We start from the raw sequence: 72089 nt of genomic DNA, 5'->3' as shown, positions 1-72089 counted from the left end.
AAAGATTACTTCGTCGTTAAATTCAATACCAATACCTTCAGTAACAGAGGTTTCCCGTGCCGACTTTAACCTCTCCCAAATTGATCATTTTGTTGATAGCGCCGTAGGCTCGCTGTGAACAACGCTCGACTCTGTAGCTCCTCTTAAAAAGAAGTTAACAAAGCAAAGAAAGTTTGCTCCTTGGTATAACTCTCAAACCCGTAGGTTAAAACAAATATCGCGAAAATTTGAAAGGAATTGGCGATTAACCAAACTGGAAGAATCTCGTTTAATCTGGACAGACAGTCTCAAAACTTATAAGAGGGGCCTCCGCAATGCCAGAGCAAACTATTACTCAGCATTAATAGAAGAAAACAAGAACAACCCCAGGTTTCTTTTCAGCACTGTAGCCAGGCTGACTGAGAGTCAAAGCTCTATTGAGCCTTGTATTCCTTTAGCCCTTAGCAGTAATGATTTTATGAGCTTTTTTAATGACACAATTCTAACTATTAGAGGCAAAATTCATGACCTCCTGCCCTCAGATGGTAGGCCTACCTATCTAACCTCAAACACAGCTGTAGAATCTAATATATATTTAGATTGCTTCTCCCCAATTTCTCTTCAAGAATTGACAGCAGTGATTTCTTCATCTAAATCATCAACGTGTCTCTTAGACCCCATCCCAACTAGGCTACTTAAGGAGGTCTTTCCTTTAGTTAACACTCATATATTAGATATGATCAATATATCCCTATTAACAGGCTATGTACCACAGTCTTTTAAGGTAGCTGTAATTAAACCTCTCCTAAAAAAGCCCACCCTGGATCCAGAGGTGTTAGCCAACTATAGAACAATATCTAATCTTCCCTTTATGTCAAAGATCCTTGAGAAAGTAGTCGCAGACCAGCTGTGTGATTTTCTCCAGGATAATAATTTATTTGAGGAATTTCAGTCAGGATTTAGAGTGCATCATAGCACTGAGACAGCTCTAGTTAAAATTACAAATGACCTTCTGATTGCTTCAGACAAAGGACTCGTCTCTATTCTTGTTTTATTAGATCTTAGTGCGGCGTTTGACACAATTGACCATCAAATTCTACTGCAGAGACTGGATCACTTAATTGGCCTAAAAGGTTCTGCACTAAGCTGGTTTAAATCTTATTTATCTGATCGTTTTCAATTTGTTGACGTTCGTAATGAATCATCCTTACGTACCAAAGTTTGTTTTGGAGTTCCGCAAGGTTCTGTGCTCGGACCAATCCTATTTACTCTATATATGCTTCCTTTAGGTAACATCATTAGAAATCACTCTATAAATTTCCATTGTTATGCGGATGATACACAGTTGTATTTATCGATGAAGCCAGAAGAAAGTAATCAATTAACTAAACTCCATAACTGCCTTAAAGACATAAAAAAACTGGATGAGCACCAATTTCCTGATGTTAAATTCAGACAAAACTGAAGTTATTGTTCTTGGCCCCAAACAACTCAGAGACTCTTTATCTGATGACATAGTTTCTCCAGATGGCATTGCTCTGGCCTCTAGCACTACCGTAAGAAACCTCGGAGTAATATTTGATCAAGATTTGTCTTTTAATTCTCATTTAAAGCAAACCTCACGGACTGCATTTTTTCATCTGCGTAATATTGCGAAAATTAGGCCTATCCTGACCCGAAAAGATGCAGAAAAATTGGTCCACGCTTTTGTTACCTCAAGGCTGGATTACTGTAACTCTCTATTATCAGGTAGCTCTAGTAAGTCCTTAAAAACTCTCCAGCTAATTCAGAATGCAGCAGCTCGTGTACTAACAGGAACTAAGAAACGAGATCATATTTCTCCTGTTTTAGCTTCTCTGCACTGGCTCCCTGTAAAATCCAGAATTGAATTTAAAATCCTACTGTTAACTTATAAAGCTCTAAATGGTCAAGCTCCGTCATATCTTAGAGAGCTCATAGTGCTATATTATCCCACCAGAACACTGCGCTCTGAGAACGCAGGGTTACTCGTGGTCCCTAAAGTCTCCAAAAGCAGATCAGGAGCCAGAGCCTTCAGCTATCAGGCTCCTCTCCTGTGGAATCATCTTCCTGTTACGGTCCGGGAGGCAGACACCGTCTCCACATTTAAGACTAGACTTAAGACTTTCCTTTTTGATAAAGCTTATTAGTTAGGCTTATAAGCTTATAAGCTAGTTAGGGCTGGCTCAGGCTTGCCCTGTACCAGCCCCTAGTTAGGCTGACTTAGCCCTAGTCTGCCGGAGGACCCCCCTATAATACACCGGGCACCTTCTCTCCTTCTCTCTCTCTCTCTCTCTCGTATTCTATTACTGCATCTTGCTAACTCAGCCATTCTGGATGTCACTAACTCGGCTTCTTCTCCGGAGCCTTTGTGCTCCACTGTCTCTCAGATTAACTCATATTGCAGCGGTGCCTGGACAGCGTGACATGTGTGGTTGTGCTGCTGCCGTGGTCCTGCCAGATGCCTCCTGCTGCTGCTGCCATCATTAGTCATTAGTCATACTTCTACTGTTATTATACACATATGACTATTGTCACACATGTATACTGCCAGATATTAATACATACTTTCAACATATTGTACCACAGTAGCCAGAACTATAACTATAATATTATTACTTTCAATAATGTTGTTGTAAGCTACTGTTATTACTTGCATCTCTCTCTCTGTCTCTCTCTCTGTCTCATTGTGTCATACGGATTACTGTTAATTTATTATGCTGATCTGTTCTGTACGACATCTATTGCACGTCTGTCCATCCTGGGAGAGGGATCCCTCCTCAGTTGCTCTTCCTGAGGTTTCTACCGTTTTTTTTCCCCGTTAAAGGGTTTTTTTTGGGGAGTTTTTCCTTATCCGCTGCGAGGGTCATAAGGACAGAGGAATGTCGTATGCTGTAAAGCCCTGTGAGGCAAATTGTGATTTGTGATATTGGGCTTTATAAATAAAATTGATTGATTGATTGATTGATTGAATGTTGATTCACAAAAACTCACAGTCTTGGTAGTACTCGATCTAAGTGCCGCCTTCGATACAGTAGATCACCACATTTTATTAAACAGACTCAGAAACCTGATGGGCCTCTCTGGCACTGTTTTTAACTTGTTCAGCTCTTATCTCACAGATCATTGTTTCTTTGTAAGTATGGATACATGTTCCTCCAGAACGCATGAAATCAGGTGTGGGGTGCCCCAAGGGTCAATTTTAGGTCCAATTCTTTTTAATCTATACGTGCTTCCCCTTGGGGACGTCATCAGGAGGCACGGCATCAGCTTCCACAGTTATGCAGATGACACACAGCTGTACATCGCCGTGTCTCCTGATGACACAGGGCAAACTGATACCCTTTTTAACTGCATTTTAGATATCAAGTCATGGATGGCAGTGAATTTCCTACAGCTCAACCAGGACAAAACAGAGGTTTTAATTATTGGTCCTGAAGGCAAGAGAGAGAAACTTTTACCAAAACTACAAGATTTTAAATCTTCACAATGTGTAAAGAACCTGGGCGTCATTTTTGACTCTGAGCTTAATTTTATTCCACACATCAAAAATGTAACAAAGGTTTTTATCATCTTAAGAATATAGCCAGAGTCCGCCCGTTGCTCTCTCAGGCTAACATGGAGGTGCTGATGCATGCTTTTATCTCTTGTTGTTTAGATTACTGTAATGCCCTGCTCTCTGGTCTTCCCAAAAAGACCTGCAGCTACTCCAAAATTCAGCCGCACGAGTGCTGACGAGGACCAGAGGGCGGGCGCACATTACACCAGTTTTAAAATCGCTGCATTGGCTCCCCGTGTGTTTCAGGATCGATTTTAAGGTTCTTTTATTAGTTTTTAAATGTCTTAACGTTCTTGGGCCATCTTACTTATCTGACCTGCTTTTATCATATCAACCCTTGCGGATCCTGAGGTCCTCCGGCACCGGCCTTTTAACTGTTCCAAAAGTCAGAACAAAAACCCACGGGGAGGCTGCATTCAGCCATTATGGCCCTCACTTATGGAACAGCCTGCTGGAGAACATCACGACTGCAGAGACTGTTGATGTTTTTAAAAGGAGGCTCAAGACTCACCTCTTTAATTTAGCTTTTAACTGATTTATTTTACTCTTTTAATTCTTCTATTAGATGTTATTTTTACTTTCTAATGCTTTTAGATGATTTATTTTTAAATCTTTATGCATTTTATTATTATTTAGTTTCTAAATCTTCATTTATTTATTTATTATTATTAATATTATTTTAATCTTTAAATCTTTATTTTTTTTCTAATCTTACATTTTTATGCATTTTATCATTATTTTATCTCATACTTGTTTTATCTTATCATATTGCCTTTTAGTCTTTTAGTCTTTTAGTTTTTAGCTCCAGTGTTTCCTCATGGGGGGCCTCCACACTGAGAGGTGTGTCTGGTCTGCCCGCGGGAACGTCGCCCTGGAGATCCCTCAGGCCCAGAGGACTGGGGGGCTCTGCACCATGTGTGGAGTCCACCCCAGTCTGTCTGGGTTGGGGTGGTCTCTGTGGCGGCATTCCCTGTGGCCGTAGGCTGTGGCGCCTCTCGGTGTGGATGGCTCCCCATAGGTGGTTCTTTCCTCACCTGGTTCCTCAGTGCCCAGCCATGTTATTGACTATATTGACTGTGTGTGTGTGTGTGTGTGTGTGTGTTTATATGTAGGGGTGGGAGGGGTGGGAGGGGCGGGTTTTCAATATGTATGTAGTATTTTTGTTTGTTTTTATTCTGTGAAGCACTTTGTGCTGCATTTTTAATATATGAAAAGTGCTATACAAATTAAGTTTGATTTGATTTGAAATGTATGTCATATTAGAATGATTGCTTACTAGCAGCCTTTGTCTGCTGTTAAAGTGGTCCAGCAGTCAGCAATTGTGGAGTGGAACTAAAGTGTAACTTTAATGGAACGGAAAGTAACTGACAAGCCAAAAGATCTGTGTTCCAACTGCAGCAACATCGGTCCAAAAACCTACAAAATGATGATGATGATTCAATAAATGGCAACATGTGCTAAACACAGACATGTTAAAGCATTTACAAGTTTGAAATATGAGCTCTAACCTGCAAAACATTCTGTCAATAACAGGTTGATAGTTAAAGGATCTTGCTATCCTCAGAGAAAGCAATCTACCTAATCAATTAGTCCATCAGTGATCAATGGTGAGCCATATGCACTATTCCCAAACAAATTTTTAGCTGACGCTGCCAGGACCAGTGACCTCACTCCATTGAATGCCTCATTAATGAAGTTTAGAAAATGTCAAGTATTAACCTGCTCATGTACTATGGGGTCAGTCTCCACAGAGATGGAGCTTTATTAAATATTGTCCATAAATAATTCAGACAGGCAGCTCTCTGAGCAGAAACTCATTTGCATGTGCTGCTCTGGCTTTGACCCCAGACAGCAGAGCTTTTCCAAGGACTGAACATGGTGATATGTGAAAACTGACCTCTCAGCACACTAGCTCAAAACACAGTGTGACAGGATATTAAGTAGGTGACAGTGAATCAATCTCATTGCTGGGGGAAAAATCCATAGGTGTCAAAAGCAGCATGTAGCCATATTTTGCCTTAATAGGCATCAATCACATCACAGCTGTTTTATGAAAGAGAGTGGGAAAAGGGATGCTGATCTGAGCTGACCCGGGGTGAATGCCCACTGTGGTGTCCAGCTATTGTTTGCTAATACCACATTTCATTGTTGCAATGAAGCCTTGGAGGATATCTCTAGCACTGAGTTCCATGAGATGGATGCAAACCTCTTGCTCCTGTATAGCTCCTGCAGTGTATAGTGGGTCCACTAAAGGTTTACATGGTTCCCAAACATTTTTACCAATGAAATTTACCCCATTTCTGCAACTTTATTTAAGTAGTTTAAGATGGATAAGCCTAGAATGCAGCCCCAAGGGACACAAGCCAGTGTTCTCATTGGGCCAGATAAATGCAGAGTGTTGTGTCAGGAAGGGCATCTGACATAAAACCTATGCCAAATCAAACATGCAAATCACTAATATGACTTCCATACTGGATCGGTCAAGGCCCGGGTTAACAATGACCGCCGGTGGAAATTGGACTATTGTTAGTCGGAAAAGGAGAGGAGGAAGGTGTGTCTGTAGCCAGAGAGAGAAGAGGAAAGGCAAGAGTGTAGAATTTAGAGTAGGGATTTTGAATGTTGGGACTATGACAGTGAAAGCTAGAGAGTTGGCTGATATGATGCAGAGGAGGAAGGTGGATATACTGTGCCTTCAGGAGACCAGGTGAAAAGGTAGCAAGGCTAGAAGCTTAGGAGCAGGGTTCAAGCTGTTTTATCATGGTGTGGATGGGAAGAGAAAAGGAGTTATCCTGAAGGAGGAGTTTGTTAGAAATGTTCTGGAGGTGAAAAGAATGTCAGATAGGGTGATGAGTCTGAAGCTAGAAATTGAAGGTGTGATGTCTTATAAAGAAGTTAACAAAGCAAAGAAAGTTTGCTCCTTGGTACAACTCTCAAACCCAAAAAATTTAAAATAATATCGCGAAAATTTGAAAGGAATTGGCGATTAACCAAACTGGAAGAATCTCGTTTAGTCCGGGAACAAAGTCTCAAAACGTATAAGAGGGGCCTCCGCAATGCCAGAGCAAACTATTACTCAGCATTAATAGAAGAAAACAAGAACAACCCCAGGTTTCTTTTCAGCACTGTAGCCAGGCTGACTGAGAGTCACAGCTCTATTGAGCCTTGTATTCCTTTAGCCCTTAGCAATAATGATTTTATGAGCTTTTTTAATGACAAAATTCTAACTATTAGAGGCAAAATTCATGACCTCCTGCTCTCAAACGGAACCAATCTGTCCTCAAACACAGCTTTAAGAGCTAATATTTAGATAGCTTCTCCCTGATTTCTCCACAACAGTTGACCGCAATGATTTTTTCATCTAAATCATCAACATGTCTCTTAGACACCATCCCAACTAGGCTACTTAAGGAAGTCTTACATTTAGTTAACACTCACATATTAGACATGATCAATATATCTTTATTAACAGGCTATGTACCACAGTCCTTTAAGGTGGCTGTAATTTAACCTCTTCTAAAAAAGCCCTCCCTGGATCCAGAGGTGTTAGCCAACTATAGACCTCTCCTTGAGAAAGTAGTCGCAGACCAGCTGTGTGATTTTCTCCATGATAATAATTTATTTGAGGAATTTCAGTGAGGATGTAGAGTGCATCATAGCACTGAGACAGCACTAGTTAAACTTACAAATGATCTTCTGATTGCCGCAGACAAGGGACTTGTCTCTGCACTTGTTTTATTAGATCTTAGTGCGGCATTTGACACAATTGACTATCAAATTCTGCTACAGAGACTGGAACATTTAATTAGCCTAAAAAGTTCTGCGCTAAGCTGGTTTAAATCTTATTTATCTGATCGTTTTCAGTTCGTTCATATTAATGATGAATCATCTCTACGTACTAAAGTTTGTTTTGGCGTTCCACAAGGTTCTGTGCTCGGACCAATCCTATTCACTCTGTATATGCTCCCCTTAGGTAATATCATTAGAAATCACTCTGTAAATTTCCACTGTTATGCGGATGATACACAATTGTATCGATAAAGCCAGAAGAAACTGATCAGTTAACTAAACTTCAAAAATGCCTTAAAGACATAAAACCATGAGTAATATCTGATCAAGATTTGTCTTTTAACTCCCATTTAAAACAAACCTCACGGACTGCATTTTTTCATCGGCGTAACATTGCAAAAATTAGGCCTATCCTGTCCCAAAAAGATACAGAAAAATTGGTCCACGCTTTTGTTACCTCTAGACTGGATTACTGTAACTATTATCTACAAATTTGTACTATTATCAGGTAGCTCTAATAAGTCTTTGAAAACTCTCCAGCTAATCCAGAACGCGGCAGCAAGTGTACTGACAGGAACTACGAAATGAGATCACATCTCTCCTGTTTTAGCTTTTCTGAACTAACCCTAACCTAACCCTAACCCAACCCTAACCCTGTAAAATCCAGAACTGAATTTAAAATCCTACTCCTAACTTACAAAGCTCTAAATGGTCAGGCTCCGTCATATCTTAGACAGCTCATAGTGCCCTATTATCCCACCAGAACACTGCACTCTGAGAATGCAGGGTTACTCGTGGTTCCTAAAGTCTCCAAAAGTAGAACAGAAGCCAGAGCCTTCAGCCATCAAGCACCTCTTCTGTGGAATCATCTTCCTGTTATGGTTTGGGAGGCAGACACTGTCTCCCCATTTAAGAATAGACTTAAGACTTTCCTTTTTGATAAAGCTTATAGTTAGGGCTGGCTCAGGCTTGTTTTGGACCAGCCCCTAGTTAGGCTGACATAGGTCTAATCTGCTGGGGGACCTCCTATAATACACCGAGCACCTTCTCTCCTTCACTCTCTCTCCTTTGCTAACATTCATGTCCTGTTACTGCATCTCGCTAACTCAGCTCTACTACATGTCACTAACTTGGCTTCTTCTCTGGAGCCTTTGTGCTCCACTGTCTGGCAGGTTACCTCGTATCGTAGCTGTGCTTGGATCATGTGATGTGGTTGTGCTGCTGCCGTGGTCCTGCCTGATGCCACCCACTGCTGCTGTTATCATTAGTCATACTTCTACTGTTATTATACACATATGATTATTATTGTCACATACATATACCATCATATATTAATTTGAATTACAACATATTGTACCACAGCAGCCATAAATATTATTATAATAATATTACTACTTAATTAATGTTGTTGTAAGCTACTGTCATTAGTGTCTGTCCTGCATCTCTCTCTGTCTCTGTCTCTGTCTCTCTTGTAGGGACAACAGCCTTCTAAACTCCTCCAGAACCCAGATTATAAGTAAATGGACAGAATAAGATAGGCCACTCTGGCCCAGCCTCCCGGCCTCACCTCACTCTTGAGGAACTCTTTCACTGTCATCCTGGCATCAAGAGTGGTAAAGGTGTCAATTGGAAACCCTCCAGACTCCAGTTGCTTCTTAACATCCTGGAAAAATCCAGCGTTTGACAACAAAGCCAGATTAACTGCTAGACCCGGGGTCATTAACTATGCTTTTAAGTTCAACACATCTTCTCCCCTTTTTGTCACATCCATGGGAACTACCCCAGCCCCATCTGACTCGCACCTGGGTGAAGATGAAATAAGAAAAAAACAGATGTGTGAGTCGTAAACTCAGTATGCATTCCTGAGCAGAGACCAAGTTTCTTTTGTAACCAACTTGAAATATCTCTTGAAAGTAAAACTATACATTTTATCTATGTTCTAACATTGTAACTGTGCATAATCCTTGTTTGTTAGTTGAATGATTTCTTTTTTCACTCTTGTAGGTCATAGTATGAGGGAGTTATAATTCAATGTTTTTAATCCCTCATTTAACATGGAGTCATACTGCCATCTTGTGACGATAGTTAAGAAGGGTTCCCGTAAGGAATCCCATATTATATTGAGAGTTAAAATATAGTTGGATTGATTAATCAACTTGTCTTTATTAACATGTGCTTTCTCATTGTGTATGTAACTGCAGGTTAGTTTGTAGTGTTTGTGCACCAAACATTTACACTTGTGTTCCGCTGATATATGCGGTATAATAATCATATTAAATCTAATTTGATGTTAAGAGCCGATTTTGACCATAATGGGAAGAGCACGTCTATCGCACGTAACATGTTAAAGTATATAATCTCGAAAAATAAAGTTCATTAAGTTTCCTCCAAAATAAAGTAATGTCTAAACTAAGAAACCCGCCTTGCCGCAAACACGCCCACTCAAATGGTCGGATAAAACTACTGAGCTCGGTGCATCTCCGCACCGTTTAGCTTTTTTGTTTATTTCCCTTTTTGCTTACTTTCTTTTGCCGTCCTTCCTTCTAGCTATACTCTTTATGCTTTAGCCAGATAGCTCTTACACTCGGTTCCCGCGTAACTCTTTCTTGCTCAAAATCGAAGTTATTTTAAACTTTTAAGTTTTGCTTATCTGTCCTGAGTTTTTCTTTTGTTTCCTGTGCCTTCAGTAACATTATACCTGAAGTGACGAAGCCAGCCGATTTCAACATTTTTATACGCGTTAATAATAACATTGATAATAAGATCGAAGGGCCAACGAGATTGTTTTCAACCCTATTATAAGTGAGTACTAGGGATGTAACGATTACCGATATTACGGTAAATCTCGGTTAATTTTTACACGGTAAGAATTACCATTTATGTTTAAATTAATTGCATTATTGCGGTGGATTATCAGGATATGTAATAACAGCCTCATTCAAGTCTTGCGATGCAGGCGCTGTGTGAATGCGTAGCATGTGTAAAGTACCCATAGCCCAATAGAGGAGTTTCTATTTGACCTGCAACTCCATCAAAGATTCATCGGATCCAGCAGCTGCCAACCACATGTCAAAGTGTCCACAGAGCAGGGGGCTCTTCTGCCGAACCAAGAGACTTTCCGCTGCCTAAAATCACCAACGTGAGGGGACCACCTAAAAGACTCCGCCTTCAGGCTCCACCGCCCGTCACTGCTGCGTTCCACTTTGTATCACCCTGCTGGAAGGCCATGAAGTGAAGCCGGAAGTCGCAAGCAGCAGTTTGGGGTCCTCTGACAAACGTTTTAAGAGTTGATGTTGAATAGGAGACTTAGGTATTCTGATCTTAATTTAGGATTCGTTAGGTAAGTGGTTTTTCACATCCCTGCGTCCCCAATTTATCTACAGTACAGGCCAAAAGTTTGGACACACCTTCTCATTCAATGCGTTTTCTTTATTTTCATGACTATTTACATTGTAGATTCTCACTGAAGGCATCAAAACTATGAATGAACACATGTGGAGTTATGTACTTAACAAAAAAAGGTGAAATAACTGAAAACATGTTTTATATTCTAGTTTCTTCAAAATAGCCACCCTTTGCTCTGATTACTGCTTTGCACACTCTTGGCATTCTCTCCATGAGCTTCAAGAGGTAGTCACCTGAAATGGTTTCCACTTCACAGGTGTGCCTTATCAGGGTTAATTAGTGGAATTTCTTGCTTTATCAATGGGGTTGGGACCATCAGTTGTGTTGTGCAGAAGTCAGGTTAATACACAGCCGACAGCCCTATTGGACAACTGTTAAAATTCATATTATGGCAAGAACCAATCAGCTAACTAAATAAAAACCAGTGGCCATCATTACTTTAAGAAATGAAGGTCAGTCAGTCCGGAAAATTGCAAAAACTTTAAATGTGTCCCCAAGTGGAGTCGCAAAAACCATCAAGCGCTACAATGAAACTGGCACACATGAGGACCGACCCAGGAAAGTAAGACCAAGAGTCACCTCTGCTTCTGAGGATAAGTTCATCCGAGTCACCAGCCTCAGAAATGGCAAGTTAACAGCAGCTCAGATCAGAGACCAGATGAATGCCACACAGAGTTCTAGCAGCAGACCCATCTCTAGAACAACTGTTAAGAGGAGACTGCGCCAATCAGGCCTTCATGGTCAAATAGCTGCTAGGAAACCACTGCTAAGGAGAGGCAACAAGCAGAAGAGATTTGTTTGGGCCAAGAAACACAAGGAATGGACATTAGACCAGTGGAAATCTGTGCTTTGGTCTGATGAGTCCAAATTTGAGATCTTTGGTTCCAACCGCCGTGTCTTTGTGAGACGCAGAAAAGGTGAACGGATGGATTCCACATGCCTGGTTCCCACTGTGAAGCATGGAGGAGGAGGTGTGATGGTGTGGGGGTGTTTTGCTGGTGACACTGTTGGGGATTTATTCAAAATTGAAGGCACACTGAACCAGCATGGCTACCACAGCATCCTGCAGCGACATGCCATCCCATCCGGTTTGCGTTTAGTTGGATGATCATTTATTTTTCAACAGGACAATGACCCCAAACACACCTCCAGGCTGTGTAAGGGCTATTTGACCAAGAAGGAGAGTGATGGAGTGCTGCGGCAGATGACCTGGCCTCCACAGTCACCGGACCTGAACCCAATCGAGATGGTTTGGGGTGAGCTGGACCGCAGAGTGAAGGCAAAGGGGCCAACAAGTGCTAAACACCTCTGGGAACTCCTTCAAGACTGTTGGAAAACCATTTCAGGTGACTACCTCTTGAAGCTCATGGAGAGAATGCCAAGAGTGTGCAAAGCAGTAATCAGAGCAAAGGGTGGCTATTTTGAAGAAACTAGAATATAAAACATGTTTTCAGTTATTTCACCTTTTTTTGTTAAGTACATAACTCCACATGTGTTCATTCATAGTTTTGATGCCTTCAGTGAGAATCTACAATGTAAATAGTCATGAAAATAAAGAAAACGCATTGAATGAGAAGGTGTGTCCAAACTTTTGGCCTGTACTGTATAGTCACATACTCTCTCTACCGCCAAACTAAATAACTGACAAAAGTGTTACCTCTTGTCTTAATCCATTTATACATACTGTTGATTTTGTGTCATTTTATATTATCTTCATTTACTATTCATTTACTCAGTTGTTAATTATTTAGCCCTAAATGTCGTTCTTTTGAGCAGGAACTTAGATCACTGTATAGAGAATTCATAACCCAGGTATTGAGATTGATTCATTATTGATTAAGTGTACTGTAGGAACAAAAAAAAGGCAGCTGAGGCCGCTTGCTGACGCGTCACTCCAGAGAAAAGTAAAAAGAAAAGGACGTTGAATTTGTCTTGAAAATGATCCAGGTTTATTGTAACAAAAGGATCAAAAAGGCAGCAATCAATTATCATAATGCAACAATAAAATAATAAACAATAAGTACTTGTGTGGCTAAAACAAATGGGAAACGGTGACGGTCAACAAAAAATATTTCAGCCTACTATAGGAACGCTTTCCTTTGTCAGACTCCCGCCACCACACAACCCCTTAAATAACCAAAAAGCCACACCCATAAGCCCCAACATGATGACATAACATAAGCATAATTTCTATAATTTAAACTTATCAATGACATAAACTTAAAGTTCATTATAAGTAGGCAAAAGCAAATATATATTATTTTGGCTGCTACATGTACCGACGAATTAATAATTGGTTTTCGGCGTTATTAATTTGATTAGTCACTTCGTTCCATAGGAGGTTGGTGCCCCTAAATTTATCACGAGTGCAAACCTTTTCTAAAGGTATTGCTCCTACACTCTTTATGTATCATTTTGTCATATGGAACACTGTAAATGTATTATGTTGATCTGTTCTGTACGACATCTATTGCACGTCTGTCCATTCTGGAGGAGGGATCCCTCCTCAGTTGCTCTTGAGGCTGCTACCATTATTTTTCCCTGTTAAAGGGTTTTTTTGGGGGGAGTTTTTCCTTATCCGCTGTGAGGGTCCAAAGGACAGAGGGATGTCATATGCTGTAAAGCCCTCTGAGGCAAATTGTGATTTGTGACATTGGGCTTTATAAGTAAAATTGATTGATTGATTGATTGATTGATAGAACTGCTAACAACTCAGGTATCTAAAATGTAATGAAAGGCCTAACTTGACACTTTTTTTTGGTAATGGCTCATAAGACAAAAAGGTTCAAAACTATTGGTTAGATCTGCAACAGCATATTATATTGTATAGACTTAAATTATGCTTTTTAATGCAAAGTCTTCACCTGAAAACTAACTATTAATTATTGAGGAACTGTCAAATAATTGTGGTGGAGTAAAAAGTAAGATGTTTCCCCTGATTTTGACATGTAACATAAAGCAGCATAAAATGTAAATATTTGAGTAAAGTACCTCAAATCTGTATTTGAGTGCAGTATTTGAATACATTTCAAACGCTGCATTATGGTCCGAGTGTAGTGTTTAGTTAGAAGATAGTTTAAGACAGGGCTGAAAATTAATACCCGCCAAGCGCCAAATGCAGTTAGATTTTCCATTTTGCGACTAAATCGCCGAAGGCTATCCACCACTTGGCGAGTAAATGTTTGTACCAAAATAGTCATGTAATAAATTATGTATATAATAGCTATTTGACAGTGGCTAATAGCAGACCGGCGCTCTGTATGTTGTGTGTCGCACTTAAATTGCTCCCCGCTGCATCAAGGAACCTGTAGGCCTACTCGGGGGAAGCGTGGGCACGTAGGCATATCGCGCACCAAGATCCATGATCTGTTGTTAGTAGCAAGCAAGCTATCACCGCAGGCGTCATGTGGCAACATTTACCGGGTGTAAGCTAACCACCGACAAAACAAAAAAACACTGACGAGGACGAAGCTGAAGCTGTTACAGAAAAAAGAAAGTTTTGTGAGAAATGGAGGTTCGGCGATAACAGCGTTTCAAGAGGCTGGCTACACTACGATGCTGGGGGTGCAGTAATGAGCTGTAATGTATGTCAGCTAAAGAAAAAAAATGTAACAACTCGTTTGTCATCGGTAACAAAACAATGAAGCTGGAGAACATCCATGACCATGAACGCAGCAAGTGTCACATAGCCTGCTATGTTACTGCAAATTACTGTTATGTTTGAAGTACAAATGTTTGAAGTACAAAGTGCAAATGGAATTTTGAGCTCAAAACTTATAATAATATATATATAATATTTATAATATATAAACTAATTTTGCTTCAAATTTCACTCTGGCCTCTCCTTTAAGCTTGTATTCAACATAATACTAATACTAATACTAATATTATCTCAATGAAAAGTACTGAAACAAATGTACATGTGACAGAAAAAGGCAATTCATTATTTTGGCTGGTAAAAAATATGCTTGGCCGGTGGATTTTTTCATCTACCAGTCCCCTTGTCCAGTGAGCCAAAAACTTAATTTTTAGCCCTGGTTTAAGACAAAACACACTGAGGTTAGGAGAATTATTTTTGGAGGTAGACTTAAATCGGTTGAACAGAAAGAGCATTGTGGTGCAATTACGGTCTTAGCCTCTTGCCCACTTGTATCAGGCCACTTTTTTAGTTGGATATTCTGCTTCTATTATAACCCTGATACAATAGGTTTGCCAGTTGCCATACCTGTAATTACGTCCTTACTGCCGGCTTAAGTCTGCTCCACCTAACACACACACAAGCAAGACTCCATTCAAAACAGGGACATTTACAGTGTTCTGATGTAAGTGATACAATCCCTGTCTTTATCTTCCTCAGCACCTTGGTGAGTGAGCATTGATAAAGGAAGACCACTCTCTAACAATCATGTGCTTTTCTATCTTCTGAACCGTTTTCTGATCAAACCCAGGCAGCAGGTCAGGTTGCAGTATGATGGTGATAGGCAGTCTGAGGCCAAACAGGAAGTGAGAAAAACACGGCTTAGACTGCTAATAAAGATAGTAAGGGCCAAGTGTGGGATGTTTTGAGAGGCTGTAGGTGTTTACATTTTAGTCACTGAAGTTGAACTCAACCAATGAAAATTATTTCTGCCTCTACAGCTCTGAATGATGAAGTCAGTGCAGGAATGCACTAAGATGCAGTTCCTCTAATGGCCACTGGATGGTGGCGCCAATATCGTCCTTGCACCATGGATGGATTTTACCTGTTGGTATCAATACTGCAACAGTAGACTGGGTTGGGACAGAGTTAATGTTAATATTGGGGTCTTGTTCACAAGTGAGGGTAGAGTGAAGTGTGAGATGAATAGGCAGTTTGGTGTGGCGTCTGCAGTGACGCGGGCTCTGTGCCAAACTGTTGTGGTGAAGAGAGAGTTGAGCCAGAAGGCAAAGTTTTCAATTTACTGGTCCATCTACGTCCCAACCCTCACCTATGGCCGAGAGCTGTGGGTAATGACCAAAAGAATGAGATCAAAAATACAAGTGGCCGAAATTATTTTTTCCGAAGGGGCTCAGCCTCAGAGGCAGAGGAAGGAGCTCAGACATTCAGAGAGAGCTCGGAATAGAGCTGCTGCTTCTTTGCGTCAAAAGTGGCAAGTTGGAAGCCTCCTGGGCACCTCTTATTAGAGGTGTTCCGGGCATGTCCAGCTGGTAGGAGGCCCCGTGGCAGACCCAGAGCACACTGGAGGGATCACCTGGGGAGCAGATCACTGAGCCTTTTTTCAACTACCTAATCACCACCAGCATAAGATACCTTTTATCAAGAACACAAGCAGCCAAAGATGACCATTCACAGGTTTCTCTGTAGTCACTGTAGCCCTGACATGCAGTTTGTCACATTCTTGAGGACATGTCAGCAAAAGCAAAAGTCTATGGTGAAGCTATGGCATCTGTTTGAAGGCTTTGTAGCTATGCTTTAACCCCTCAGGACACAATAATAAATCAAGACTAAGACTTGAATGATGACATGACTACAAAAGCTCTCAGCCCAGTCGCCAGAAGAAAATGTTGGCATTTTATGTTTCTGCAAACCCCAAATATGTTACCTTTGTACATTTCATGCATGTTATATCAACGTTTCTAAATTGTCGCAATATATGAGCTGACTTTGTCGTCAGGAGGTGAAGGGGATGGTGGATGGTGTGACACATAGGCAAGACGTTTGCCAAGCAGCAGACCACTGTTCCAGACCAACAAACAACAAAACCAGTTGTTTTTAGGTGGCCCGTCTCTGTGTTTTAACTAAAGATAATGTCATGAAAAGCGGTTCCTTTTTACCAAGACATCACATCATTTGCTGCCCCCAAAATCAGGTATTTTAAGCCCAATCATGATTTTTTCCTAACAATAACCATGATAAGATACAAATGTAACAAATCTGTGGTTTGCAGAAATGAAAAAGGCCAACATTTATTCTGGTGATTGGGTTGAGGCTCTCACCTTCCCTCCAGAAATACAAAGTCTACAATGATTAAGGTCTCATCGGCTGCTGTGACTTCTTTTAATGTGTGTTTTGTAGAGAAATTTTGAAAACTGTTATTTTGGATTAGATTCTGGTTGACTCGGAACAACAAAGGGCCAATACATAGTTTCCACATCCGCAAGGGTCCACTTTGTCTGCGTGATGGAACTGTCTTCATCGACCCATGTAGTGAGGGTCCGCACAGACTCTTATGCACACGTCTACGTGCAGCCCTTTTTTAGTGACTGTGCAGACTGTATGCATAGCATGCCTGCTGCCCATGCTCAAGTCTCTTGTTCCACACTACAGTCCAGTCCAAAACACTAAAATGTCCTGATCAAGTTTTTTTGCCCCTGATGCTGATCCGAGTCATTTAATATGAAGTATCTGCTGAAATGGAGCCCTGTTCCAATACTTCTATTTTCCTAGATGATACGGTACATTTAATTTCATTCAATTAAAACCAATCCAATGGATATGCTTGGAGATTGAAAAGCTCTGCAATGCATTAAGAAAAAAACCCTGCATCCAAGCTTTTCCTTAAGGTTTATTTACAACACACACAGTGTGTACAGTACACACAACATCTATTGCACGTCTGTCCGTCCTGGAAGAGGGATCCCTTCTCAGTTGCTCTTCCTGAGGTTTCTACCATTTTTTTCCCCGTTAAAGGTTTTTTTGGGGGGAGTTTTTCCTTACTCGCTGTTAGAATCCAAGGACAGAGGGAAAAATAAAATTGAATTGAACTGAATCTATTTATTCACAAAGAATTATATAGGTCTAAAATAACAAACCCTCCCTTTAATCGTTTTGGCCTTGTTGTTGTCTTGAGGGAAAGTCTCTGTCCCTTTGACAAAGGAGAGCGGAGAGTTGGAGACAGCTGCACTCCACATGTTTCTGCATAAAAGCTTTGTAGGGAACATAAATTTGGCGTCACACGGAGGCACCAATTATGTAAGGAACAACAACATTAGGCCTCACCAAGGGGACACCATTAATGTTGTAAATTGGCTATCAGAAATATTTAATAATTATTAATAATAATTAATAATTATGTTAAATAATGTGACTTAATTACCATTAAATCACCTCGTGGGGCACCATTCCCGTAAGGAGAAAAATGATAGCCAGTTAAAGATATCCGTCTCATAAAATATGCTAAACTATTAATTTGGAATTTTGATTAATAATTAAATAATAACCATAACTAAAATTAACAGTAAAGCCTGAAGGATTTCGGAGTTCTTGACGCAGCAGAGGTTGACTATTCATTCACCCTTGTGCAACATTAACCCTCCGGTCCCCCTTGGACGTAAAACGTCCTTTTCAGTCATTTTTCAGTTTTTATTTTTTGATAACTTTGGCTGTGTTCATGCATATAGCATGACATTTGGTCAGAAACCTTATTTTTGGTGAAATTTTTAAATTTTAAAGCCGCTCCTAAATCAGGCCTAAAATACAAATGGCAACCTTTTACAACACCTCGCCCTCTCGGATGAAAACCGTCCCCATTAAAACGAAATTTTTTGATTGAATGTTAAAAAAAAACACAAAAAAACCCAGATGGGGCCAATTTCCATTTTTGGGGCCCTGCTGTCTTTTCAATACAATTCCTGGTTTGGCCACTTGAAGCACTATAGGCCCCTAACAGGGAGGGTAAATGCAGAGTAGATCAAAAATGGTCTTGCTGTGCTCATAAGGATGTGACAGTGTGGTCTGTATAAAAGTATTGCAATATTAGTTTGTGTGTGTGCGTGTGTGTGTGTGTGTGTGTGTGTGAATGTGTGTGTGTGTGTGTGTGTGTGTGTGTGTGTGTGTGTGTGTAAAAATGTGTGTGAAAATATAGCTAAATGTAAATCCATAAATTCCGTATTTGTTCATCACATCCTCATGGCAACTTAGAAACATGAATTTGATGATATTAGTCATGCATTCCAGAGTTAGGGGATCAAAATGGAAGTTTTTACTAAAATCCAGCTGAATCCTGCTTCCCCAGCAGAGCAAATACACACTAAATAATAAGCAGTAAAATTGCCTGTATTTTTCTCCTATTTTTTTTTCATTATTGAGGTTTGGGAGCCATTGTTGCAAAAAAAATAAAATAAAATAAATGCTAGGTTAGTGTTGATATGGATGTCTGGGGGCTGTGGCTGTATAGATACTAAAAAAATATTTGTGTGTGTGGGTGGGTGGGTGGGTATGGGTGGGTGTGTGCATGTGCATGTGTGTAATTGTGTAGCTAAAAATTGCAAATTATGAGCTGCAGGTTGCTGCAAGGTTACATTACTGTTTTCTCCATCTCTCTCTCTCTCTCTCTCTCTCTCTCTCTCTCTCTCTCTCTCATACATACACACACACACACACACACATAATGAATATTTGGTATGTATAATCCAAGTAGGAGTTGGTTAAAAGATTTAAGCAAAAGAAAGTAGAAAAAAATATTAATATTTAATATTTTTATGGTTGTTTTTCAACAAGGTGGGAAACAAGGGGAAAGGTGTCGGTGTTTATTGAAAAGTTTAAACTGCACAAAAAAATAATAATGCATCAAAATTGGTGTTGTTATTAATCATTCACACATCCCAGACTGTGATAATTAGAAAAAAAAAATTCATCCAACATTTATTATATAGAAAGTAATTCATAATTCATGTTTTTTTCATAAAAGTAACAGTGATTTCATGTAAAGAAAATGGCATATAAAGGGTTAAAAATCCTCAAAATGAATGAATATTTGATATGTATAATCTTAGTAGGAGTTGGTTAAAAGATTTAAGCAAAAAAAAGTAGGAAAAAATATTAATATTTAATATTTTCGTGGTTGTTTTTCAACGAGGACGAAAAATGTCCTGAAGGGGACAGGTGTGAAAGAGAGAGAGAGAGAGAGAGAGAGACAAAGGTGGGTGTGGTGATCAAAGGGCCTTTTGACCTACAAAACAAACTGATAAGCTGATAACCGAGAACTACAAGATGGCCAAATCAAAACTGCCTTCAGATCGGGGGAGGTGTTTGTCTGACTGTGTGGTCAGGGCAAAGACAAAGGAATAGAAGCGGGAACTTTGATTTGCCTCTTTGGGTGTAGCTCTGTTGAAAGCGTATTTGTTAATGAGTCTATGTGAATGTGATTAGTGTTGTAAACGGTCTGGATTAGTGCAGAGATTGTTTAGTTGTGTGCAGGAATCTGTCTGTGAACAGCATTAGCAAACTAAACACTTAGCTTTGGCGAAGCCAACTAACCAATGACCTAACTGCAAACAATCACAACAATAACTCGATGAAAGCATTCAATCGCATATAACAAGTTAAACAGTCGTGCTTAGCCTGTAAAGCTGTGATAAAGCTATGCCCAGTTGTTATGTTACCAATCCTTGAATGGATGGAAGAAAGAGTCGCTTTATGGTGTGCTACTTTATTAGCTGGCAGAGGAAGGCAGGAAAGAGCTGTGGTTCCAGATGCAGTCTTTGTTGTGTGCTTGTTCCAAAGGTGCAGATCCGAAGAAGCTGTTTACTCGGGGTCCTTGTAGAGTTAGACACTGGGGTGCTAACACAACTTGGTTCTCCTTGTCGCTGGAAAGTTCGCTGCAAACCTTGTGTTTGCACTTCTAAGTTCTCTGGTTCAGGTTTAGAGAGTCTGTGAGCAGTGGTCTGAGCTTGTTGGCAGCCCAGTGTAAGAGGAGGCCTGTCTAGGCACCTCTGGGCTGGTCCACAGCTCAGGGCGAAGAGGTGTGAGCCGCTCGGCAGCTTCAGAGTAAAGCCTGATTTATGATCCTGCGTTAAATCAACAATGTAGCTACATCGTAGGGTATGTGGCTACGCAGGAGGCTCGCCGTAGCCCCCGGCGTAGCCTGACGTGCACCTCCCAAAAAATGTAACTACACGTCGAGGCAACGCAGACCCAGCACAGACCGAGAGGGCTGTGATTGGTTTGCTTGGTAGCAACGCAGTTCCTGTTCCGTATTTCCTGATTGCGCCATCCCCGCCATCTTTAAACATCTTGTTGTTGTACACGGACGGAGCATGGATCAAGTCGAGGAGCGACTCATTGAGGAAGTCAGAAAATATGAGCACCTTTACAACTCCTCATCACCTCACTACAAAGACTGCCAGATGGCACAAAATTCTTGGAGGGAGATATCACGGAACATTGGCCTGGACGTGGCGGACTGCTTGAAGAGATGGAAAAACCTCAGGGACAAATACGTCCACCTGAGGAAAAAGTTGGCCTCACGAAGCGGGGATCCAGGTGGAAAAAAAGTCCCCGCTTTCCACACCTTTCTGTCCTGGTTGGCTCCACACGTGAAGCATCGAGAGATGGAGTCAAACTATGATGCACAGGTAAATATAAGTTCATTTTTCTTTACTGGTAGCCTCTCGGTTTGGGCGAGTTAAGCTAACAATGCTAGGCCATGATAAACAAAGCCCATAATGTCCCCCCCCCCCCCCCCCCCCCCCCCAACCTATTTTCCACAGAACTCATGCCGTCCTCATAGCTCCGTTAATCCATGCATTTCTAACAAAAACTACACATTATAAGCAGTGGTGGACAAAGATTCCACATCCTTTATTACATCAAACATACTAATACCACAGTGTGTACTCCACTACAAGTTAAAATCCTGCATTCACAACCTTATTTAAGTTAAAGTATGTAAATATTATCAGCAAAATGTACTTAAGAGTACTCATTGTGTAGTAAAATGCTCCCCCTGTGTGTTATTATAAGATATTTTTGAATTAGTAGTAATGCTGCATTAATGTGTATGTTGCATTTTACTAAAATGTCTGCTTTTTCACTATCACAGGAAGGAAGCCCCTCTCTCCAAACATCTCCAGCATCCAGCATGGAGCCATCGTCACCCTCCTCAGATGACCCTCCGCCCTCATCCTGCTCACAGCAACCCTCGGTGTCCACTCAGCCATCCCTGCTGCCCTCGACGTCCACGCCGTCCTAGCTGCTGTCCCCGCTGTCCTCTCCTGTGTCACGGATGGGACAGAAAAGGAAGCGCAGGGACCAGGAGGCACCAGGGGTTAGCACAGGACACCAGGGATGAGTGCACCAGGTTTGGTGAGACTGGCTGATTTTCTCAGGAGGGTGCCTGATGAGAAGCGGCCTGACATCATGTTTAAAGTTCTTCAGCTACTGCATGACAGCGTGAAGCAGCAGTGAACTTTAAGATAAAAGTGCTCTTTTCTTTGTGTGTGTGTTTGTGTGATTTTTTTGGTTGTGGGTTATCTCTTTTGTTAATTTGTTATGTTTCTAATTTTGCATCAACGCACCTTTGTCTACTTTTCTTGCACTGGACCACTGCACATATACTTAAGTTTATACTTTACAAGTTTGTTTGTTGTTATTGCAATAAAGTCCACTCTGAACTCTGACTCTGAGAATTTCATGTATTTGTATTTTCATCAATTATTAGGTATATGATAATATATGTGTGTGTATATATATATATATATATATATATACATATACATATATATATATATGTACATATACATATATATGTATATATATATATGCTTTGGAAAGCAGAGTTAGATGATAAACAAACGTGGCAGCACACCGGTAAGGTAAGACAACACGTTTACATGTCATATTCTATATGTTCTCTGACATTTATCCTAACGATATGAGGCGGTCTTTGTGGAAAAAAGCTTGTTTAGTGGACTAACTTTGCACTTGAAGGTATGCCCGTTCACTTACGTTTTAACAGGTCTGACGCTACTAATGCGCCCCGACTGTATCTAGGCTAATGGCTAACATGCTAACTATTATTTTTATGTCACTAGTCACTTGAAACAAATTTAGGACGATAGGAGACAGGTTGAAATAAACTGAAATTTCCCTTTAAAGTGTAAAAATGTAACTCATTAAAACAAGTGAACCCTAATAAACATGAATTATATATGTTTAAATATTCACCTGTTTTAATGCGAGTTACACTTTATACTTGTACATTAATGTACCAGTCTTGCACTGTTTTAGTTCATATAATAGTTTAATATAGTTTCTTTTTTATATACACACCTATATAGGTATATTAATAGGTTAACTTGTTACATTTGAGTTTTTATTAATGTTGGATTTTTGCCCTTTTGTACTTCCTGCACATTACATTCCCACATTACATGGGAAAAAACTAAGTTCATTTCACAACTGAAATTTATTCACATTCACATGGTAGTTAAAAATGTACACCATTCTGAAAACCAGGGCTCCAGACTACCTTTTTTCATCATCATCATGAAAAACAATTTTAACCTTCCCGAAGTGAATGTGAACCGTGAATGTGAATTTTTCTCTCGTTATCACCTATAGCTGTTGTTAGTGGAATTACAAAAACAATACTAGGATGAGGAAATAAATTATATTTATTTTGCTCCACTCAAAAGGAATGTTGCATTGGCCTCTGGGAAATAATGATACACAATTTTGAATATTTCATAGATGAAAATATTGATACTATGAAAACATAGAATAATTTATCACAGCACACATTTGGACTTGTTTATTCCCAAAACATCCATTTACAAAACATGATGACAGCAATATGAGCAATTTCAATAATATCATGACTCAGTTTTTCCTCACTGACTCAATGTACTTTCAGTATTCAGAATTTGATCTGTACTAGCCAAGAGTGCCACGGCACACTATGTCGTTCTGCCATGGCACAATTCCCTGCGGTGACTGAAAGAAGGCAGTCAAATCATTGCGGATAGCCTGGGCAGCTCTGGTGGAACGGCTCCTTGACATCTGTGAGGGATCTATGGATCCCACCAGATTTGAGTCCCCTGCTACCAGTCTTCGCCACTCCCCAGGCTCCACTGATCCACCTGAATCCGAGTCCGCAAAGCTTGGTGGTATGTATCTGGTCTCTGGTGTGTTCAGTTTGTCGGTGTAGGCCAGGTAGTTGTGCAGGACAACACATGCCTTTACAACATCCACAGCCTTCTCTGGCAGGAACTCAACATGAACCCAAGAATCCTCCACCTTGCCATCATGATTCCAAAGCTGTTTTCAATAACCCACCTGGCTCTGGAAAGACGGTAATTGAAGGTCTGCTTCTCCATGCTCAGATTTGTCCCTGCATAGGAAAGTACACAGTAGAGTATTAATAAAGAGAACATTGTTGTGTCACAATCATGTGAATTACAAACAAAAGTAAGTGGCCATTACAAAGAAAATTAAGTGTGAAATTAAGTCTGTGCCATACCTGGGAAGGGACGCATGAGATTGCAGTGTAGGGGGAAGGCAGCATCTTCGACAATCACATGGGGGATCTGGACTTCTGTTCCAGGGAGTTTTGCTGGTGCGGGCAGATTGAGCTCAGGGTCGAGCTGCATCGAACCAAATTTGCTCTCCTTGAAAATGCCCCCATCGCTTTCCCTTCCATATCCGCCCACGTCCAACATGGTGAAGCGATACCTATCAGAAAGAAATTGAGCATTATTTTAAGTTACTTAATAGTTTGACTGATCTAAAGGCTAATAAAACACTAAATATCTGTACCCAATACAACTTTTTTATGTAATGTAACCCCTGGGTCTTCTGTTGTTTGCTGTTTTCTTGTATACTGTCTGTATGTTGTTCGTTTTTAATGAAAATAATAAAATAATAATAATATTAAAAATAATAATAATGAAAAAGCATCTACCTTGTATCACACGTTGCCATCATAACAATGGAGTGACAACCCTTGTAGTTGAAGTAGTCACTCCCGGAGCGTGGCGGTGCCTTTATGTTGACGTGCTTCCTATGCTTCCTATGCTTCCTGTGGAGTTCGGGAAGTTCCACAATCGCCAAAAGTCTGCAGCAATAGCTTCCCACTGGCTAGTTAAAGGGCATGGAAGAAATTCAGGCTGCAGGGCCCTCCATAAAGCTTTGCAGACCTCTGACAGTACAGCAGACACAGTGCTGGAGGACAACTTGTAGCTTGCTGCAACAGCCTGTTGGCTGCCACCAGACGCTAAAATTCTCAAAGTGACTGCAAGTCTCTGGGCAGCATCAACAGGCATGGAGTGTGTGCTCTGGTGAGATATCAGCAGCTGCAAATGACGAAGCAGATCGTCAAATCGACTTGCTGACATTCTAAAGTACCTGCAGGAGCAAACAAGAAAAAAAAGCAAGAAAAGATTTGTGAGCCTGAAAAGTTGTCCAGGAGAAAATGTATACAATGTATGAAAGCACATTTCCACAAGTAAAAGCAAAAAAAATCCCCATGATAAATCAAAATTATGAGATAAAAGGTCATAATTACTTCATAAATATGTCTTTTTATCTCATAATTTCAACATTTTATCTCATAATTTTGACTTTATCTCTAAACTATAACTTTTCTATATAACATTTTATCACATAACTTCAACTTTTAAACTCAAGTGTCATAATTATGAATCTGCATGGGGATTTTTTATTTTTATTTTACTGGTGGAAATGGGCTTCCATACTATTTCTTTATTTTATTTATTTATTTAGTTAGTTTAGAGACATGTGCTTGCATTGATTATTTACAAGAAACGAGAAGATGGGCACACCAGATTTAGCAGAAAGCTAATTTCCATCTCGTTAGTCCTACATAAAACATTAAATATACACCACGTAATAAAACAATGGCAACAAGACATCTGAAATAAGTATCATATGAATTTGAGACTGCTCTATGCCTGAAATCAGGCATGATGCCTGAGAACTATAGTTACCTGAAGTGCATTTCTTCATCCAGGTCTCGCAGAGGTCGAACAAGCACTGAAAATTCGCCCGTATTCTGCCTCGATTGGTTCAATGGGCGCACATCCCATCTCCTACTTCTCCTCCTCCTTCTTCTGTTGCGATGTAGATGTTGCAGTATTAACATACTTTCTTCGACATCCAACAACTCCGACTCCAGCAAGATTCTCTCTCTCTCAGTCGCCATTGTTCACTGTGACCGGAAAAGCTGGAAGCTAAACAAAGAATCAACTAGAGATGACGATAACCATTCAGGAAAGGAACGCAGCCCCCTACCGCTCTGGCGGTGAATTGCACCGCGACGAACTGGAGTGATGGAGAAGTTTGAAGGGTTCACGACAGCGTCACGGCAATGACGTAGCTAGGTCATTGATTTAACGCAGGACCATAAATCAGGCTTAAGAGAGCATCTGGGCTGTTCCAGGGTAAGCAGAAAAGAAGAAGACTCTGAGAGAATGCAGGACTTATCTTAGAGTTTCTTACAGTGAGATCACGCAGGGGCATGTAACTGTAATAGTACTGTCCAATCAAGTTTGACGACTGGTCTCACTGGGAGGTGTGAGGTGACCTCCTGTGGAGATGAGTGTCAAATAGCTGTCTTTGTTTGAATAACAAAGAGCATGCAGGGAAGAAAAGTCATCACATGTCCAGTTTAGATTTTAACAAATTACAAATGATCTATGGTCCTGTGAATCCCAACAGCTTCACAAGTAAAAACATCTACATGATAGCTGAAGTTAAACAAAGAATTGGATCCTCTATATAAAGCTCAATATAGCGGATCCCAGTCAGTCAAAAAATGCCTTGATTGGCCCCGATCCTGATCTTTGAGATTAGATTGGGGCATCCCTACAAAACACTGCTGTCAAGCCATCCACAGCCACCTCACCTCAGTGAAATTACTTTTGGATGTTTGACTGACATTCACCCTAGATCCAGCAGCATTTGCCCCTTTTCAACCAACATTTCCAGGAACTTTTATTACGAGCAATTTATTTACCTGGGTAAAAGAATTCCTGGTAATCTGTGTGGTTGGCATTTCCACCGCACCTCAAAGTTCCAGAAAATGTATTCAAATCAGGCTCATGACATAGATGATTCCGCGTGTGCCCTATATTTGGCTCCGCCAGCTTCTTGGCTGGTGACATAGTGCTTGTGTAGAGAGTAAGGGCTGTTTGTCTCAGCCAGCAGCTAAGTTTAAAAGTATTTTAAGATAAGTGTCAAACTAAGTTAGTCTACAAACAGACAGCTGTCATTTGAGCTTGTTAGTAATAATTCATTATCAGCCAAACTAGCGTGCTGTCCTTGTGTAAGACATAACATTAGTGACGGTGGATGAAAGACTGTGGACGGGGCATATTCAATAACGCTGTCTACTGTACATGTTTACGTGTTCATGTTTGCAGAACACATGTATTGATAAAGTATTGGCTTCTGACTCGCTAAGGTTTAATTTCACTTACAGTAACAAGTGTAGCTGCCGTCAACTCGAGTAATTTTTGAGTCATCTTCACTTCTTTCCACCGCGGCCGCTCAGCTGTTCACTGGTTACTGTGTCGTGTACACGTGTGTGTGTGTGTGTGTGTGTGTGTGTGTGGATGTATGTGTATGTGGAGGAGTTCAGCGCTGGCACAAAAAAACCAATACTGTTAGCACTTATCAATACTATGGTCTTTGATAATTTAGCCCCGGGGCTAATTTAGTACTGGGTTTTGGTACCCATCCTTGATCAAACACAAAGGAAGGGAAGCTTGTAGAAATTACATTAAGTTTGCAGCAACAGTGGCATGGAAGTGCGGAACGCTGCAAGTGTGTGTTCCACTAATCAGCGTTCTTCAGCATACAGCCCTGCCCCTCAAGAATTACGGGTAATCTGAAAAGTCCTACCCCCCTCCTAAATACTTTTTTCAGGGAAAGTTTGGGGTTGAGGGAAAGTTTTTACTGTGGGTAATTTCGGGGGAAACACGCTGAGGTTTTTCAAAATCCCGGGTAAATGATAAAAGTTCCTGCAGTGGAAAAGGGGCTAATAAATGTTTAGTTTGACTTTCACCCAAAGTCAGGAGTACAAAGACGGTTAAGTCCACCCTCTCAGCCTTCTTTTTTACTGCATGGACATGGATAGTGTGTTCCGGGTGATAGAAGCTGACTAGTGCTTTTTGGGGGGTATCGGGCTTGGTCAGGCTTAGGCTCGGTATTTTATGTGATGATCTCAGATGGGCCGGGTTCGGGCTTCAACTCACATGGGTCAGTTTGTTTCCAGCTGTAATTTTTTCAGACTGCAGAGAACTCTACTAAAACAGAACTGCGAGCATGTCCACTTGACTGCAGCTGTCTGAAGGCATTCAATGCAGAGGGTATCCAAATTCGTCCATCTTCTGGAACTGCTTTATTTTTGACAATGACTAAAACTATACATTCACACCTCTACTTTAAACTGCATGTACAAATTAGGGAGTCTTCAGCAACAAAGACTCAAAATTCCTATCCAATATTTAGTGAGTCCTGGTGGTCTAGAGGTGTAAGACACTGACTGCATAATTGCAAATTGTTAACCTCCACTGTGTGGGACACTACTAACTCTCCATGAGCATTGAGGACTGTTCATTAGTTGCGCTGTTGGAATATATATACCATTAAGTTAATCATTGCATCCCGCTCTCAGAGTGCAGGGTGTACTCTGAGTACAGACGGATCAGCAGAACACCAGGCGCAGTGTAAGTGAAATCTAACCGTTCCCCGCCCTCGTTCTAAAAATTTGCTTTCACTCACCTCTGAAGCTACTGCTCATCTTGCCCATCGATCTGATCTGATCAGCTCTAATCAGATGATCTTATCAATTATCAACCCCTGCGACTCAAACTCCACAGTCTGCTGCTGAGAAAAGAAAAACTAATGATGAGTTCTGCCTGCAATGCATTCACAGACCCAAAAAACTTTTAAATTTTTTTTAGAAACACAAGGGGATATATATGTGTGATATATATGTGTGTGTGTGTGTGTGTGTGTGTGTGTATGTGTATATATATGTACAGTACAGGCCAAAAGTTTGGACACACCTTCTCATTCAATGCGTTTTCTTTATTTTCATGACTATTTACATTGTAGATTCTCACTGAAGGCATCAAAACTATGAATGAACACATGTGGAGTTATGTACTTAACAAAAAAAGGTGAAATAACTGAAAACATGTTTTATATTCTAGTTTCTTCAAAATAGCCACCCTTTGCTCTGATTACTGCTTTGCACACTCTTGGCATTCTCTCCATGAGCTTCAAGAGGTAGTCACCTGAAATGGTTTCCACTTCACAGGTGTGCCTTATCAGGGTTAATTAGTGGAATTTCTTGCTTTATCAATGGGGTTGGGATCATCAGTTGTGTTGTGCAGAAGTCAGGTTAATACACAGCCGACAGCCCTATTGGACAACTGTTAAAATTCATATTATGGCAAGAACCAATCAGCTAACTAAAGAAAAACGAGTGACCATCATTACTTTAAGAAATGAAGGTCAGTCAGTCCGGAAAATTGCAAAAACTTTAAATGTGTCCCCAAGTGGAGTCGCAAAAACCATCAAGCGCTACAACGAAACTGGCACACATGAGGACCGACCCAGGAAAGGAAGACCAAGAGTCACCTCTGCTTCTGAGGATAAGTTCATCCGAGTCACCAGCCTCAGAAATCGCAAGTTAACAGCAGCTCAGATCAGAGACCAGATGAATGCCACACAGAGTTCTAGCAGCAGACCCATCTCTAGAACAACTGTTAAAAGGAGACTGCGCCAATCAGGCCTTCATGGTCAAATAGCTGCTAGGAAACCACTGCTAAGGAGAGGCAACAAGCAGAAGAGATTTGTTTGGGCCAAGAAACACAAGGAATGGACATTAGACCAGTGGAAATCTGTGCTTTGGTCTGATGAGTCCAAATTTGAGATCTTTGGTTCCAACCGCCGTGTCTTTGTGAGACGCAGAAAAGATGAACGGATGGATTCCACATGCCTGGTTCCCACTGTGAAGCATGGAGGAGGAGGTGTGATGGTGTGGGGGTGTTTTGCTGGTGACACTGTTGGGGATTTATTCAAAATTGAAGGCACACTGAACCAGCATGGTTACCACAGCATCCTGCAGCGACATGCCATCCCATCCGGTTTGCGTTTAGTTGGACGATCATTTATTTTTCAACAGGACAATGACCCCAAACACACCTCCAGGCTGTGTAAGGGCTATTTGACCAAGAAGGAGAGTGATGGAGTGCTGCGGCAGATGACCTGGCCTCCACAGTCACCGGACCTGAACCCAATCAAGATGGTTTGGGGTGAGCTGGACCGCAGAGTGAAGGCAAAGGGGCCAACAAGTGCTAAACACCTCTGGGAACTCCTTCAAGACTGTTGGAAAACCATTTCAGGTGACTACCTCTTGAAGCTCATGGAGAGAATGCCAAGAGTGTGCAAAGCAGTAATCAGAGCAAAGGGTGGCTATTTTGAAGAAACTAGAATATAAAACATGTTTTCAGTTATTTCACCTTTTTTTGTTAAGTACATAACTCCACATGTGTTCATTCATAGTTTTGATGCCTTCAGTGAGAATCTACAATGTAAATAGTCATGAAAATAAAGAAAACGCATTGAATGAGAAGGTGTGTCCAAACTTTTGGCCTGTACTGTATATGTATATGAAAATATATGAATATATATATATATATATATATATATATATATATATATATATATATATCATACTTGATTTTGTCACAGGTGGCATGCAACAATATACCTCAGTGGAAACAGTATATGAAACCTAATGCATCTGCAAAAGTGGAGGAGAGATGAGCAGTGATCCATGATCACGACTGTTCAACTGTGAGAATTAAACACTCACCCCTCTTGGTGCCTCTTAGAGAGGGAGCCACAAGGTCAAGGATAAGCACCTTTCGATATGTAGAGGGAAGTTAAGTGATAGGAAGTTTGTCATAGATGATGAGGACATCCCAACAATTAGGGAAAAGTCAGTAAAGAGCTTAGGTAGGTGGTACAATGTAGAGTTGAATGATAAGGAACAGGTGGTGAAATTTAGAAAAGATGTGGCTGAAGGATTGGATAGAATAGATAAATCAGAACTTCCAGGAAAGTTGAAGTTGTGGTGTTTGCAATTTGGGCTATATCCTAGGTTAATGTGGCCATTGTCAGTTTATGAAATTCCAATATCTGATGTGGAGAGAATGGAAAGGTCGGTTAGCTCCTACATTAGGAAGTGGTTGGGCGCTCCTAGGTGCCTAAGTAGTGTTGCATTGTATGGAAAAGGGATACTTCAGCTGCCAGTATCTAGTTTAACAGAGGAATTTAAATGTACCAAGGTCAGGACAGAGCTCTTGTTATCTGGGAGTAAGGACGTGGTAGTTAGGAGTGTGGTTCCAAATCCAACCAAGGGGAGGAAGTGGAACCCAAGATCGGCAGTTCAGGAGGCAGAGGCAGCTCTTAGACATGCAGAGATTGTAGGTAATGTTCAGTTTGGCCGGGGAGGCCTGGGGCTTGGCTCAGGTAAACCGGTATGGAATACAGCAGGCCTCAAAGATAAAAGAAAGCTGGTTGTAGAACAGATACGCAGACAGGAAGAGATAGTAAGGGGTGCAAAGGTAGTGGCCCAGGCTAAACAGGGACAGTGGTTGAATTGGGAAAGTGTAGAGAAGAGGAAGCTTAGTTGGAGGAACCTGTGGAGTATGGAGGAGAATCGTATTAGATTCCTGGTAGGGGCTACATACGATGTGTTACCAACCCCCCAGAACCTAAAACTGTGGGTAAATGAGGACCCATCATGCCCATTGTGTTCACGTACCGCAACTTTAAAGCATATTTTGTCAGGCTGTAAAGTTAGCTTGTCACAAGGCCGATATACATGGCGACATAATCAGGTGTTGAAATGTTTAGCTGCAGGCATCGAAGGGAAACGAAGACAGGTGAATTCAGAAGGTGTTAAGGATAGGGGCTTAGTAATTCAGTTTGTCCGTGAGGGAGAGAAATACAGAAGGGATAAGTTAGTGAGGAGGCAAGGGTGTGGCCGCCTAGAAGGTGCTTGTGATTGGGAAATGCAAGTAGATTTAGGGGGAAAGCTTGTTGTTCCTCAGGAAATAGTCTGTACCAGGCAGAGGCCTGACTTAGTGTTGTGGTCAGTGAGTCAACAGATAGTTTATTTCATTGAGCTGACAGTTCCTTGGGAAGACTCAGTGGAAGAAGCCTATGAAAGAAAAAAGCTTAGATATGCAGACTTAGAAGCAGAAGCTGAGCAGCGAGGATGGAAGACTAGGATTTGTCCAGTGGAAGTGGGGTGTAGGGGATTCATAGCAAGATCAACTGTCTCACTCCTGGGGGAACTCGGAGTGCGGGGACAGAATTTGAGGAAGACAGTGAGGGAAATGTCAGATGAAGCAATTAAATGCAGCCAGTTTATCTATTACAGAAGAAATAATGTCAGCTGGGGGCCAGCAGGGGGAACTACTAAGCAGGGCACATAACTCCTTGAGATCAGGTGGAGAGATCCACTTCCTGTCAGGAGAAATCCAGGAAGAGGAAGTATTTAAGTGTGGGAGTGGCCTATTGGAATCCATTTTGTTTGAGGCCATGCGGCAAGGTGAGTGTGCTTGCTGATCCTGTAAGTCCAGTTAGCTCCTTTAACTTTAGCTTATATTGTAGTTATGCTATGTAGTGTGTGAAATAGAGTATGGTGAATGTGACAGGAAAGCTAATATCAGCATTGCTTCTGCCTGGAGCTCGCATGTATGGAGCCTGGGTTTGGTTGAAGATGGCAGTGCTGTTTGGGCTGAGAAAGCCATGTGTAAGTAAGAAGGAAATCCAGGAAGAGGAAGGTTATTTAAGTGTGGGAGTGGCCTATTTGAATCCATTTTGTTTGAGACCATGCTGCAAAGTGAGTGTGTTTGCTGATCCTGTGAGTTCATTTATCTCCTTTAACTTTAGCTTACATTGTAGTTATGCTATGTAGCGTGTGAAATAGAGTATGGTGAATGTGCTAGTAAAGGTAGTATCAGCATTGCTTCTGCCTGGAGCTCGCATAAACGGAGCCTGGGCTTGGTTGAAGGTGGCAGTGCTGTTTGGGCTGAGATCACTGTCCAGCCTCCTGGAGGTGTCATTGTTGTGAGGGCTCGTCCTGGGGAGGTAGACTGTACAGCCTAACCCGGCGGGGGAGTGTGATAGCCTAACAAGGCTTCCTTCCCTGGGTCTACCTCCTCTGTGGTAGTATAGGTAAGGTAAAGGAGGTTGTTCGGTTAGTGTGGGGAGCAGTGAGACCTGGCATTAGGGGAGTGTCTCTGGGACGCCAGAGATCACTGTCTAGCCTCCTGGAGGTGTCATGGGACTAACTAGACGAAACACCGGTGAAAGGAGGTTCCCACCTGATGACCCCAAAGACATGTTAGTTATCACTGCTCACGGGTCTGTATAGTTAAGCCTTGCCATAATAGCTTATCGTAGGGCTTAGGAGGATTATTCACTGAGTGCTGATCCCTTTTTTTTTTATTTATTAGAGCACAAAACTTCTTGTGTTTATTTGAATTCTCCTCAACCCTGCAGCTTCCTGAAGGAGCAAGACGAGAGAAAAACAGAATAAATGACAGCAACAGAGTCAGACAGCAGGAGAGGAAGAGGGAAATTAAATATTGAAACGGGTTAAGCATTTGTCTTTCTTAACAATCCCAGCTCCTGCCTCTTCATCTCATTTCCACTTTCCCCTAGAGCTGCTCATACATCATCCCATTACATAAAGCCCATTAATATGATAACACATATTATCAATGGTTTTTCACATCTACATATTACACACTAGGTAGCCTTCTGCATCTGCTGCTGATGTTCCAGGTCACGCTACCAATGCCAGGACTTCAACAAAAGTATGTGGTTATGTTTAGGCAACAAAAGCAAATGGTTAGGTTTATAAAAAACATCTTGGTTTGGCATTAAGGGAAGAAAACGCCAGGCTCCCGTGTCAAAGTCCAGGGTTTGCTGGACCCATCCACTACCTCTCCCGCCTACCCTATTCACTTTATTTTTCATGGAAACAGGAGCTGTGTTTGAAATCGCTCCCTATCACAGATATAGTGCACTATATATTGTGTTCGCCATTTTGTAGTGTTGTTCGAATTCTCTGCGGTTAATTTCATTCACTATATAGTGGACTATACAATACCCACAATGCACAGCAAATGTGAGTGAACAAACGATGTACCCTACATTTTACTCCCGTATACCACAATGCAATGCTGTCGTCTTTTGCCAGAGGAGAAGAAGAAGAAAAAAGAAGTGCGTGAGTGTGTGAGGGCTGTCCCATTGTCAAATCGTCAAGTCAGTGAGTCAGTGAGTCAGTGAGTGAGCCCTTTATGCCCCCTTACCATAGGTCAGCATCGATGCGGACTTACGGTAAGGAAATTACCCACAGTTCATAGCGTTGTGACATCAAATACAGGGGTTGCCCTCGGAACACCGGAAGTAACACGGTCGGCAGATATGCAAACGTTAATGTTATGGTAGGAGAGCGAAAAAACAGAAACAATGAAACATTACATTAACAAGGATTTAAGATGGTACATAAACACACATGAAGTCAGAGGAATACCAGTGGTTATATTCCACACACAAAGAATATATATCTATATATAGGCAGATAGGCAGATAGATAGATAGATAGATAGATCTATAGATATATATTCTTTGTGTGTGGAATATATGATGACAATAACCGATAAATGATCACGCCCAGAGCCGCCAACGTTAACATTTTGTAGAGAGGGGGATAAGTGCTGTCCCATTCCTATTTGTAGAATCCGGAGCCCTTTCAGACTCTCACACTCACTCACAATCACTTACAGCTGACGTCAGTTAAGTCAGTGAGGGTTCAGGGCTTGAGTCTTTAGGGGCCGGATTGGAATTGGGCCATCGTGTCCGAAATCTTGTTCAGTCGTTCCCCATGTAGTGCACTATATAGTAAACACGAAATAGGGAATAGTGAGTGAGTGAGTGAGTGAGTGAGTGGACGGTTTCGAACACAGCTACAGAGGCAAAACAGAACGCAGCCAGCTTCCGGTTTTTGTGCGACACTTCTGGTCCAACACATTATGTAAATGTCCCACGGTATTTGCTACAGTGACATTACTGCGCGCATGGAAATGTTTACATTACTGAAAGCAATTTTAAGGACTAACTTTAAATATTTGAAGTTAATTGTTAAAGAATAAATCACCTGTAAAGCTGGCGCTGCTCCACATAATTTAAAAGGTAATGTAGCATCCGCCAGAACACGTGGGAAGGATGACGCAGTTATTCGGCAAACCACCGTTTATTACGGAACAGTAGAGGTTACTGTTGGCCGTAACCACGCCAAAACAACCAACAAACAAAAACATGTTTGCTGTAACTCCAACTGTGCACTGCTGCTCTCTCCTCCAGCTCGCTCATACACACACCAGCACACGCACTCACACAGCCCTCATCCCCATCACACTCGCACCCCGCCCCCCTACCTATACTCATTCAATCCCAAACATGCCATTAACTCACAGAACATTGACATTATAACCGAACACTTACTGCAGGGTCGCTACAGTAACTTAGCCTACGCAGAACGGTGGAAATGTCCGTGCAGCTGCAGACGGGTGCGGCTGGATGATGGATGCGTACATGCTGATTCGGGTGCTATCAGAGCCGATCCGCACATCACTATGGCTTAATAATCAACTCAGTCAATACAAACAACCCGTCCTGTGTTAGGAGTGTATGTCGCTGACAGAAAGAAATAAAGAAAAATTTAAAAAAAGATAGAAAAGCAGCATACACCTCACATATTTATTTCTCACAGTTGTGCACAAGTTTGGCTGGCATGCAGAAGCACCGTCTGTGTGTGTGTGTGTGTGTGTGTGTGTGTGTGTCGAGGGTGCGAGCCGTAGCTTCAGCTGCTCAGGTAGAGAGGCTGTGTAGCCCGGTGTGTTTTTTCACTGATTCGGTTCTGCAGGTTCTCTGCTGGTACACTGGAGATGGGGATCAAGCAGTTTGTCTCACTCGGGATAGATTGTGCTTTTTTGGTTCATAGTTTTAGTTCTAGTTCATAGAGTTGGTCCTTGTATAATTCCATGTGACAAATAAATGATTGATTGATTGATCGACCCAAGACGTCAGCTATTTTGAAATTACTGAGTATTTTAGGGCGTTTTTCGCCATTTACAGGTGCTGTACTTTGAGAAACTCCACATGATATAACTCAATGGACTTCAGGTTTTGGCAGTACAATTTTAAGACCTTAATGATGGAAAGTTATCAAAACCTTGAGTTTTCATTTAACAACATCGTCGTGACGTGGCAGCATTTTTACATGTTGTTTCTAAGCATACATGATCCAATCTGCCCCAAATTTCTCATGCTTGATAAAAATCCCCACCACAACGTGCCAATGTTGAGTTATGGTCAGAGAGCAGCCTACTAGCAACAGATAATTTTTTTTTTTATATATATATATATATACTTTATTAATCCCCGAGGGGAAATTCAATTTTTCACTCTGTTTGTCAATTACACACAGGTCTGAACACACACATGCACAAACAGGACCTATACATGCACTAAGTGGAGAGATGTCAGAGTGGGCTGCCCATGACAGGTGCTCTGAGCTGTTGGGGGGTTCAGTGCCTTGCTCAGGGGCACCTTGGCAGTGCCCAGGAGGTGAACTGGCACCTCTCCAGTTCACCTCCTGGGCATATATACTCCTCTGGCATGTTTTATACTTTAATGTACTCCTCCTTGCAAGTTGACCAGTCCACTTCAGACTTGTTTATAAAAGGCTTAAGCCCTTGATGATGATGCTTAATTGTGAAGATTGTAAGTTTTCATCGACAGTGCTGCCATGGCAACATTGTGAATTGCAATGTTCCAACATAACACAGGAAGCTGTTGTAACTTGACTTTGCACAGTCTAATCTGCCCCAATTTTCACAAGCTGGATAAGAGTCCAGGCCTGAAGACATCCACAGTACCATAATTACTTACAGTCACAGCCCCATCTACTGACAAAGGAAGTCAGCCTTACGTGACAAAGATAATTGTTTTACATGAATTTTAGATGGTGTGGTGTACACAGTATACAGCAACATAATGTATTATTGGTGTGTGTTCTCAAACTCCACATACTGGATACTGAAAGTGGTTCACAATTCCCAATACGTAATCTCTAGCGGCAGCACTGCATGCAGGAAACAACATAAGTCTTCGACAGTTGCGGAAGTGCACAGCCACGTGAGTCAGCATCCTGACAGCACCCCTGCCATATGCAAAGATGCATGGGCCCATTTATCACTGCTTGAAGCTTAATTGTTTTTTTTATTACTTTGTTTTTATTCTGTGTCCTTTTTGATGATGTTGTTATTGTCATTGTTCTGTCTTTGGTCGTTCATTGATTGTTTATCATGTTGTTGTCAGCTGTGCGCAATGATGACTTATTGTTTTCTAAATACCTGGGCTGTAATTAACATTGATTTTTATTATTGATTAATCTGGCAATTGTTTAAATCTCACACATTCTCACTTCCAACTTTGTTTTGCAGATAAAATGTCAGATAATAATGAAAGTGGCCACTAGCAGTTCACGAAAATCTCAGAAACATCTTTAAATGTCTTGTTTTGATTGATCAATAGTCTAGAACTAAGAGACATTTAATTTACTTCCACACCAAAAAAACTTTATACACTGTAAACCCCAGTTTGCGCTATACTTTTTTTTAATTACAGCTTGCACTTTTATAGTACAACACAGTAAAATAAAAGGTACACCAGATGCAAAATAAATGCCTGACACGATACTTGTCTGACAGAAATTCTGTCAGTTTAACATAACTTTTTGTTGTTGTTTGAGCATTTAATTATATATCTAAAAACATATAAACATTGAGTACACATTTTACAACATTTCTTTAAAAATTCATTGAACTACCAAAATATATTGTGGTTAACTTGGGTTTCTCATTTGTAAAAGAAAGGCGAGGAAGTGTAGACTGCAGGGGGGTCCAAGGGAAATAATTACTAAATAAATTATAGCCTACATGCTGTTGATTCGCTGAGTCACTCAATATTTCAGTTAGGGCTGGCCGATATTACTTAAAATCAATATTACGATTAATTGACGCTTTTACCTCGATTACAATTACTTGTGAATGACATTCGACTCGGGGGAAAAAGAGTCGCACCAGAAGAATTATTTACACTCACACCAGTGCTCCCAATTATACATTTGAGGTCGCACAGATGAAATTTTGGTCACATGCGTAAACACACTATAGTTATGTGTATCAAACTTCTTCTAAAATGACTAAAAAGGACTCTAGTTTTTCGAATTAATGTTTAAACATGTTTATTTTAAATGCATGTGTACAAATACCAGCTTCAGGGTTTCTGTAACGTTTATTTGTTCACTTTTACCGAGTAGGCTACTGACCCCCTATAGACTTCAATTGTATTCGCTTAGCTAAGCCGCAACCCAGCCACTGGACGTACAGACACAAAAAAGATATCGATCATTTTGTCTCAATATGAAAATGACAGAGAACGGGCATAACTCCCAAATCGTCGGACTATTCCTTTAAAGGTAAGTTAGCCTTTTTATTTTCAGTGTCTGGGGACATGTTGTGGTGAAATCCCTGAACATCAACTTACTTCAGCAGCTGCCTTTGAAAACATACTCAACCACTTAAAACACTTAAAAAGCAAGTGAACACAATAAACCGTCTGAAACCTATAGATGTAATACATTTGTCAATAAACTGCCCTTTGTTGGCAGCAGAGGCTGTTCAGGATAACACAGCCTAACGTTACCTTTATGTCAAAAATGGCTGAGTTGAAATGGCAACACTTCTCTGAACCGTTTTATACATATAACTCGCTTCATTGAACTTAAAAGGCTCTAAGTAGTCCTAAATAAGCTTTCTGTAGATATTCGGTCCTTCAGTGCAGCAGTTCAGGCGCCCTTAACGCGTTTCTGTGTTCAAGGAAACATTTGCTGAAACAACCTGAGCCGTTTGTGAAATGGCAGCAGAGGGACGGTGGAAACCTGCGGGCTAGACGAGATGCGTTCCCGTGTAACCATAAATGTAGGAATTGTGTTGCATTGACGAGCGACAACGTTGCATTGAAAGTGCAAATTGCAAGTGTATATTCTTCTCACTCTGTCGTTTCAGACTGCAGTTACCCTGTACCTTGCCTGGATTACTAAGCTAAAGCAGCTAAAATACACATTCTAGAAACACTTAAAATCGTATACCACATTCGGTTGACCCAGTTTACAATTTCACAGTAACTTCTACATGATGTTTCCACTGCTGAATTTACAGTAAACCTGTGAGGTTGGAGCTTGCGAAGAGTCCCTGAAGGCAGCAAGGCCATCTACCGGCCAATGGCGGTAGTGCAGCCGCGGCTGCGCGCTGGGACTGGTCCTTTCGCAGCCATTTTCTGTCCAACCAAACAGCCGTCTCAGGAAGGTAACCAACCAGGGCTTCATTGCAGGTTTGTGCCTGGCTCCGGCCAATGATTGCTAACCGATTTCTCGTTAGCTCGAATGGAAATGTCCGTCTCTGTCTGATTTTTTATTTGTTGTCTGAGTGAATGAGGGCTGCTTATCAGGAAGTATCCAGCGGACGAAACTTTACAAACGACTATTCAACATTTCGGCCCCGGTCACGTCTTGCTCCGCTCTGCACGACAAAGAACAGGCCAACGCTGTCCGTGCTGGCGCCAGTTGCAGTGGACTTACAATGAAAATGTATTCAAGGGATGCTGTGTACCTGAATAGGTTAACTACAGAAGGTAACAGCCCACTGGACAGCCTCTTTTCATTATCCTCAACTCATTAGTTGTATTACGAGCAGCAAACTGGCTTGCTGGTTGTAATACAACTAATGAGTAGCTAGCTAGCTAGCTCCATTCGTGGGTTGTCACGAGCTAACGTCAGCTAAATATCTCACCCGCGGCTTAAGTGTGCTAGATAGCTACGAAAGCTAAACACACATCAATGTATTTAACGTTAACGTGTTGCTAACGTAACGTTAAACTGGGCTTGTCGTGGATTCACTGTTTAACTGGCACCGTTTATCATTAAAATTATAGTGCTCACTGCACTAACAGGACTAACGCTAGCTCGCAATCCCATATCGCCAAATTTCTGTTCACAATATATATGGCAATATATCTGGCAGCACTTGTTGTCAACCTCTGAAAATATTTACGTCCTCTAAAATTAGCTACGCAGCCAGTCGTAGTCTTTAAAATTGAAACGTGTAATATTAACGCGAATTATCTGAATGCAATATCTGGCACAACACCAGAGCCGTTTTTCCGACAAGTCAGTGAGCAAATGAATAGCAAACGTTAGTTTCTTACGTGAACACACAGACGCAGCAAAACACACATTTGGTTCGTTACAAAACTTGCCCAGTTCCGACATGTATACGTTTTAATCGTATCGTTTGGGGGGCCAGTTAAGATATTGTGAAAATACCTGGGGGTCAGCTGCTTCTTTTATCCCATGGGCTATTTACAAAAACCACATACAAATAGAACAAATGGAACCGCTTCGTCTTCATTGCATCCAGTGCAAAAGTATTAAACTTTCCACCACTCCTGCAAGAGGCAGCTCTCAGTCTTGGCTTTTTGCTGTGGCCATGTCTGCTACCTAGCAGAAAATGTCTGCTGTCAGGGAACCATTTGTTTGCTTGTTCACCATCTGTCTATGAAAACACTACGATTGTACCAGACTCAGAATTGTGCCAGTTGAATCAGGTTCACCCGTTTAATACAAACATTCAGTGATTCTTTTTTTTTGTTTTCCATATAAAGTCTTAAAGGTTGAATGGAGCTCAGCGGGACATTTATTGTGACAGCTGCATTCATGTAACTTAGTAAATAAGTAGGGATGACTGATAATATTGGTACATTATCATAATTGGCCAAAATGCTTTTTTTGTTTTGCACAATGAATGAATATTCCATACAATAAAAAGCACTGTATTTCATGTCTCCATCTGCTGGTGGGCCATTGCAATAAAGCAAGGTTTATGCTTCTGCATACCTACGACGCAGAGGGCTTTGCGGAGGCGTTGCGTCCCTCTGCGACCGACTCAGAGACACACCATGCACCTCCAAAAAATTGTAACGCGTGGTTACAATTTTTTGGAGGATCATGTCGTGTCTCTGCGTCGGTCGCAGAGGGACGCAACGCAGACCGCAAGAGCTATGATTGGTCCTTCAAACTACATAATTTCCGGCATTTCGCAAGGTTTCACTTCCTGCTGCAATACCACAACACTGCCATTACAGACCATCGGCGCAGTCGCCTCTCTTCGTTGTCGTCGTCATCGTAACATTTGTAATAAGACCATTTGTTGTTCAGTGTCGATCATTTCGAGCTTCAGCAACAGTCTTTCTCTCTCGGTCGCCATCTTCACTGTGACTAGAGCAAAGCCGGAAGATAAACAATGAACGAGCAACGACCATAGACGTCGCAGAGTCTAGGTTGGTATATAAAAGAACACCGCGCCCCCAAGCGCTTTGCTGGGGAATTGCATAGCGACATAGACCAACAGGACGCAGAACTATGGCAGGCACACAACAACTCCGGAGCAACTGCATTCACGTTGCGTTGAGTGTACGCAGAAGCATAAAGAAACTTTATTTCTATGCATGCACAATATAATGTTAATTCCTCTACAGAAGAGACTTGGTGATCACTAAAACTAGGTAGGAAAAAAAATGGAAATATCGGATATCAGCCAAATAAGTTGTTATATTTATCGCATATTGTGCATCATGCATTCCTAGTGTGCTGTCAGGGAACCATTTATTTTCTTGTTTACCATCTGTCATTAGATTTTTTTGGCTTCACTTTTGGGGAGCTGTTTGTTGTCCATGTTTTTAATACAGTCTGTTATTTTGAAAGACATGCTGAAGGCCTTTTAAAATTGGTTTGCAGGTAACAATTGACCTATGGCTAAGCCACGCCCCCCTCCACTCACTCGGACAAACTATTAACATTCAGTGACTGGCGCTATGGCAGGTGTCACAGTACACGGCATTTCACAGGAGGCAGTTGATGATTTTTGGGGACACAACGATCAGATGTCATTGAGAAGTAACTAAAAAGGCCTAAACTATGCATTTGAGGGATATATTCATCACTTTATTGTTGAGAACGTCGATGAAAAGCTTAAATTACAAGCCAAAATTTACAGGTCACAGTGTACGCTTGTGAACAACAACAAGTTAAAGTCCCACTGAAGTTAAGGTTTTTGGCTCAGAATATGAGAAAAGGATAACAGCCTTTTTACCATCTTTACCAACAGTGTCTCTCTGTTAGTTTGGTGCTACAGTATTTACACTGAATCATTCAGCATAACGTTTGCCAACCTTTGTTATCTCTGAGATTACAGATAAATTAATGAAGCTAAGCTCCAGAAGTTAACATTAGCTTAACTAGAGCCCTATGGACAACAGCTAACAATGATGTACGATCACCAAAGTACAAAACTAGAACAAAATAGGCTAATGAACTCCCAGCAAACAAGGTGACATGATGAACAACGCAGCTAGGAGCGAACGTTACTTTCCGTTTCATTATTCCTTACTTGGAACATTCGGGCCGGTTGATTTATTGTTTTGAAACTGAACTGAGTCAGAGCCAACAGTCGATTTTCTTTACCTCCTTGGTTGCGGGAAAACCTGGGGTGGAGTTTTGTTTTGTTTAGCGAACTGTGTGGATTGAACTGAATTGAACTGTGAACTGTGTGTTATTTGGAAATCCTGGAGTGGAGTTTTTTGTTTGAACTGGATTGAACTGACTGAACGGAGCGGAACATTTCTTTTCTTTGGTGGAAAAAATATATACTTTCTTGAAACTGATTACTGTTGTATTTGTATTTTTGAAAATTGAGTATAATTATTTTGTTCTACAGAAACCAGGTAAAAACAATTTCATTTTGGTGTTGAGGGACCTGTTTTATGGGTTTTATGGTTTCTTTGTGGGGTTTGACTGAGTAAAAGAAAAATATTTGTTTCATGTGTCAAACCGCTAAAAAAGATATAGGCCTATTTTGTTTATTGAAGACAAGAAGAAGATATTGACTTGGTTTACATTTTGTGCCGCTGAACCACCGATAAGCTTTTTGGATACTATTTTAATAAAAAACAAACCTTATGGGACAACTTGGATGCATTCTTTTTTTTTTTTCTTTCTTAATGCTTTGCAAAGTATCGGATTGGACTCGGTATCGGACTCGGTTTCAAAATAAAGGACTCAGTATCGGATCGAATGCAAAAAAAATCAGACTGGGACATCCCTAGTTAATTATGTTCCCAAAGTAAAACTTTGTCAGCATCTGTTTCATCTGTTAAGATACTGTTGGTAAAGATCCCAGATGACCGAAACACCAAAACCCTACCCAACCCATGAAGGCAGGTCAACAGGATTGCTAAAGCATCTCTTAAATTATTACATTAAAAAAAGCTTCCTTATGATAACAGTATACTGTTTAGACAGCAAGAAACAGCGCTGGATTAAAGTCAGAAATTGAGGTCAGATGAGGGATTGAGGAAATCTGATTTGCATTTTCCTCAGTTTGGGAAAAAAACATGTTTTTTTGCATTTTATCTGCGTGGGAGTAGCTTGTCATCCACCCACAAGTGATGTTACAGGTCAGCCTGTCAGAGTGTTAAATCCACAGGGAAGCTACAGAGAAAAAATCCCACAAGCTGTCATGATTTATTTCATTTTAAAGCCCTGAGTTTAATAAAACAGACTGTCATTGAAATCCAAAGATCGTCCGTGCACATGCGCGCATGTGTGAGCGACAGGCTTGTAAATACTCTCAAACTTTCATTGGAGTGACTTGGTGCATTTTAGACTTTGAAGGTATATTGCAAAAGCTTCAGATGTTGAATAAGATGTGCATGTTTGTTGCAGATGGACGGAGACAGCTCAACCACCGATGCCTCCCAGCTGGGCATCACCGGAGAGTACATGGCATCTGGTCACTACGTTCTCCAGTCTCAAGATGGTGAGGAGCAGCCAAAGTGTAGACCATCAAAAAAAGACAACTGACAGTTTTTTGGGGTTTTTTTTTTTGCTCAGGTCACAAAGTGCTGATTCTGTCTGTGTGTTTGTTTTCTGTAGATGATGGAGAGGAGAATCTGAATGACCATGATGACAGTGGTATCAAAGAGAACTTCAGGGAGCAGGACATCTATCTTCCAATTGCCAACGTGGCTCGCATTATGAAGAATGCTGTTCCTCAGACTGGAAAGGTTAGAGAGAGAGAGAGAGAGAGAGAAAGAGGACCAGGAATCTTTGTTTTCTTTTTTTGCATTACATTTAGTGTGACAGGGTAATTAGTGCCACACTGCAAGGCTGATAAACGTGTTTACAACATACTGGACCATGATTGGCTTCCAAACTAGTTATGTCACAAAATTTTGGTTGTATGTACATGCCTTTTGCTCAGATTTAAAGGTTTCCTGTAAAGTTTTTGACCCCTAGTAGCTCTACAGAGCACTTTTTCTATTAGTGGGTCCCCATTTTGTTTCCTTGTGTATGCACACAAGGAAGCACATTCATTCATATACATGCATGTACAATCCTGCCAATAGTTTCACACCATCCCACCAGTCAACAAGTAACAGATCTCAAAGATTGGGATAGGGGCCAATCAATGCATTTTTTAACTGATCAGGATCTACTGTATTGAGCTAGCTGTCACACAGGTGTCATTACTCGTAAAGCTTTTACCAAAATTATTTCAGCTCAGTGTGAATATCTCGTGCATGTTTGCTGCATGGTGTTTTTCCGCAGGCAGAGGAGAGACAGACAGCGGTGCAAAAAATTTGACAACTGTACTCACCACACCACTGCAGGTGCATCAAAAGCCTTGGGAGCAAAAAGCACAAAAGAGTTTTATGTTAATGAAGCCTAAGATGTACAGATGATGAAAATAAACACTGAATGAAATACCATTCATTCAGGTAACCCAGGTAAAGGCTGCACCAAAGCAACAAACACTGAACAATATGCTAATTTTAATTTTAATCTGTTTTTCAGTCATATTGTGTATTTCTTATGGTTTCACTGTTGTGTGAGAAAGGTGCCTTTAAAAAAATTTATTATTAGCATTATTATAATTATTATTATTATTATTATTATTATTATTAATAATAATTATAACCAAGCCCGGCCCAAACCTGACGCAGTTTGTTACCTGACATAGTTATTGTTATGGACAGTGTGTAAATGACCATCAAAAGACTGCTGTTACGCACAGTCAAACACGCACAGTCAACACGCCGTTCGCACAGCAGCGCAGCACTGTACACACACTCAATTGGAGCGCCACTTGTGTTGCATTCAGGTGTTGTCATGTAAATAACAAATTCCAGCACTTCATAGCACAACACAGTAGCATGTCAAGTGTAGACAATCACCCGAGTTTAGTGCACATTTACATTCAAAAGTTGTTTGGTCAGGCAAAATGGAAGCACTTTGTCTGTGGGGCTTCAGAAGGATTTTTTTTCGTTGCCGGGCTGATGTGCGCTCTTTCTACCACATCTGTCAGAAACACTTGTTCATAATTTATTTCTGTTTTCCACAGATTGCAAAAGATGCCAAGGAGTGCGTGCAGGAGTGTGTGAGCGAGTTCATCAGCTTCATCACATCAGAGGCTAGCGAGCGCTGCCATCAGGAGAAGAGGAAGACCATCAACGGGGAGGACATCCTGTTCGCCATGTCAACGCTGGGCTTCGACATGTACGTGGAACCACTGAAGCTTTACCTGCAGAAGTTCAGAGAGGTGAGACACAAACTAAGGTTCAAGTGGCCACAGCTGTATAACACCAGTTGGCTACAGGGTTTATGTCAGATGTTTCTTATGATGGCCGTATGGCTGTTAATGTTCCAGAATTCTAGCCATATAGAAAAACTACCATATGTTGTGTGCCATATGTTTTAGATAGATTGATAATTATTTATTTGTCCTACAGAAACTTGTTCTGCGCCGTACAGTACATCTAATACAGTTACTAGATAAAAGGGACTAGACAAAAGAAAGACAGCTTACTACTAGACAAGACAGGATAGACAACAGTTTCCGCCCCCCAACCCACCTTCTCCCCCAAGACCAGAACAAAAGACATAGACCACTCTACACATCATAAGTAGAATGGTAAAGTGCAGTTGTGCATATTATGACATTTAGTTGAGCGAGAGAGAGAGTGCAGAGTGCTATTAAAGCGCAGTATTGCGTGATCCATTTACATTCAAATTGTTGTAATAGCCTACATTTAAACAGCAGTAAAACACTTCAAATTAAGTAACGTGAAAATCAACTAAATGAAGAAGCGGTCCAGTAAAACAGTGATTTCTGTGGAGGAGGGGATTTGATTTTCCCTAACAAGTGTGTGGAGACCAACGTATCCACCTGAATCTAACACCTTCAGTCCACACTGAAGCGTAGCCATACCAGCATCCTGGTTTTGTTCGGAGCATAGCAAATTAAAATGAACTACGATGCTTATCAATATTGAGGAGACATGTTGATTTAGAACAGCCTCGATAGCAGCGCCTGTCTTGCCTTTAGTGCTCGCCGTTGTTGTTATTACTCTTCATTGGTTCTGGTTGACAACAGTGTTGTTGGCAGGGGCGCAGCCATCATTTCAGAAGTGAGGGGGACAAATTGTTCAGAGGTCTGTTGAGTGATTTATCATCCTCTCGCATTCAATTGCAGCTCTCCTTAGCGGCTAAAGAACCACATAACCACAAACAGCCACAGTACAGCACCAGGGGACAGACTTTAGTTCTTTAAAATTATATACTATCAAAATCTAGAGTTTTAGATGAGTTGACACAGAATGACCCTCGAGCATCTACAGGGTAAGTAGCCAGATAATTAAGTGCCAAATACCTGCCTGGTTTCTCCCTGTCCCTCTTCTATCTATTGCAATAATATAGATAATAAATGTGCAAAGCAAAATTTATAAATAGAATTAAGAATAGTAGTGGTGACATAGCTGTGGAAATTAATATTCAAAGTCACTTTTATGCTATAAATATTTTCTCTCAGCCAGTTATATTCTCTTCTCACCTGTGAAGACCTTGCATGATCATCCTTGCTGGCCTCTGGTCCACTGTCTCCTCCCTGACCCTGCTCTTTCTATGGTGGCAATAAAGATTTAAAAAAATATGTGGAAAGCAATAGTGAGCACAAGTTCTTATTAAGGAGGAGTGGGTTTATTCCCAAGCATGAAACTAGTTAGCAAGCGATTTAACATAGGTAACAATAACATTATATTCTTGTTAACTAGCTTAACTTGATATATTGGCATCTATTAATTAGTCATCGTTTAGCTAACATTATCTACATGCAACAGCATTACTCAACCTATACGGTTTGTTTGGAAGAAACTGTGCAAGATTTTTTGCTTCTTGCTGGCCGGTTTGCTGAACATAGTTAACACACAGCAGCACTGCCCAGCAGCAGAGTCGATTGATTCAGATCACAACACGACAGCATATGTATGGTGCCTGGCGCCGTCTACTCATGGTGCATTTAAAGACGGCTCGGAAAAAAACGTTACCACATGTTAAAAACGAATTGAACGGTTGTAAAAAGTGCAGGGGACAGAGGGCACAGATACAAGAAGTGCGGGGGACATGTACCACGCGTACCCCGCATCTGCTACGCCCATGGTGTTGGGTATCATTCACATTTGAAACAATACCAGTACTGGTGTAGGCACCTCAAGTTCGGTACCGGCAACCTGTTTTCAGTACTTGACTCTATCTGTAATAACAACAGTCATATTTTTTGAACAAGCTGCAGTCAACAAGCGATTCTGCTCCTCTGCTCCTTTCGAATCACACACAGAGCCATAGCCCCATTCCCACTAACATCTGTCTTTTTAATGTCATGGGAAAGGCTACAATTGGCATTCACTCCCAGGTCAAATGACTCTGCAGTAGTCACGTGTATTTGTATTTATCAGCTCCAGTTCTGATTGGCAGTGATGGAAATATAACAACCGGGTCACATGCTAATTTCAGCCCCTTCACTGGTGAGATGCAATAAGGCGCCACCACAAAATACAGGGCTGTACAGTGCGACATATGTCACACGTGCGATGGAAAAAATATGTGCGATGAATTTATTTACCTAGTAGCACGTGTGCGACAGACTGCTTGCAAGCCGCTTGTGTGTGTGTGTGTGTGTGTGTGTGTGTGTGTGTGTGTGTGTGTGTGTGTGTGTGTGTGTGTTCTCGTTTTTTCACTAGACGACGAGCATTTACTGCTGTGCATCATCTGGCAGCCAGGTGAGTTGGTTCATTAGTGTAATGAACGGAGGGAAAGCTCTTGTCATCGAGTGTCTTTGTCTCTGTGGGGGAGGCGGGGCTATGGACTACACACACAGACACAGTGCAATCGTTGTGAGGGGGAGACGAGGCGGAGAAAAAAACAGAGTTGAGCGTAAGAGAAAGACATGGAACTTGTTCCTAAACCAAATGCCACGGCCCCTGTGTGGGAGTATTTTGGATTTAAACCAAACCAGCCCAGTAATTTGGAGGAGCCATTATGCCGGGTTTGTTCTAAAACCATCTCAACAAAAAGAGAGAATACGACCAACTTAACTGCACACCTGAGAGTGAGAGAGAGACAGTCTATTTTTTTGTATTTATAAGGTCTTTATTTATTTATTTTGGTATTTTTATGTGTTATTATGGATATTTAAAAATGGTCTTAAAAGCACAATATTACGCAATATTATCGCTTATCGCAATAATTTCTGATGCAATTAATCACCCAGCAAAATTTGTTATCATGACAGGTGCCACACACTTTCTGGTCTGCTACAAAATGATCACCCTCTGTAGCACCAGTGCTATGGGCTAAAAAACTTAAGTACAGCCCTGAAATACCATCCGTCTCTGCCCAGACAGCACTCAGTCATTCCAAATTTAGTCTGCACCGAGATTGAAAGACAGATTGAATAAATCAGAGATACATAATGAGAAGTAACTACTGCAACATTTTCACTGGCCTTCATGCTGCTTTCTACTGTTTACAAACCTGTTTTCTGGCCTGTCTGTGACATCAAACATGACACACCAAAAAAACAAAACAGAAAGGCATACTTGTCTGTTTGACGTCTACTGGCAGTGGAAATGGAGTCTGTAGCCTATTTTAAGCGGGTGTTCCCGTGTTTAAAAAAAAATTCAATTTTATTTATAAAGCCCAATATCACAAATCACAATTTGCCTCAGAGGGCTTTGCAGCATATGACATCCCTCTGTCCTTGGACCCTCACAGTGGATAAGGAAAAACTCCCCAAAAAAACCTTTAACGGGGAAAAAAACCCTTTATAAGTCTGTCTGTCTGCTTGTGTTTATGTATGTGTGAATCTACTTGTCTCTCTCGCTCTGACACAGACACAGCCAATAAGGACATAATTTAAAAAACACAATCACAAACAACAGTGATACCAGGCCATTTCTAAAATAAATTAGAAAAGAAAACAGAGCAGATAGACTGAAACTATCAGCGCTGCAGCGATAGTTTTGGCTCGCTGGGAAGCCGACAGAGCTCCGTGGCCAGCTTTGGGGCGCTTCGCAGTGCTTTTGTCTCCTTACTGAACCCGGCTGCAGAGCTCCATATTCTCCACCACAAAGTGCTCCAAACCTGGGAAGTCAGCCACAGAGTTCTGAGGGCAGCTTCCTGGCTTTGGGGCGCTTCGCAATGCTTTCGCCTCCTGCCTGAACCCAGCATTACACTCTTGGGTTCTGAAACTTGGCACCAATTAATTCAACCCAAATCTGTACTTGGTTGTACCAGCATAGTTTGGGTTGACCCTTAAAAGGGCTGAGTTCTATACCCAACCCTACTTAGTCCGACCCGTGGTGCTGATCTGCTCTTTAACTGAGAAACAGCTGTTTCATGTCATGATGCCAGACAAATAAGTCAACTCACTGGAGTGGATGGAATCAAAGGCCTGGACCCAGGCAACAAGAGTCACCCAGTGTTGATTCCAATCTGGTCAAAAATTCCAAATGTATGAAACTGTATGATAACATAATGCACTAGAGAGTTTTACCAAATGAATAATAATCATCTTAAGCAGTCTGTCTGCCCACTAACATTAATAGCAGCTCATTTGACAACACACTGAGGAGGAAGCAGCTGGGTTCACAGGTGTGTTGGGAACTTGGACAGAGTCACAACTTGTGTTGATCTGTCTAAATGGTGAATGGTGCAATCATTTTAATTACTGTTATGGCATTAATATGGTTAAAATAATCAGAGAACACTTCAAAACACTGCTAAATTCTCACACAGGAGGTGGTTTTATTATAGCTCTTTGACCAAAGGCAGGTCTTTCCTGTTAATCTTCTGATTTCCGTGTTTCTACTTGTGACTGCAAAGGCCTGAAATCAGTTAAGTTCCAGATGTTTCTTTGCCCACACGTGTAATGTTTGCTGCTTCTCTTGTGTTTTCCAGGCCATGAAGGGAGAGAAGGGGATTCCTGGAGTGGCAGTGGGAGAAGGCCTGGGGGATGATCTCACAGATGATAGCTTCAGTAAGTATTAGATTCATTTTACAATTTGTCTTCCTGTTTATTTTAATTCCACCTATTTTGACATGCAGTTTTCATGACCATATTCTGCTCTTAATGTTTGAAGTTCAGTCTCATTAAAAAGACATTTCTCCCCTCATCAGCAAATCCACTGCCAGCTGGGATCATCACAGCAGACGGCCAGCAGCAGAACGTCATGGTGTACACCACCTCATATCAACAGGTAAAAACCACACTAAGGCAGCAGCAGCTCACCAGATGAATCATTGCTTCCATTACTACTTTTAAAGTTCCTATACTGATCTGGATGAGATGATGAACCTTCCACTGAACTTTGCATCTGTGTTGCAGATTCCAACTGTACAACAGATCCAGTTTTCATGACGAGGCCGAACACTGCGGCTCCTTACCAGGCCCGCCCACGCCTGATGACCTCTGAAGCCACCACACTCTCAAGGTTATCAGATGGACAGGGAGGAGGGGGTGACATCTGCAGAAACCCTCATGTACAGAGAAATCACTAATGAGTAGAAAGTGTAGTTTCTAGTTGTGAGGTACCAAATGTTTTGGAGTGCATCCAAACCAGCTGGGAAATTAAGGCTTTATTTTAAAGGCTAGTCTTATTACATGATTTAGTGGTGGAATACTTCCTGTGTGTGTGTGTTGATTTGTTTGCTTTTATGCATTTCTTTGTTTTGAGGCGGTGGTGGGGGGATTATGGGAAGTGTTGTATGGCATGTTTATTTTTTAGGCCCTTCTCTGTTTGAAGGGAGAGAAGCCGCATTGTTAGTGTTGCTTCAGATCATGCAGCTCTTTTGTAAGTTAATACAATTTACCATGTTCATTAATGTTGTCAGTCTTTAAATAAAAAGTCAAAAGTGATATTTAAAGTTCCCCTGTTTTTATTTTGTCACATAAAATTATTTCAGTTTGGGTGTAGCGTCTGTACACAGTCAGGTTTGCAGCTTCTTCTTGTGGTTGTCCATGTATGGTTGAACTGTCCTCCATACCTGAAAGCAGAAGGCAACACAAACCAAGTCGTCATCATATGACCTTGTTACATCACTCCAGTGAAATGTTAGATGCAGGGCTTAAAGCATGAAGTACTCCGGCGTGGTGCCAGATTTCCGGCTTGATGGTCATTTCTAGTATTTTTTAATTTTTTTTCCTGTGGCAACAACTTGGCATAAGATAGCGTTTAACGAATCATCTTCTGATTTTCAGCGAAGCACATGGGTAGTTCCACCAATAGTATAGTGTTATCAAACTCAGCTGGCCAATAAGCTGATTGGGGAAGGTCTAAAAACGGCATGTACACACACGGACAGGGAGTACGTCCCAAGTCTCTAGGCTGCGGTCGGAAAGTCCCTCCTATGGTCTATTCCTAATCACTATTCCTTGACCTCGGTGGGAAACGTCACGAGGTCAAGGAAAGATATTATTTATTTATTTAAATCTCCAGATACACCAAGTATATGCGCATTTACTCACGAGGCACAGCAACGTTACTTCATTGATTGTCTATTTTTTTTAAATTCAATTTTATTTATATAGTGCCAAATCACAACAAAAGTCATCTCAGGGCACTTTACACATAGAGCAGGTCTAGATAATACTCTTGAATCTATCTATCTATCTACCTACCTAGGCCATAAGCATAGCCGATGCCAATGTTTTGAGATGCAGTAGGGGCAGATAATATAGATATAACAATAAAGGCGAAAAACAGGTAGGCTAGGTTTCTGGTTTTGGTTTAATTTCTATGTCAATTAGCCATTTGAAGACGAAAATGGGAAAAGCACGTGGATTTCCGTTTTTTCTCATTCACACGAAAATCGGAAAATTAAAATGATGCATTGTATATTTGCATTTTTGTTTATCCTGTTATAAAACAAGTTAAACAAAGCTGTGGATGGAGGGTACACCAATAGTAGCGAAACGTTCATAGTTCGCATCTAAATTTAACATATTGTTGAAAGTTGAAAAAATATATATGAACAAGTTATGGCATGAGATGTATAATGCTTCATAAACAGCGGTAACTTAGATGGTGATCTCCTTCCTTTCTCGGTCATGTTGAGCTTTTTCTTTCCTAATCATCTGAGTTTGTGAATGGTGCGGCCGCTAAAATACTTCCGGGTCATTTCACTCAGCTAGGAATCTTCCTAAGCAAAAAAGACTTTCCGACCGCAGCCTTATTAAGTCCCGGGGTTAAAATTACTGCTAAGCACCTAACCTACCCACCTTACCTAACTGTTTAGTCCCTCCCACTTAGGAAAACATTTAAGGAGTCAGGAGTTAGGAGTGAGGATTGCTGATAAGAGACATGAGACGGCCTTACTCTGAAGGATCACGTAAAAAGACGTCCTATTCTGGTGACGGCGGCACCTATGGGCGGCACAGCTGGATCTGCTGCATAACGGAACCAGTGTTTGGCGTACATCCCAAGTCACATTATATTCGCTGATCAAAGCCGTATCCCTCACAGCGGATAAGGAAAAACTCCGCAAAAAAACCTTTAACGGGGGAAAAAACGGTAGAAACCTCAGGAAGAGCACGAGGAGGGATCCCTCGTCCAGGACAGACAGGCGTGCAATAGATGTCGTACAGAACAGATCAACATAATAAATTAACAGTAATCCGTATGAGACAGAAAGAGAGACAGAGAGACAGAGAGAGATGCAGGACAGACGGTAATGATAGTAGCTTACAACAACATTAATGAAAGTAATAATAATAATTAATATTAATATTAATAGCTAATTAATATTACCTACAGCCTATTTAACATTATTCCACTCACATGACATGCAGGACAATTAATGATGGGCAAATGTGTTTGTGTATGTGTGTGCGTGGTGTTACCTAGGTATATCACTCGAGCAGCTGCACATTTAACAGCCACGCATCACAGACAGTCCGCTGAACACCGCAACGGGTTGTGAATGAAATAAACTTAATTACAACATGACAGTCTTGCACGAAATATCATTAACGTTACTCTTTGTAGTCACGTAGGCATGTGAATTACAGCGTTTCATTGCAAAGAATGTATGTAACGGGTAGCCTACACTTGCGCTATTTCTCCGCCATCTCGTTCAAATGAGACAGACGAAGGGGGCGGGTATTTATACGTCATGGCCTCAAGCTGAAAAAGACTTCGGCCCAATCCCAAACCGGGCCCTATCCCCTTGCCCTATTCACTCCCCCTCCGTTTGCGCGGTCACGCGGAGCTCCGCCATATTAAGGGCCGTCCCAAACCAATTATCGCTGAGTGCGAGTGGACTGCTCAGCCCTTAGATAGCTAGTGTGCATCAGTGCAGGCTTCTGATGAGCCCAGCAGGAAGCGCAACATCACAATGGAGGAAACAACGTACAAATGTAACAGTTCTGTCTTTCTACTTTGTAAAATATTTTAGATCAAACACACACATTTGTTTTCCTCACACTGACTTTAGAGTCTCAAACAAACTCACAGAATGTTTGGTGTCAAAAGATGAAAACCTACATGTCCATATGCTTAAATAAACTATTTAAAACTGTCTAAAAAATTCCTCATCCCATTCTCATGATTTTTAAAAAATATATAATTATGTGTTCGCAGGGACAGAAGAAAAAACAAAGCAGTTAATCGATCTACGGATTAAAAATGAGTCTCTTTACTAAAAAAAGGAATGCTGCAAAGCAGGGATGGAGGTGAGATTGCCCAGATTAATTAATAAAGTTCATCTGTGAATGTGTAAACTGTGTCTATAAAATGTGAACAAGTTAATTACTTTGATTACACTGCACTGTATCTCTTATCTGACTTATTAAAGTTTTTTTTTAATTTAACTCATTTTAATTAATATTTAAATGTTTTTTTTAATAGCCCGTTGCTCTATTTTGCTTTCACAAAGCATCTGTCTGTATCCATGGTTACATCTGCTTCCTTCTTCCGGTAGAGTGGCGAGGGCGTCCCATGGTTTGGCTTCTCTTTCATACACTTCCCCTTAATCAGGAGTGCCCTCCACAGCTGCGAGTGTAACTTGATTTGGAGTGACACTCGGTAGTGAAGTGGTAGTGGGTAGGGAGTGGTTTGGGATTGGGCCTTCCTGTTAGGAACCTCTCGTGTTACCTTACTCATCGCACCTAACAGATCCCTCCTAACGCCTAACGCTAACTCCTTACTGGCAGGAATAAGAGACATGAGACGGCCTTAAAGATGGCGGACCTCGAACGACTTCCGGTTCAAGTAAGGAGTTAGGAGTTAGCAGTATAAAATAAGAGACTTGGGACGTACCCATAGACATATACATAGACGCCGCATCGAGTGGGTTTGCACGCTGCCGCGATACGTCAACGTCGCCGCCATATTGGATGTGGCAAGGCTGCGCTGTAAACTAATACAAGTGAATGGACTTTCATAAAGCGCCTTTCTACAAAGAAATTTACGTTAATGCCTCTCGTTTATTCATTCACACACACACTAATATACTTGGGAAACAGTTAGGCACCAAAAACAATGTATTTGATCTTCTCAGATGGCTAAGATAAGAACTTTATTGATCCCACACAGGAGTAATTCACCTTACATCAGCTATAGAGAATAAGGTAGTGCCGAAAAAATTATATATAGGCCTACTGTAGCGTCCGCCAGGACGTGTGGAAAGGATGACGCAGTTATTCGGCAAACCACCAGTACAGGTTACTGTTGGCCGTAACCACGCCAAAACAACCAACAAACAAGAACTCAGCTGTAACTCCAACTGTGCACTCCTGCTCTCTCCTCCAGCTCGCTCCTACACACACCAGCACCCTCACACATTGCCCTCATTCCCGTCATACTCGCCCCCCGCCCCCCTACCTATACTCATTCAATCCCAAACATGCCATTAACTCACAGAACACTGACATTATAACAGAATATATATATATATATATATATATATATATATATGTGTGTGTGTGTGTGTGTGTGTATATATACTGTGTATTGATTTTCAGCACTACCTTGTTCTCTATAGCTGATGTATGGTGAATTACTCCTGTGTGGGATCAATAAAGTTCTTATCTTAGCCATCTGAGAAGATCAAATACATTGTTTTTGGTGCCTAACTGTTTCCCAAGTATATTAGTGTGTGTGTGAATGAATAAACGAGAGGCATTAACGTAAATTTCTTTTAAGAAAGGCGCTTTATGAAATTAAGTCCATTCACTTGTATTAGTTTACAGCGCAGCCTTGCCACATCCAATATGGCGGCGACGTTGACGTACAGCTCAGCACTCGATGCGGCGTCTATGTATATATGTCTATGTTATTTTATACTGCTAACTCCTAACTCCTTACTTGAACCAGAAGTCGTTCGAGGTCCGCCATCTTTAAGGCCGTCTCATGTCTCTTATTCCTGCCAGTAAGGAGTTAGCATTAGGAGTTAGGAGGAATCTGTTAGGTGCGATGAGTAAGGTAACACAAGAGGTTCCTAACAAGGCTATTCAAGAGAAGGCTGAGACACGGGGTCAAACATGGGGGGATTGCACATGCGCAGTAAAATCTGGTCTGCACTTCCTCAAAGGCTCAGTAGATGGTGTGAGACCGCGGAATAAGGGGGATGTTTGTTTCATGGTCAATTTGTATTTTTGGTTACATTTGGGAATTTATGAATGATTTGAAAATGTTTGTTTTTGCAATAGATTTTAACTATTTTGGCAAAACTGATAATCTGTGCTCTGGCTTAGCAGCAAATATATTGTGATAATATCTAGTGTTACACTGAAGGGAAGGATGATTCTCAGAATCAAAACCAATGACAACAGCCCTAGTTCTTTACCAGAGGCATTAGTAAAGGTTAGCTACTTTATTAAGGAAGAAAAACAAATTAAAATGATATTGAAAAAAGAGCTTATTGACACATTTTGACATATTCAAGTATTAAAATATTCTCTGTTTCATTATTGTCTTGATGTCACACACCACAAAACACAGGAACAATTGCAGGACAAAAATGATTTATTTTGCGTTTTCACACACAAACAGTCTCCACACAAATAACAAATGAACTAAAAGTCTGAGGAAGAACTTTGTGCTGGAAACATCACACAGCAAAACAAGAGGTATTTGATCTGGCTCCATTTTGTTGGTTCTGGGATATGTGCATGCATGTCATTTTCACAGCTTATTATTGGACTGTCACTGGTGGCCTGCATTTTGGGTGAGAATGACAGAGATGCAATTCCGACAATTTCAGGCATCCGCCGTCCAAAAGTCCAAGCAGACCACACCAAGCGCACTCCTTATCACAATATATTTTGCTGTTAAGCCAGAGCACAGATTATCAGTTTTGCCAAAATAGTTAAAATCTATTGCAAAAACAAACATTTTCAAATCATTCATAAATTCCCAAATGTAACCAAAAATACAAATTGACCATGAAACAAACATCCCCCTTATTCCGCGGTCTCACACCATCTACTGAGCCTTTGAGGAAGTGCAGACCAGATTTTACTGCGCATGTGCAATCCCCCCATGTTTGACCCCGTGTCTCAGCCTTCTCTTGAATAGCCTTGGTTCCTAACAGGAAGTCTTTTTCAGCTTGAGGCCCTGACGTATAAATACCCGTGTACCCGTTACATGCATTCTTTGCAATGAAACGCTGCAATTCACATGCCTACGTGACTACAAAGAGTAACGTTAATGATGCCTATCTTGTGCAAGACTGTCATGTTGTAATTAAGTTTATTTCATTCACAACCCGTTGCGTTGTTCAACGGACTGTCAGTGATGTGTGGCTGTTAAATGTGCAGCTGCTCATGTCCAGAACCACACGTGTTGACATAACACCTCGCACACACACACACACACACACACACGAACACATTTGCCCATCATTACTTGTCCTGCATGTCATGTGAGTAGAATGTTTAATAGCTTGTAGGTAATATTAATTATTAATATTAATATTACTTAATATTATTACTTTCATTAATGTTGTTGTAAGCTACTGTCATTACCGTCTGTCCTGCATCTCTCTCTGTCTCTCTCTCTGTTTCTGTCTCATTGTGTTATACGTATTACTGTTAATTTATCATGTTGATCTGTTCTGTACGACATCTATTGCACGTCTGTCCGTCCTGGAAGAGGGATCCCTCCTCAGTTGCTCTTCATGAGGTTTCTACTGTTTTTTCCCCGTTAAAGGTTTTTTTGGGGAGTTTTTCCTTATCCGCTGTGAGGGTCCTAAGGACAGAGGGATGTCATATGCTGTAAAGCCCTGTGAGGCAAACTGTGATTTGTGATATTGGGCTTTATAAATAAAATTGAATTGATTGAGGTAGACTGACAGGTCTGATATATGTCTTATTCACTCAGCAGCTGACTTGTTGAATGATGGCGAGTGGATTTAATAATAGTGATAATAATGATGATGATAATAATAATGATAATGATGCTCATCACAGTGACAGTGGCAGGGCTACAGACCGTTCTTTAATTGCGACAAACTTCGGCAAATGACTCAATAACAATGGTAATACATGCAAAAGTGTGTGACCAAAGTCATGATGGCGGGGGTTGGGGGTTACAGCTTTGATCAGCGAATATAATGTGACTTGGGATGTACGCCAAACGCTGGCTCCGTTATGCAGCAGATCCAGCTGTGCCGCTGTCATCAGAAAAGGACATCGCTTTACGTGACGCTTCAGAGTAAGGCCGTCTCATGTCTCTTATCAGCAGTCCTCGCTCCTCACTCCTAACTCCTGACTCCTTGCATGTTTTCCTAAGTGGGAGGGACTAAACAGTTAGGTAAGGTGGCTAGGTTAGGTAGTTAGCAGTAATTTTAAGGGACTTGGGACGTACCCAGGGTTTCAACCAACCACACTACTTCCAAGCACATGTTGTTTGTCTGTTACAGCCTGATATCCAAATGAGTGTGGGTGAATGTGCAACAGAAAGGGACAATTGAACTGCGTTTGAATGATTAACTTTTATTAGCTTGACCGCCAGCTATCGGACACTGAGAGAAAACAGTATGCCGTGCAGTGTTTCCCCTATATGCAACTAGCAGCAGTGCACTGCTGCTGCTGAAATATGACCGCTACTGCTGATTTTTTTTTTCTCACACCTAGCGCGAATTTGCAAATTCGCGTGTCGAGATTACATACAAAGTCAATGCAAAGATGCGATTAGACGCGAATTCGCGCCGGGCATGGACGCGTCTAGCGCGACGCAAGGGCGCGGTAGGCGCAGTGCGATAGCCGCGAAATTCGCGTCCATCGCCTCATCGCTCGAGTTGAAAATATTGAACTTTTGAGGCGAATTTGCGTGACGCTGTGCCACGAAAGCCAATTAGCGTTGAGACTCTCCCGACGTCAGTGACGTCTTGACGCCCTGACGTCCAGTTGTTGATGCCAAGATGGAGGAGAAACTCATCGTTGCGATTCAGCGTGTCTACTCTACAGAGACCGCATCCTGGCGCCAACCCTTGCCAACAGGTCCTCAAACTGGGCCCCAATCAGCCTGAAGTACCGCTGAAAGCGGCTATCATCCAGGCGGAGCTCCTGTAGGAGACGGTGGAACTCATCGAGCTCAGTGCGCCTCCGCAGGGTATCATGCACCCAGAACCGACGGCGGCGTTTGGCACTCAGACGAATCTGGGACCTCCAGAGCAGGTACAGTGCAGTGATCGTGGTGATCTCAGCCATGGTCAATGAGAGAAAGAAATGGCGGAAGTAATGTTGTTGTTATCTAGTGAAAATGGGCGGGCTCGTACTCGCGCATCTGATGCGACAACGCAAATTTTACATAAATGGCCCAGCGTCCAAACTCGAGCGAGTAGCGCGATGAATTTTCATTTACTCGTGCGAGTAAATCGCGTTTGGTGGGAACACACGGTAAGCGCTTTAACCGTTATTATTTGGCGCTACCGAGGCAGAACTGTGTTGGCCATGGAATATGCTCCATACAAATAAAAGTTCCATGTGACTACCCTGAGGAATGTAAACTGTTCAAACTAAGATAGGCATCTAATATTGTCACACAGACATTAACATCTTAAATGCCACATTGTATTTAGGATCAAATCTACACCTCTAGTCTATAAAACGATAGTTGTGTTTATTTTACAATAAAGTGTAACAGGAACTGTTGCAAAAAAATGAGCACAAGAAATGTCCCCAGTGAATTATAGGGCTAAGTTTTGTTCCCTCTGATGTATTATTTATTAGTTTATTTATTAACCTATTCATTGATTCATTTATTTATCTAAATAGTGAAAGGATAATATACACTACCAAAATTCCACTAAACAGCAGCAAGAATCAAATCAAAGTGATACAAATACATATCAAATGGGAGTAATTTTATTTTTCTCCATGCTTACTAAATATAACAGCAATTTCTTTTTCTACTGCAGACAGGGAAGTTTGTCCCAAAGCCTGCTGCTGTGTTTACGCCCTACACCTTGATGGAGGGAGCTTCATCATCTGTGAGGGTGATTACAAATGACACTCTGAGATGGAGGGGGAGTGGGTAGGGTCCAGTTTTGGAAAGGCCCCTGCTCTCCAGCTCTCATGGCCATATCCAGAAAGCTTTGTGTAGCCGGAGGTTGTCTCCTTCCCTGCCACCATTCGGCACTGTGCCGGCTTTTCAGGCACCGGCTGGTCGGTGCCATGCGCACCCTTTTATTCAGGTGAGTGGTCGTGCCCCTCTCTCTCTTCTGCTCCTCGCTCGCTCCTGTGGTGGCTGTGGCTCGGCGTGGCAGCCTTTTGTTTGGCGTGACAGCCCGTTGGTGATATACCTGTGGTTGCCGTCAAGGCACACAATCCTCTCTATCCAGCTAAGCGCTCTGCCATCTTCTCCTTATGTGTGCATAGCCTAATGCACACGTTGGTGACCTGATTTCCACTCCTCGCAGTGCAAACTGCTGGGGGCCGGGGGAGACGGGGTGATCCGCTGCAGCCCTGCTGGGTGTAGCCATCTGCCCGCTCTGTTACGTCAGCCTGCACATTGCGTTGCTGTTTTGGCTCTTCATTTTGACTTTCTGTTTTGGTTCTTTTCTTTTCGTTTATTCTTTGATTCCGTTTCTTTGGTTTGGTTCTCTTTTGTAATCTTGTTCCTTTTTTTTTTTTTTGTTCCGTTTTGGTCCGGAGCGGCTGCTCGCCGCCTGGGCTTGCTCTGTGTCAGGGGTCTGGCTGTCTCACGGGCTGGTCAGGGGCCTGCATGATTGCCCGCACCTCGTGAAACATGACCCAAATGTTTTAAGTCCTTATCTATTCATTTGTTCTTTCGGATTGTCTTATGAAAAAATTAGTGTAGTAATTTTCCTTTGTATTTTGGTTTCATTTATTGTGTTAAATTGGTTCAGTTATATATATTTACATGTATTTAGTTTCAGTTATTGTAGTTTTTGAATCAGTTTACTAAACCGTATTGCTTTCTTTGATTTCTTTAGTTATGTTCACTTAATTTATGTAAACATTTATTTAGTCCATACCAGTTTGTTTTAACTCTTGGGCATGTTTCAATTTCAATTTTATTTATAAAGCCCAATATCACAAATCACAATTTGCCTCACAGGGCTTTACAGCATATGACACCCCTCTGTCCTTAGTGTTTTATGGTTTGTTTTATTTATTGTTTTACTGTTTTTAAATTGTTTTAAAAACAATAAACAATTATTTTAGTATTTATTTCCTGTTAATTGTTTTATGTCCCTGTGTTGCTTTGTCTATTTATGTACAGCACTTTGTTTCAGCCGTGGCTGTTTTAAAGGGCTATATAAATAAACTTGAGTTGAGTTGAGAGAGAGAGAGACAGAGAGAGAGAACTATAGGAGGAGGTCCCCTGGTACAAGGCAAGCCTGAGCTGGCCCTAACTAAAGATGATTCCACAGGAGAGGAGCCTGATAGCGAAGGCTCTGGCTCCTGATCTACTTTTGGAGACTTTAGGGACCACGAGGAACCCTGCATTCTCAGAGCGCAGTGTTCTGGTGGTATAATATGGCACTATGAGCTCTCTAACATATGACAGGGCCCGACCACTTTGTAAATTAACAGTAGGATTTTAAATTAAATTCTGGATTTTACAGGGAGCCAGTGCAGAGAAGCTAAAACAGGAGAAATATGATCTCATTTCTTAGTTCCGGTTAGTACATGTGCCGCTGCATTCTGAATTAGCTGGAGAGTTTTTAAAGACTTATTAGAGCTACCTGATAATAGGGAGTTACAGTAATCCAGTCTAGAGGTAACAAAAGCGTGGACCAATTTTTCTGCAACTTTTCGGGTCAGGATAGGCCTGATTTTCGCAATATTACGCAGATGAAAAATGCAGTCCGTGAGGTTTGTTTTAAATAAGAATGAAAAGACAAATCTTGATCGAATATTACTCTGAGGTTTCTGACGGTAGTGCTAGAGGCCAGAGCAATGCCATCTAGAGAAACTATATCATCAGATACAGAGTCTCTGAGTTGTTTGGGGGCAAGAACAATAACTTCAGTTTTGTCTGAATTTAACATAAGGAAATTGGTGCTCATCCAGGTTTTTATGTCTTAAAGGGAAATTTCGGTTTATTTCAACCTGTCTCCTATCGTCCTAAATTTGTTTCAAGTGACTAGTGACATAAAAATAATAGTTAGCATGTTAGCCGTTAGCCTAGATACAGCCGGGGCGCATAGACTACTATGCGCCCCGGCTGTAGACCTGTCAGACCTGTTAAAACGTAAGTGAACGGGCAATCTTCAAGTGCAAAGTTAGTCCACTAAACAAGCTTTTTTTCCACAAAGACCGCCTCATATCATTAGGATAAATGTCAGAGAACATATAGAAAACGACGTAAACGTGTTGTCTTACCTTACCGATGTGCTGCCATGTTTGTTTACCCCTTTAGCTCTGCTTTCCAAAGCACGGCCGAAATATATCTCGCGAGCTCTAGATAAAGCCCAGCTGGATACTACTCCAGGTGGAGGTGTCTCGTCCTCGGTCACATCCAGACCTTGAAAATAAGGCTGCAACCGGTCCCATTCCTTGCAACAGAGACATTCCTCTTCTGTGGGCACTGGGGCACAGCATTCACAGATACACCACCAATCTCCAGAGCTACGCAGCCTTGCAGCAGCCTTTCCTCCTCTCTCGTCCTCTACCTGTTGCGCCTCTCTCTCTCTCTCCTTCTCCGTTCTTCAATTTCACAAAGCTCTTTGTCAGTGTATTCTGGCTCAAATAAATAAGGGTGGCCATCAAACTCTGCAAAATCAAATTCCTCCTCCACAAAGTCGAAGTCTGGCAAAAAGTCAGCCATTATTCTATAAATATTTCATAAAATAAATGAACTTTTCAGGCTACTGTCCGGTTCTGCTTTCCAGCTGTCGCTGCTTGTTCAGGCACGCTATGAGATCGCTGCTTGTTCTCACGAGATTTCGGCCGCGCTTTGGAAAGCAGAGCTAAAGGGGTAAACAAACATGGCAGCACACCGGTAAGGTAAGACAACACGTTTACATGTAGTTTTCTATATGTTCTCTGACATTTATCCTAACGATATGAGGCGGTCTTTGCAGAAAAAAGCTTGTTTACTTTGCACTTGAAGATTGCCTGTTCACTTACGTTTTAATAGGTCTGACGCTACTATGCGCCCTGGCTGTATCTAGGCTAATGGATAACATGCTCACTATTATTTTTTATGTCACTAGTCACTTGAAACAAATTTAGGACGATAGGAGACAGGTTGAAATAAACCGAAATTTCCCTTTAAGGCAGTTATGAAGTTTAGTTAATTGATTAGTTTCTTCTGGCTTCATTGATAAATACAAATGTGTATCATCCGCATAACAATGGAAATTTATAGAGTGATTTCTAGTGATGTTACCTAAAGGAAGCATAAATAGAGTAAATAGGATTGGTCCGAGCACAGAACCTTGCGGAACTCCAAAACAAACTTTAGTACGTAAGGATGATTCATCATGAACATGAACAAACTGAAAATGATCAGATAAATAAGATTTAAACCAGCTTAGTGCAGAACCTTTAAGGCCAATTAAGTGTTCCAGTCTCTGTACCAGAATTTGATGGTCAATTGTGTCAAACGCCGCACTAAGATCTAATAAAACAAGTACAGAGACAAGTCCTTTGTCTGAAGCAATCAGAAGGTCATTTGTAATTTTAACTAGTGCTGTCTCAGTGCTATGATGCACTCTAAATCCTGACTGAAATTCCTCAAATAAATTATTATCATGGAGAAAATCACACAGCTGGTCTGCGACTACTTTCTCAAGGATCTTTGACATAAAGGGAAGATTAGATATCGGTCTATAGTTGGCTAACACCTCTGGATCCAGGGTGGGCTTTTTTAGGAGAGGTTTAATGTCGTACATAGCCTGTTAATAAGGATATATTGATCATATCTAATATATGAGTGTTAACTACAGGTAAGACTTCCTTAAGTAGCCTAGTTGGGATGGGGTCTAAGAGACACGTTGATGATTTAGATGAAGAAATCACTGCAGTCAACTGTTGAAGAGAAATCGGGGAGAAGCAATCTAAATATATATTAGGTCTTACAGCTGTGTTTGAGGGCAGATAGGTACTATCTGAGGACAGGAGGTCATGAATTTTGCCTCTAATAGTTATAATTTTGTCATTAAAAAAGCTCATAAAATCATTACTGCTAAGGGCTAAAGGAATAGAAGGCTCAATAGAGCTGTGACTCTCAGTTAGCCTGGCTACAGTGCTGAAAAGAAACCTGGGGTTGTTCTTATTTTCTTCTATTAAAGCTGAGTAATAGCTTGCTCTGGCATTGCGGAGGCCCCTCTTATACATTTTGAGACTGTCTGCCCAGAATAAACGAGATTCTTCCAGTTTGGTTAATCGGCAATTCCTTTCAAATTTTCACGATATTTGTTTTAACTTATGGGTTTGCGAATTATACCAAGGAGCGAACTTTCTTTGTCTTGTTAACTTCTTTTTAAGAGGTGCTACGGAGTCGAGTGTTGTTCGCAGCAAGCCTACTGTTTCATTAACCTCTGTTCTGTTTTCTTTCTGTTAGGTGCTGTGCCAGCTCGTTCAAAGAGTGCTCAGCTGCTGTTGCGCCTGGCGGAGCCACTCTTCCCTGGTCTGGCTCTGTCACCACTGGAGGTGAGCCGATTCTTTCAGCTATTGCATCTGGCCCATCCTTGGGGCTAAACCTAAGTCCCAAGCCTGCTCCACTCCCCGTAACACGGAGCCGTGGGTCCTGGTCAGAAACAGCAAGGGTCTGGCCCCCCCCTCAGGAAAGATGTACCCCCTGGTGGTTCTCTTGATGCTTCAGCTGCCCCCCCAGGGTCAAGCCCCACTACTGTGCGTGCACCTCATCACTCCCGTAGACCTCCACCACAGAGGCCCAGTGGACGCTCCGCGGTTCACCATCCACTGAGGAGACAACTTCCAACTAAAAGCCCCCCTCCATCCTCGTCTCTCCCTGTCCCTGGTCTGGCTCTGTCGCCACTGGAGGTGAGCCGATTCTTTCAGCTAATGCCCTGGCCCTGAATGATGACATCTGGCCCATCCTTGGGGCTAAACCTAAGTCCCAAGCCTGCTCCACTCCCTGTAACACAGAGCCGTGGGTCCTGGTCAGGAGCAGCAAGGGTCGGGCTAGGCGCTCCCTCCAACCATGCGCATCTGATACTCTGCAACTGAGTAATAAATTCCAAACCCTGGACAGTGGGGATGGACCACACTCTCCAGTGAGGCCACAGCTGGTCAACCATCCATCTTCTGCCTGGGTCTCTGCTCCCAAGCCGGTTGGTGGCCCCTCCGCTGCCACGGACTGCACCTCACCTGCTGCTGCCAGGGTCCAGCCCCCCCTCAGGAAAGATGTACCCCCTGGTGGTTCTCTTGATGCTTCAGCTGCCCCCCCAGGGTCAAGCCTCACTACTGTGCGTGCACCTCATCGCTCCCATAGACCTCTGCCACAGAGGCCCAATGGACGCCCAGCAGTTCACCATCCACCGAGGAGACAGCTTCCAACTAAGAGTCCCCCTCCATCCTCTTCTCTTACTGTCCCTCCTGCTGTGCTCGATGTGGGCTCATCTATGGTGCGACATGTGGTCCTCCCTAGAGCCCAAACCCTATGTTTCCCTGGTGCTCACGTTCTGGACATTAAAGTGAAGCTCCCTCCACTTTTAGATCAATACCCTTCAGCCTCAACTGTCATTCTCCACATTGGCTCCAATGACATCAAAGCACAACAGTCAGAAAAACTGAAAAAGGACTTTGAGCCTCAGACACTCTTCTGGACTCAAGGGCTCAATGTCTTATCTCTGGCCCTATGCCTTTTCCTTGCTGGGGAGACAAAGTTCAGCCGTTTACTCAATCTGCACATCTGGCTAAAAGGCTACTGCAGATCACTGGGAATTCCTTTCATTGACTATTTCACTCCATTTCTGGACAGACCCACGCTTTTCAGGTATGATGGTCTTCACCTAAACTGGTCTGGCTCTCGTCTGCTAGCTACCAACATGGCACTGACGCTGAAATCATGCAAATCCTTGTGCAACTGACATGGGGTTAGTCCATTCCATTATATTAATAACTGTGCTCTTAAGTGTGATACTCCTGTGATTTTAAATGCCACATACTGTGTAAATCCTGAAGCTATTCTGAACAGGAATGTTAAATGCTTGCCTGCGGTTCAGACGCCTGACAGTAGCCCATCTATTGACCCAGTCTCACTGATTCCCATCAGCACAAACTTTAGGCCCAAGAAATGCCTCTCTGCTCACACAACTAGAGCTAACAATATTAACTTGATCCATATTACCTACAATCTTAAACAGTCTGTGCAATCCATCACTCCAGCTAAGTTGGCTCTATTCAATGCTAGGTCTCTGTCATACAAAACCTTTATCCTGAATGATTTGATCACATCCCATAACTTGGATTTTCTGATTCTGACAGAGACATGGCTAAAGACTGGGGACTGCTGCCATTTAATCAAACTCTGCCCTCCCGAATACAGTTATTTTAACTCCCCGAGGTCCACTGGCCATGGTGGTGGCCTCGCAGTTGCCTACAGCAATCTTTTTAATTGTAAACATATCACTGTTGATCATTTTCAGAATTTCGAGATGCTCATGTTCAAAATCAACTGTCAAAACCCCATCTGCTGTATCTCAATCTACCGTCCCCCCAAACCAAACAGCTTTCTAGCAGAGTTCTCTGAATTTCTATCATCCATTGTTCTCAATCATGATAGAATTATTCTTGTAGGGGATTTTAATATCCATGTTGATAATAAATCCAACCATTTTGCTACTGAATTCCTAAACATCACTGATTCATTCAATCTGGTGCAGCATGTTTCTGGTTCAACACATAACCGAGGCCACACCCTTGACCTCGTTTTTACACTTGGCCTGACTATTAACTCCCTCTCATTAATTGATCTTGTCTCCGATCACAAATATGTTCTATCTGACTCCTACATCCAGGCAACTGCTCCAAGTCAGAAGTGAACAGTATGTTCCCACATTTTTAATCTGCTTCAAATTTGATTTATATAATGGCCATATTCAGCCCTCTAACATTAATGATTTGGTCAATAATTTCAATAATCTGTTCCTTTGCTTTGGATGCCATTGCAGCTTTTACAACCAGGTCAGTAGCAGCTACCAAATCATCACCATAGAAAAAGGATAATGATGCTATCCGTAGCTGTAAGCAGGAATGCAAGAGGGCTGAGCGCAGATGGAAAAAGACAAAATGTTCACTTTCAATACATGAAAGAACTTTTAACTTGACTCAATCAAAAAATCAAGGATGCAAGATCAGCTTATTTCTCAGACTTAATTACCACTAATAAACACAATCCCCGAGCTCTGTTTTGCACAATCAGTCAGCTTTTACAACCCGCTCCTGCTACTATCTCCGCCACCTTAACTGAAGACTGTGAATTGCATTTATCATTTTTTGTCAACAAGATCAATAGAATTAGATCCAACATTGTGCTCCCATCCACCACTTTTGATCCACCTAGTAGTGTTTCAAATTGACTAACACATTTTGCCCCCATTACCATGCAAAACCTTATAGAGACAATTTTTCATCTGCGCCTGTCTTCCTGCAATCTTGATATCTTACCCCCCAAATTATTTTTAGAGGTCCTTCCTGTCATTGGCAGTTTAAGACAGCCAGTGTCCAGCCACTCCTAAAAAAAACCCGGCCTTGATCCAGCTGTTTTGAACAATTTCATATCCATCTCAAAATTACCTTTCATTTCCAAAATACTGGAAAAACTTGTAGCTGAGCAGCTTCTCCAAGTTGTTGAAGGAAATAATATCTTTGATAAATTTCAATCTGGTTTTCTTCAAAACCACAGTACTGAAACTGCTCTGTTAAGAGTCATGAATGACATCCTTATGCAGGCTGATAAGGGGGAACTCTCCATCTTGGTCTTGCTTGACTTGAGCACTGCCTTTGACACCACTGATCACTCCATCCTCATTAATCGACTAAATACATGTGTTGGTATCTCAGGGAAAGCCCTAGAATGGTTTATGTCATATTTGTCAAATAGACGTTTTTCTGTCTCCATGGGTAACTATGTGTTCTCATCCACTCTGCTGTTATATGGGGTGCCCCAGGGGTCAATCCTTGGACCTATTCTTTTCTCTTTGTATATGCTTCCCTTGGGCCAGATAATCAATTGCTTTGGTTGTATAGCCTATCATTGCTATGCAGATGACACTCAGCTATATTTCTCAGTAAAACCAGATGATTTTTGTCGTGTATTTGAACTTAAAGAAGCACTTGGTCCAACTGTGTACTGAATCATAACTTTATTGACCTCTTATTCTTCTACAATAACATGAGAACCAACCCCCTTGCACTCCCACAGCGCCCCCACATTTTCACATCACCTAGGACCTCTCATGCATTGAATTATACTATGAACCAATATGCATAATACCACATCTCCCCTTTCTAGAGAACAAAGGGTAGACTGCCTTTGTCTCATCAGACCTTAGAGGATTATTCTGCCTCTATTCTTGAAAGGCCTGTTCCTATCTAAATCCTGAACTTACGAACGATTCATATAGGCACTTAAATTGTCATACATGTGACAAAATTAAATAATCACTGTTTCTTGAATTTCCACAGTATTAACTTACAGTGCTCAAACTTCACCCCATAATATTAACATAAACTGTCCGTACTGATAAATAAAATAGGGGTTACTTTCTTAAATCTCAGTATTCTCTTATTTCAGTGTTTGTCAGTTTATAGGTTAAGCTTACTAGGTTTAATGATGGTTCTCCCAGACCTGGTCCTGAGAGCAGGAGTCTCTGCAGATGAGACTCGGGGTACCACAGCAGGTGATATGGGTGCCTGCATAGGAGCTGGCTGTGGCGAGCTGCTGTCTTGTGCAGGTGTGTGTAGAGGTATAAGGTGCTGGCGGTTACGACCACTACTCCCTGAGGTAATTCCACAAGGTAAGACCTTGGATTGGAGTGGTGCTGGAGCACAGTTCCAAACGTCTTTGCATTGGTTACCCACACTTAGTCTCCTGGTGACAGGTTGCTGAGAGCTTTGGCGCGGTGACGCGTGTTGTAGTTTTCAGCATCTGATAACTCCTTCTCCTTTTCTCTCCGGGTGAATGCGATGCTGTCAAGACGTCGATCCATGAGGAGCTGAGCTGGACTGTAACCACTCTGAAGGGGCGTGGCTCTATAGGTGAGTAGAGCCAGGTAGGGGTCTCCTGCCTTTTTCAGGAGGGTTTTCACAGTTTTGACTGCTCTTTCTGCTTCACCATTACTCTGCGGAAACCCTGGGCTGCTGGTGATGTGCCTGAATCCATACGCAGTTGCAAAGGAAGTGAAGGCTTGTCCAGAAAACTGTGGCCCGTTATCCGACATCAGGATCTCCGGGATGCCATGGCGAGCAAAGACTGACTTTAAATGTAGCCTGGTTCCAGACCATAGACCCCGCCCACTCAACTGAGTAGGCTTGCATCTCGGGTCTGGCATACTGCAATGAATTTGCGATTTATCTCGTCCAAACGATGGAAGGACAAATGAACGGGGCGGGTCTAGCGATTAGCCAATCAGCGCCACACTGATGTCAAGCTGTGCACCAGTGGGTAACTGGTGAGGATAGCAACAATGGCGACCGCTACAGATTCTACAGACCACATTAACAATGCTATCAAGGTATTTCGCCACTACTCGCGTTAATGGAGGACCAAATTAAGGAAGCTGCTAAACTGGATTTAACGATGCAGCTGGGCGTGCACGACGACGGAGACATTTTAAACAGGCAATGCTCGCTTGTTTTCGGCACCTCCAAGGCATGGATACTAATGACGTCAGATTCTGGGTGAGTCATTGATCTCTACTGATTGGTTAGGGAAAAATCAAATTCCCTCCCCCTTGTAAATCGCTTTCAATGGAGGCGATGTCAGACTGAAGGTTCTGGAAGCTTCAGTCTGACACTCAGGCTACTTTAAATACACACTGACGTCAGTGGACCTAGTGTGAGATAATTGTGCTATCTCTACATACCTGGAGAAGTAATCAACCACCAGCAGGTAAGTTTTACTCCCCAGGACAAATAAGTCTGCCCCCAACTGTTGCCATGGTCTGTCAGGGCATGCTGATGTGATAAGTGGCTCTTTGTGATTTTGGCGCTCCTGTATGCATGTCCTGCAGTTGAGCACCATTTCATTTACTTGCTGGCTGAGTCCCAGCCACCACACAGACTGACGGGCACGTGCTTTACACTTCATCACTCCTAGGTGACCCTCGTGTAGTTTGGCTAGCACGTCATTCCACATTGCTGAAGGTATTACGAGCCGTGCGTCTTTCAGCAGTAATCCGTCTTTCACAGTGAGTGTAGCTCGCTCTGGCCAGTAGTTTTTCAGCACCGGTACCTGTTTTGCATGTGCTGGCCATCCCTCTGTGCACAGTGTCATAATGCGCAAGCAGACACTGTCGGCTTTCATTTAATTTCATTCTGAATTCAGGATATATGTTATTTTCTCCAACGCCATACATTGTGCCATGTTCTTGATCCAAGTACCAATTTTAGGTGCCATTGTTTTCTTCCAGCTGAGAGCTATAGTTCATTTTGCCTGTAGTATAGCTAAGTCAATAAATTTATATTCTTTAATTCTCAAAGATATTGTTGTTGGATATATGTGAAACAATATCATTTTGGAGTCTAATGGGATATTCATGGGCAGAATAATCATGATTTTATTATTATTTTATTATTTTATTAATTAATCACCTGCTTCCAGAATTTTTTTATGTTTTCACACTCCCAAATGCAGTGTAAAGGTGTTCCCTGAGCTGCATTGCATTTATAACATGTGTCTGGTGTATTGCTATTGAATTATCTTTAGACCTGTGTTAGCTGTTTGTGTTTGGGCCTCCTCACAGGCTACGCTCCACTCCTTATCTGAAATGTCCATTTTTAGATCAGCCCTCCATGCATGCAGTTTAGATGCTGAGGTCTCTTTAGAGGTCTCTTTAGAACCAGATGCAAGCCAGCTGTAAATTAACGCAATTAGAAATAATGATTTCCTCCAATGATGACAGTGAAGGAATTTTCACTGACTGATTTTGCATAGAGAAAATAAACCTCCTTAATTGTAGATATTAAAAAAAAAAAAAAAAAGATTCTTTGGGATATTATACTTGAACATTATTTCTTCAAAGCTCATTAAAACTTCTCCTCTATATAGATCAGAAATTTTATTTATCCCTTTCTTTGCCCATTGTTGGAAGCCAGCGTCCATCTTACCAGGTTTAAATAAGACATTGCCCCAAATTGGGTTAAACTGCGATAGAGAGTCAGATATATTCATATGTTTCTTTACCTCGTACATTTCCCATGTTCAGCACTATAGGGTGGGCAGTGTGTGATTTAAGATGTTTAAGCTTTGCTGAGTTTATGTAAAAGTACAGTGGTAGCTGAACAGAGCATGCCTCTATATCCATCCATGGAGGGACGTCCTCAGTAGAAAAATAGAAAATTACAGTCCTCAGTTGTGATGCCAAATAATACCAATAAAGATTTGGACACTTGAGCCCCCCGTGTCAAGTGGGAGGTATAGTACTATACCTCCCACTTGACACTGAAGGGTCAAGTGACAGACAGTGACAGACCATGGTCATAAATTGGGATAAGCGGATGCTAGGGTGTTTCTTTTTCCATACAAATTTTGAAATAAGTGATGTTAGTCTCATAAACATTTCCTCAGGTGGTGCCAGGGGAATATTTTGAAATAGACATACGAATTTATCAAGGAAATAGGCAGAGACATCCATATTTCTAAAGACTGAACAGTTGAATGCATCACAGCTTCATAGTTTATTGATGATATGTTTTCTAATTGAGGGACAATTTTAATGCCCAGATAAGTTAAATCACTCGATAGTTTAAAGGCACATATATTATGGTTAGGGTCTTGTCTTTCATTTTTATTTAGCAGCAAAAGTGATGATTTTTTTGTATTAATTTTGTATCCCGAAATTTTACCAAAAGTGCCAATTAAATCCATCAAGGCGGGTATAGAGGTGTTTAATTTTTTTAAAAACAAAATTACATCAGCAAAAAGGGCTATTTTGTGGTCATGACTGCCAATTTGAATTCCCTGTATTTGCCTATTTGTTCTAATTGCTATGGCTAAGGGCTCTATAGCTAAAACAAACAGAAGTGGAGACAAAGGTGAACCCTGAGGGCAGCCTCTAGTTATACTGAAGGGCTCAGACATCATCTCATTTGTTTGCACCTTAGCCAAAGGGTTGAGGTGTAATAATTTAATCCAATTGCAAAAATTTTTCGCCAAATCCAAACCAAACAACAATGTCGAAAAGATAGGGCCATTCAACCCTATCAAAGGCCTTCTCTACATCCAATGAGAGCAGAGCTGTATCTTTTTCTCCGTTTTGGCTATGTAGAATATTGAGAACCCGTCTTACATTGTGAAATCCTTGTCTTCCTTTTATAAACCCATTTTGATCTTCTGTCACAATAC

The 72089-nt window shown here is 41.6% G+C and overlaps 3 protein-coding genes across 4 annotated transcripts in view; 2 read left to right on the top strand and 1 right to left on the bottom strand.

Annotated features, from left to right (window-relative positions):
• LOC144461760 (uncharacterized) overlaps positions 1–656 on the top strand; it is a 6184-nt gene extending 5528 nt beyond the window's left edge. The window contains exon 2 of the mRNA XM_078165164.1: positions 1–656. This exon is cut by the window's left edge and continues 942 nt beyond it. Coding sequence (XP_078021290.1) covers positions 1–118 — 118 coding nt within the window. The 3' untranslated portion in view covers positions 119–656.
• A 22479-nt stretch (positions 657–23135) lies between these two features.
• LOC144461759 (uncharacterized) lies at positions 23136–26879 on the bottom strand. The gene is made up of 4 exons (XM_078165163.1): positions 26872–26879; positions 24409–24525; positions 23968–24179; positions 23136–23838 (listed from the first exon to the last, which is right to left on the bottom strand). Exons 1-4 carry the CDS (start codon positions 26877–26879, stop codon positions 23687–23689), a joined length of 489 nt encoding a protein of 162 aa, XP_078021289.1. The 3' UTR covers positions 23136–23686.
• Positions 26880–38900: 12021 nt separating this feature from the next.
• On the top strand, positions 38901–50995 carry nfyba (nuclear transcription factor Y, beta a). 2 transcript variants are annotated; one of them, XM_033610345.2, is made up of 7 exons: positions 38901–39020; positions 43468–43561; positions 43678–43808; positions 45146–45343; positions 50038–50116; positions 50257–50336; positions 50465–50995. In XM_033610345.2, exons 2-7 carry the CDS (start codon positions 43468–43470, stop codon positions 50495–50497), a joined length of 615 nt encoding a protein of 204 aa, XP_033466236.1. In that variant the 5' UTR covers positions 38901–39020; the 3' UTR covers positions 50498–50995. The 2 variants fall into 2 exon arrangements, with proteins under 2 accessions (XP_033466236.1, XP_033466237.1); XM_033610346.2 differs by lacking the exon at positions 38901–39020 and adding an exon at positions 39046–39320.
• The last annotated feature ends 21094 nt before the right edge of the window (positions 50996–72089 follow it).

Source organism: Epinephelus lanceolatus, chromosome 23, assembly GCF_041903045.1.
Source record: "Epinephelus lanceolatus isolate andai-2023 chromosome 23, ASM4190304v1, whole genome shotgun sequence".
Taxonomy (NCBI): Eukaryota; Metazoa; Chordata; class Actinopteri; order Perciformes; family Serranidae; genus Epinephelus; species Epinephelus lanceolatus.
Note: the sequence above shows the minus strand (reverse complement) of the source record. Positions and strands in the feature narration are given on the sequence as shown.

Coding starts and splice junctions, on each gene's coding strand:
- LOC144461759 (XM_078165163.1), bottom strand. Junction 24,180..24,408: donor ATGGCAACGTGTGATACAAG/GTAGATGCTTTT, acceptor TCTTTCTGATAG/GTATCGCTTCACCATGTTGG. Junction 23,839..23,967: donor TCTCATGCGTCCCTTCCCAG/GTATGGCACAGA, acceptor TTTCCTATGCAG/GGACAAATCTGAGCATGGAG.
- nfyba (XM_033610345.2), top strand. CDS start 43,468: ATGGACGGAGACAGCTCAACCACCGATGCCTCCCAGCTGGGCATCACC. Junction 43,562..43,677: donor CGTTCTCCAGTCTCAAGATG/GTGAGGAGCAGC, acceptor TGTTTTCTGTAG/ATGATGGAGAGGAGAATCTG. Junction 50,337..50,464: donor ACACCACCTCATATCAACAG/GTAAAAACCACA, acceptor TCTGTGTTGCAG/ATTCCAACTGTACAACAGAT.